Source organism: Prinia subflava, chromosome 4, assembly GCF_021018805.1.
Source record: "Prinia subflava isolate CZ2003 ecotype Zambia chromosome 4, Cam_Psub_1.2, whole genome shotgun sequence".
Taxonomy (NCBI): Eukaryota; Metazoa; Chordata; class Aves; order Passeriformes; family Cisticolidae; genus Prinia; species Prinia subflava.
In genome coordinates this window covers 43358973-43431061 of record NC_086250.1, presented here as the reverse complement: position 1 = coordinate 43431061, position 72089 = coordinate 43358973, and the positions used below count along the sequence as shown (strand labels likewise).

General features: G+C 40.5%; 1 protein-coding gene across 1 annotated transcript; it reads right to left on the bottom strand.

The window, feature by feature from the left end:
- Positions 1 to 30674: 30674 nt before the first annotated feature.
- SLC38A4 (solute carrier family 38 member 4) lies at positions 30675 to 55031 on the bottom strand. The gene is made up of 16 exons (XM_063396584.1): positions 54704 to 55031; positions 50650 to 50880; positions 49778 to 49868; positions 48341 to 48456; positions 45294 to 45367; positions 45066 to 45158; positions 43419 to 43500; positions 43244 to 43326; positions 43076 to 43134; positions 42424 to 42702; positions 42226 to 42305; positions 41044 to 41144; positions 39943 to 40067; positions 37248 to 37392; positions 36197 to 36294; positions 30675 to 34785 (listed from the first exon to the last, which is right to left on the bottom strand). The coding sequence occupies exons 2-16, from the start codon at positions 50766 to 50768 to the stop codon at positions 34684 to 34686; spliced, it is 1647 nt and encodes a 548-aa protein (XP_063252654.1). The 5' UTR covers positions 50769 to 50880; positions 54704 to 55031; the 3' UTR covers positions 30675 to 34683.
- Positions 55032 to 72089: the final 17058 nt, after the last annotated feature.

Here is a 72089-nt window from a genome sequence, read left to right as displayed (position 1 = left end):
GATGATGTTTGATATTGAATCAGAACTGGTCTGCATTTAATTTAGTGAGAGAAGTCCTTCTGATTGCTTTGACACAGCTGGACAGGGCTGTAACCAGAACCTGGCAAGACCTCAGATTTTAAAGAATTGTGGCATAAGTATGTAATGATTAAAAAACTAGTATTTTGTGTTGTGTTAAAAATGGGAAGCTGAAGTTGTGAGCAAAATTAGTGCTACTTAGTGATCTCTGATAGCCATTGAACCTGTCTGCAGACAATGACTTGTTTATTTTCTTTCATGAAAAACAGACAAATGTCTTTTGAATGCAGTGATCCAACGGTATGGGTGAGAGCTGGTCAATCAGCTGGCTTATGCAGAGCCCAGTGAAAAAAATACCTGAAGACTTCCTCCCTAGGATGGAAGATGCCTCAGAGAAACATGACAGTGTTTCTTGACCAGGGAAAGGTGAGCTGTAGTATGGCAGCCTCAGTGACATGGACTTGGAATCTGCTCTTAGGAGAGTGTATGCTTGTAAGAGGAATGTGCAGCTCTAGCAAATTAAATGTTTTGGAATCATTTATTCAACCAATTGAGAATATCCCCTGAGTCCTGAATTCTGTGCCTTTTATTCTGCCATGCATAACTACTGGAGTATGACAAAGAGGCCATCTTCAGTGACAGTCATGTTTGAGCCAAGGCTGTGCAAGTGTGTGATGTTGTTGTGATGTGTGCTGAACCCTGGTGACACAGGGTAGAAATTATTTCCTCAAGTATTATTTAATGGATAATCTTTGTAAAAAAGCCTTGATGGTAAAAGATGGCTAAAGAAATGTAGCATGTCTATTGGACAATTTAGGGCTCAAAAATTATTTTAGACTATGAGACTAGCATAAATTTTTAGTTCATGGCACACAAAGCAATGATGCAAATATTGTTCACTAACAGGTGTTGAAATAGAAAAAGAGAATGCAGAAATCCCAGGTGAGGGGTGAACTTCAGAAGACGATGCAAAGCCTTGAGCAGAACTTGTCACCTTTCTCAGAACTAGCTCTGAAGGTATGCAGATGTGAGACAAGCCAGTGGTACTGCAGGCTCTTAGGTAGGAGTTTCAAGAGTGGTGCTATTTTGTAAATGATTGTAAAGCTGTTGATAAACCTAGAGCTTTTGGCTATGAGGAGCTCCTCTGCCATGAGATTGGCAAGGTGAAACATTGTACAGGGCCATTGGAAGGAAACGTACTGGTCATTGCTGAAGGAGATTCTATAATTAGACCAGTGTGGTGTCATAAATATGACAAAGCAGATGAAGGCTCCAAGACTTTCACCAAAACAGGACTGACTCAGTGAGGGTGTCAAATACTCCCCCTGACTCTCCCACTGAGCAACTGAAGGCAGAGGAACTGAGTGTCTCCTCATTCCAAAACTGCATGTAACCAGCACCACTGAATGTGCTTCTGGCTTCCTCAAATTCATTGTGGTGCTTCTGGAAGTGCTGTTAACTTGTGAACATGTGGAAGGGGAGAGTTTTCTTCAGAGAACAAGGATTTCTGCCAGCTCCTCTGTGCTTTAAGTACTCAAAATCACAACCACCCTGTTGGTGTAGCAACAAGAAGAGGTACCATGATGGTATTTGGTGCATGGAAAACTTCCATATACCATTTAAGAAGGATGTGGGGAATTTTTCTCACACAGCCAGACATGCTGCTTTCCTAAATTATCCATTTGACCCAAGAAAGTAGTACTAGGGTTTCTGTTGTGGTGGTTTGAAATGGAGAGTTTAAATGTAGCACATTCTTGGTTATTTACCAAGAGAGAGGGATGAGACATCTGAGAGCTTGTGTGGATGCTGACCCCTTTCCAGGAGTGCAGAAACTAAACTGAACTGTGCAAACTAGATGGCATGGGAATTGGGTAAAAAAAAAAAAAAAAAAAGAGGTATGCCTTTAAGATGATGAGAAACAAAGGTCATCTTTGGATGGTCTCCCAGATGCCTAGCTTGTGACAACATTAATAAGCAACACAGAAAATATTAACAGGAGACACCTGTCTCCTTCCCTCTATATGGTTATGCAGCAAGTTGTGACCAGCTTGTGAAATGTGAGGTGGCAGCTTCCAGCAAAGAGCAGCAGCAGAGTGCTGTGGAGGCAGGGAGATGCAGAGGGCAATCACATCTTGCTGCTGTTTAGCAGAGACCCTGTGAACCAGGAGCTGAGAACTCCATTTCTGTTTCCTCCCATTCTTAACAGCAGCTTTAACAGTGCACTAGAAGTTTTTCATATTTGCCATTATTTTTTGACATTAAGTAGGAGTTTTTTATTGTTTTTCTGTTAAAAAACTCTGCATTAATTCCCTCCCCATCACCTTTAGAGCTGCAGGCAGACCTGTGTTTCGGTGATGGTTATATCCATAAGGTTTATACTGCTTAAATAAATGGTTTAAAATCCTGCTTAAAATGCTTTCCACAGCTTAATCTGTAAATTTTCAAAATAGTTTAAAAGGCCTTAGGGATTCCATTGCCCATCTTGTCTTTTTAGGCTTAAGGCCCAGGTATTTTTGATAGATTGCCTCTCTCACTGCAGATGTACTTTGAAACGGTTTTGTTTGGAGAGGTGCTGCATACCTACACCCTGTAATCTCCCAGTGTGCATCTGCAGCTGACCCCATCTCCTACTTCTTATAAAACTTAGTTTTGCTGGTTTGGGGAAAATATAGCCTGTCTATAGTTATAAAGCTGTGCTTTTACTTACCCCTAAATTATTATACCTGTTTGTTGCAGAGGGTTTAAGCCCTTTCAAGCCCAGAACCCCATTGAGGCTGCAATAAATCTTGAAGTGATGCTTCAGTATAGTCATGTCTGGTAGCTGTGCTCTCATGTGCCACTGTGGGAATGGAAGTCCTGCTCACACCACAAAAACTGACATAAAGAATATTTTTATGGTAAAAAATTGCATTTCACAGCAGCTGGACAATAAGAGATACCTGTAAGTAGAAAAGTTAAAGGTAGAGTCCCTTAAAACTACGCTTTTAGCTTAGCCTCTTAAATAGCCATGCCACAAAAAGGAAAAGTAATAGCTGTTAAATGAGAAAATATATGTATGGGTTTGAAAAACTTCCAATCAAATTCTACATTCAATATGAAGAGACTGTAAAATGAAGTGAGGATAGTGAGGCACAGTGTTGGGCTTGGATGTACCTGGGATCATTTCCAAGCCAGACCCATCTACTTCTGGGTGGTTTTTCTGCAGAGACCTTTGCTTCAATCCATACACTGAGCAGTCCCAGCATGGGCTACCTCTGTGCCCGTTTGTTGTTAGCTTGCTAGCTAATGAATCTCCTTCTCCAGCTCAGATCCTCGCTGCTGCTGCTCTCCTGCAGCCAGACCAGCTCTCCTTGGTCCAGCTGTTGCTTATCTCACAACAGTGCTGGACCTGGGGCTTGTCTCCTGATGGAGATTGTCTGGAGAAGGTCAGCACCAGGAGGCCCTGCTTTCTGCCTCCACTCCTACTTTATTAAAGAAAGAGGCTTGTGGCAGAGACTGTAAAGGCAGGATTTTGGATGTACGTGGCCTGTACCATTTGTCATTGCTTAGCATAAGGTAAGGAAGTGTGCAATCTGCTCAGATGTTTATAGATGTCAGACCAGGCATGCTCTGCTCTTCCACAATAAGTTGGACTCATGTCTTTTGCTCTCAAAACTACCCTGAACTCAGCTGTAAGTTAGTATATATTTGTGGACCCCCTGAATAGGTACCACTAGGACTGAGCCTGACTCTGGATGAAAGTGGCTACCTTGGGTGTCAGAAGAGCTGTAACCTTTGAGATGCTGATCTGTTGGAAAAAAATCTCAAAATGATTTGAGAAGGGTGAAAAAGACCCATGGCTGGCAGCTGAAAAGTGTACAGTGGCACATAGCTTTACTTTCCATAGGTGAGTTCCCCTAGCAGTAATAGTAATAATAGTAATAGTAATAATAATGATAAAAATAAAATGCCCAACAACAACATGATGTTTATTTTGTAAACCTAAATCTTTGAGAAAGCATTAAACACCTAAACCTGACCTCTTCCAAGTTACTCTCTGGTTCTTTGTTTTTGGGGCTATGACAACCAACACCAGCAAGAGCCTGTTATTCTCCAGCCCAGTGATGTTTCCAGAGGTGTAACCCAGTTAAAAAGTTGATCCACTGCAAGGAATTTGTACCTAACAAGTTGGATTACTTATTTGCAACCAGCACCACAACTGAATTTTATTCTTCACAATGTATTTCCACAAAAAGTTAATTAAAAAATAATTTGAGCCTTTTGTACTAACTTTAACATATACCATATGCTGATATTCCTGTCTGAAAGCTTTATAATAAATCAGCTGGAACAGGAATTTTCATAGCTCTTTTCATTAACATGAATACTGGGACAAGCAATGAATGAATAATGCTCAAAATTTCAAGCTGATGGTTTTGATTACAAAACTCATCCCATAACTCTGTATTTCTGAATATCTCTCAAAATCTTCTGCTTGCTGCTTCTGAATATGCATGGAATGGAGATTGTAATTGTGCTGCAGCGTTGTAAAACTGTTCAATTTGTGAGTCTTTGAAATCTTGTACATCTATATCTTCTGCAACAAAAAAGGAAATCAGAACATAAAATTAACTTTTTTCCATCAAAATAGCCTATAACAGCTAGTACTCTTTTAAACAAGAGATGGAATATGATGGCAAATGGTAGAGCTATCTGAAACTGCCTGTATTTGCTCTTCTATTATGTGTTTGTGGTAATTGAAATTAGGTAGAGTTTCAATAACAGCAGGTGTCTTAATTTCAATTCATTTTTTAAAATAAGCCAGAAATGAATACTAAAAGAAATATGTACACATATGCTGCTAGGAAGACATTTGAGACACTTGATACAACTGTTACCTTTTAGAAGATGTGAAACATTTTTTGGCTACTTATCCCCATTTCATGTATGTGAATAACAGCAGAGAATTAAGAAGTGAAAGGGTTTTGATGCAACAAAATGTGCTTTATATGTTAATGTGAATTCCATAAGGGTTTTGCAGTTTGAATGGAGTGCTTGCTGGGCAACTGCTGTTACTGAAATGAGCTGTGTTAACAAGAGCTTCATAGTTAGCTTTGGTGCAAGGGGACTCGTGGGAGCCAGGAACTTCTACAGAGCAAAAGTCAAAGGGGCAACTTTTCAGATTTTTTCCTAATATAGCTCTTTCTGGCAATCCCAGAAGTTAAACAAGCATTGGATGTTGTCATTAGAGTCTCTGGAGTGAGATTGGAGGTATGTGAGAGACTCCACCTTGAGCTCCCGTGGAGGTCAGGGCCAGAGAGCAGAGGTGAGGGGCAGGTGAGGTGGGGGTTGCACCCACACAGAACTGAGTAATGCAGAGTTTGGATAACTCAGTGACAGTCTATCTTGATATAATCCTAAGGGATGGGGCCAGAGAGGTGAAAAAAGTATGAGTTATGTCAATATGAGATTTATCTAGATTCCTTTCAGGCTCTTGATTTTGGCTGTGCATGACAAGGATGAGCAGCCCCTCCTGCCTCATGCTGTGATTTAGAGCTGTATTCTTGCCTCTTGGTGGCTGTGAGGATTTTGACATGGGCAAATTTTCCAGATACTTAATTTTAAAATTTTCTCTCTTTGTTTGAAAAAATAAATATCTCCTGCTTGTCTTAAAACCCATTTGGATATTAAAACAGCTGGATTTTTATTTTCTCTCATCAAATAGCGTGTGCCCTGCAAGTACAACTTTAGCTTATCATGGGCTGCCTATGGATTGGGGATAAGCTTGGCAAGAGTATGGATGAAACAAACAGGGAAGAATGTCTCATAGTTTTATGAATGGTTTTCTTTGATGTTTCAGAAAGAAACCAGATTTCCTTCATAGAAAATTAAAAAAAGAGGCCAAAGGCTTAGGGGGTAACTGGTGAAGTCAACCTCTTTTCTTCCTTCTCCCATCAAACATCCTCTACAAACCTGGCTGGGATTCTTTCTGAGATGGTGGTTTGCAACCCTTCTCTGAATTGGACCTGTTTCCCCTCTGTGAGCTTGTTCTACCTGCTGGGATTAGGGAATTGGGTGGAATGTCTCCTGCAGCTTTGGAGTAACAGCATGTTGCCTAGAGGCATGAAAAATACTGTAAATCAATAAAGGTTAATATTTGTCACCAATTAAAAAGAATTTCTTCCATTCTTCTGTTTTCATTGTACCTCAACTCTTACCCATCATGAGAGCTGCTATGGGTAGCTTCTGAGAAGAACAGCCTGGCAAGAACAGCGCTGTTTGCATGCTCCTGCTGCCCTTCCGCTCCCTGCTGCAGGATTTAGCAGCTGAAGATATTTGCCAGTAGCAATATTTGGTGCAAAGACTGCTATACTGTGTTTAATGGTGATGAACAGAAATTGACTCTTACCTTATGTATTTATCCAAAGTAGAAAATTGAAGGGAAGTGTCATGAGGGACCTTGTATTTCCAACATCAGCTCTGAGACTCTGTGTACCCACCACAGTGCTTTGAATCCTCCCACGAACTTAGCATGGGTTTCCATGCTGGGAGGTGTCAGCTGCCAGTTCTCTCTCCCCTTGGCAACACTGCCAGTGTAGCTGCACCCTGGTGCAGTGGCTGCTCCCTCTTACAGGCAAATATGCTTCTCCTTTTCCACTGTAACAGGGTCTGTGCCATGCTTTTCATGGAGAAACTTTATTCTCCTTTCCCAGAGGTCATGGTGGTAGTGCCTTGGTGTCATTTCCAAGGTGATTTAATTTTGGTGATGGCTCCTACTCAAGTGCCTTGCCAAGGCTTTGCTTGGAGCTGGGTTTAGGCCACCCTTGATTGGCACCTATCCCTTGCAGAACTAAGTTGCCTGCATTGGGAAGGGAGAGTTACTGGGAAAGATACAGCAGGTTAGTGATTTCATGAGGGGGACCTTGGAAAGGCACAGATCCTCCTTGCATGGGCGTCTGTGAGAAGTGCAGTGCAGGAAAAGCAAGAATGTCTCTCATGGCAGAGTCCTGGCTCCCTGAGGGAGCTGTTAACTCACCTGCCTGACTCACCTTCCCTTGGTGTCAGCAACTACACTGGCTGTCCTGAGGGAGGCCAAGGACAAAGGGGCCCTGGTCCATTCTGCCCTCCTCTAGAAGTCTGCTGCCTGTTCTGCCCATACCAGGAACCAACCTTGCCTTGGATACACTTTGCTGGTGTGCTGGCATTTGGCACAGCCCCTTCCAGGCAGCCACTCCTAAGAATTTCCCTGGATCCAGCTCCACATTCATGAAGAGTTATACCCATCACAGACCAACAGCTGTGGCAAGCTAGAAAGGCCCTCCTGTGAGAAGGCATGTACAGTTATAGGTTTTTGCCTACCATTAAAGTGTTTCTTCATAGTGAAGAATTACTTATGTAAGTGGATGAGACTTTGTTCTCTTGGAGAGAACTCCAGAACTTGGAGAGAAGTCAGAACTTCATGCATCTGTCAGCCTCAGGGACCTAAAAGAACTTGTGCAGCCCCCTCTCTCCTGCATCTTCTGCAGGCTTGATCTTTACCCTTTGATCTCCAGATCTACAGCCCTGCAAAAACAACAGTTTCATTGGGTTGGGACAGAGCCCTCACATCTTCCAGGCTGTAAATCTGACTATTGTGTTTGAGCATTGCCTGTGATGCTTCTTATCGAGATTATTGTTCCACCCTTTCCTGTTTGGTTTCTTTCACAATTCCTTTTGAATGGGCTCCCTAGTAAAGAACCCATCATAAACAAACACACAGAGCTTTGCACAATGCAAAATAACATTGATTTCCCAGTTTTCCTCCCCAGTGGTATAAAAAATGTACCCCAAATATAAAATGAAAGGATCCCAAAGGTATGGAAATCATCCAAGAAAGTCATACCCTCAAGTGGCAAACCACCATTGGTGTAGCTGAGACCCACTCCCATCCAGTTTCCAGCTTTCCCAGAGCTTTCCCAAGTGGCAGAAGGCAGTGGTGTGTGCCCACAGAGCCCCCCCACCCCATTGCTAGCAGCACCCCCCACTTCAGCCCTCAGCAAGGTCTGATGTTGATTCAGTGTCCTCTAGTGGCAAACCTGCGACACACACACGAGAGCAGTGGGACCCTGGGGACTCTGCCTGGCTGCAGGAGAATCAGGAGGATGTGGCTTTGAAGTAAGTATCTTGGGGGAAAAGATGTCTATTGCACATCTCATTCACGCCATGGATGCAATGTGCTGCAAAGTTTTAGTCGAGTAAGTCACAGTATTACTGCCATCTCCTCCAGTGCTTGGAGTCAGACACTCCAGAAAAGGCTTCTGGAGAGTGCTGTCAGTAAAATACTTCAAGATAGTCTTATAGGTGAACAAACTGTCCAAAAATTTTCAGGGTTCTTTGCTATGAATGATTGAGATGCTTTCTTAAGGTAGAATTTATGGCTTTACTTTGGTGAAAGGCTGAGCTAAGCTGTGATAGTGAGATGGAGCCCCCAGGTTTCCTGCCACTGGCTGGGAGCCAGTTCTGTGCTGCAGCAGCAGCAGCAATGCTCAGGGGGCTATCAAAATGGCCCCAAAATCTCTCGTGTGTATCTCTGGGAATAACACACTCTTTCTATTTGTTTTTAGCATGTTGGCATAAATTCTTGTCACATTCACTAGCCTTTAATTACTTAAAGTATCATAACAGAACTGCATTTAAAGTGCTTTCATTGATCCCCAAGATTTTGCTCTTTGTTTTTCCCCTCTATTCAAATCCTACCAAATTCTTCTGATCTCTGTTGTTGGAAGCTATTTCATGATCTATGATTTAGTGATTTCAAATCCCTGCAGACTCTGGGTATGTTTTCTGTCTGGAGATGGACTCTGGCTAAGCTCATTTCTAGTGGTGACATGAAGGCATGACTTGTTATTTTGGCATGCAGCACAAGTCGATAGAGAAATCAGATCAAATGGATCTCTGCATTAGATGAGCTTCCTGGAAAAGATGATGCACTTTTAGTTGTTATCACCACAAGCTCACAATTAAAAATATGTCATGACACTACCACTGAGGAGTAATGAATCAGCTTCTCAGAAATGGAGTGTTTATCCACACCAGAACACAACATTTTTAGTGGCTGTAAAATGCCCCAGAATATCTTTCTGTGCTGTAAAACCACATATCAAGCCTTTGGCCATAATCATTCTCCCATAAATGTGAAATCAAGCACTATTTAGTGTTTTTCTTAAACAGATGCAAAAGAGATTTTTTTCTTCCCCTTCCCTCCCTCCTCCCTCCTCCTCCCCCAACCCCCTCCCCCCCCCCCCTTTTTATTTTTTTATTTTTCTGTCCCTGAAGGGCAAAGAGGATTCTATAAAGTGTCTGGGGTTTTTCAGATGGTAATAGTGGGCTGGTTTTGTTCACTGTATTGGGAGAAATCAAGACTGCAAATTGACCTTATTTCTACTTTTTGTTTGCACAACGCTTTGCATCACGTGAACTGGTTTGAACATGTCCAACATACTTTTTTCTTTAATAATCTGCATTGTTTGGATAAAATGCAGAGGCAGTTCTTGGAGGCAGTACAGGAGTCCAGACCTTCTCCCAGCCTTACTAAGTGTTGAGAACCTACTGTCACCCAGGATATCCTCACTCTCAGTGAAACTCCCTTGCAAGCTGGAACCACTTTGGAAAACAGGCTTAAGGAGTCCAAAAACAAAGGCTGCTCTTGGGATCCATCTAGAAGGGAATCAGCAGCTGCTGTTCACTGGGAGAAACCCAGAACCTGACTCTTTATCCTGGTGAGGCAGGCAGAGGATCTGCTGAGGATGGTAGGTGGTTTTACCTAAGATGGTAAAACACCTCTGGTGGGTTCTCACCTGGGTGGACCAAGCCACAGCTGGGTAAATGCAGGTTTACTGCTTTCTGCCACTTAGGGATATGTTGGGACAGATGCTGAGTTAATGCCTGGCCATTGCCAGTGGCAGCAATCACTCCATCACCTCCCTGTCACAGTGGGCTGTAGAACTGAGCAGCCTGGCCCTTCTGCACCACGTCATCCCTTCATGTTTCTCCCTTGCAAGTAATATCCACTTCCCATCCCTGAAACAGGGCATGGCAAACTCCAGCTTTGCCCATGTCCCTAAAAGCCTGATGCTGGTTCAGATGATTCTCTGTGCATTACCTATGCTCCAGGAATGGATGCAAAAGGCAGGGCTCAGAAGGCAGAGAGGTTGCTTTAGGGCTCCATTGAAGGTATTTTGCTCCTAGCTGCTGCTCTATATGGAAGCCCAGGGGAGCTGGGAGCAGCTGTCTCTGTGCTAATTGAACTGGGCTGCTCCTCTGTGTCTACAGAAATAATGTTCCTTGTAACTCTTGTCAATCTTTGCTTTTTCCCAGCATATTCTTTAAACCTCACTATAGCTTCCTGCTCTTGCACATAACTACTGGCTGGGCAAAAGGAAAGACATGTCCGGCTGGAGACATGGCTAAATAGCCAAATAGAGCAGAGGAAGAAGGCTTCATTTGACACCTTTACTCAGGTGAAGATTTGAGTCTCTTCTCACTCTAGATGCTGATTTTCTTGCAACTCTTAAAAACATTAATTTTTTGAGGACTATGAGGTCCTGTCAGATTGCATTAAAACAAGCCAAAAATTGGTCCAGAAAACTGCAGGAAGAGCTGATGGAGAGAGAAAGAGAAATCACATAATCTTCATTTCCATGGGAACTCAGGTGAACAGGAAGATTTTTATCCTATCGGTCCAATCTGAGTGGTGAAAATATACAACAGATAATGTGATTTGTGCAGCTGGAGGCTGTGACTTTCAGCACGTCTTTATGCCCCCATACATCTCCACCATCTACTCCTTGTTACCACTCAATGTGACCCTCATCCTTGTGCCACAATGCTGTCTCCATGAACTTGCAGAGAACAGCAGAGTAACAGTTCTCTGGCCAGGTCTCAGTCCTGCTCACTTTGTGCATGGCAGGGTGGTGGAAGCTCAACAGGGATGTGAAGAAATGTGTTTTGTGACTGGAGGGTCTAGATCCTGCCTTTATGTGCCCAAATTCTTTTGTTGGACCAGAGTTCAAATGTTGTCAAGAAGCTTTCCAATGGATCCCTTGTGAGAGATTCTCAGTGAATTGAGGCACCTTCATGTAAAAAACCCTCACCCTCCTATGACTGATGGACCATGGTTTTAATTTGACCTTTTGCTTCAGACTACCTAAAAATTTGCATTTATGTTCTGAAGAGTTATTATGTATGACAACTTAATAGTCCTGTATGGGTTTATCTTTCTGAGAACCTTTTCTTTCCTGTATCCTAGAGGAGATAGACCAGAATTTGATGCCTCAGAAGAAACGGAAAGTTTTCATGCTGTTCTAGTGTGGTGTCACCTTTCTTCTTAGTGAGACAAGGTGATGTAGTGATAGTGTATATGCTTTCTTCTGAATAGGGAATTGACAAAAGTTCCCACAATTAGCTATTTAGTAAACAAGGGGATAAAGGTCAGGCCTGATCATGTAACTGGTTAAAAACCAGAAGGATCTGACTTGATAACACATAGATCTGTCTTGACTGATGGTTTAAAACCGTTTGTTTTCCTAAGGTGGTGGAAGAGAGAGTGAAGAAAATCAGACATTAATCTTGCACATAATTTTTTTCTAGTTTAATAAAAATAACTGTGTAACACACTAGTCAGACCAAACTCAGCTAGCCAACACAATGATACAACATCATATTAAATGCTGCATATGCACGTGGAAAGAGTAATATGAGTTGGAAATTACTTTTAGACACTCAGGAAATCAGATCTCATTGTGGATAGCTCAGTGAAAACATCTGGTACAGAGGATCAAAGGCAAATGCTATTTTGGGTTGGAGTAGAGTGCTATTGAAAGTAATATGATAACATAATGTTTCAATCAATAGTGTTTGATAGATTGTGCTCAGTTTCAAATGTAGAGGTGCAGGCAAAGAAGCACGTTGGAAAGAACTAGATTTTCAGAGGTGGTGGTGCTGAATGGTGGATGCTGGGCCAACAAGGTGGCTGGGCTCTCCTCCTGATACTGGGACACTTAAGACTGTCCTACTGGATTGTGGGACACTTAAGACATCATTTACCTATTTGCCATGAGGCAGACAGTTGGAACTGGTTAATTATTGTCACGAGCCAATGGATGGTCGTGATGGTTCGTTTTGATTTCAGAGTGCAAAAAGAGGCAGTGATAACTTAATTCAAATGAAATCAATTGTATCTTTATTGATACACACAGTTATGCGATAGAAAAGAAGGGGAAAGAAGAGAGGGAGAGAGAGAGGGAGAGAAAGGGGGGTAAAGAAAGGGTATAGCTACCAACTGACAGACGGGGGTCCTCGTGACGTCGTTGCCAATAGACCACCTTCGCAGTCCTCGTGGCACGTAGGTCAATAGAGCCGTCGTCCGTTGGGGAGATCTCAAAGTGTGAGTCGCAGGGGGAAGCTTTTATAGTCATTGCAGAAGCAGGAGGCACCCGGCCAATGCAGGCAGAAGTGGGGGGGCACCTGGCCAGCGTGGGGGGAGCACCCAAGAGTCATTGTGAGGAGCCCCGTTGCTCTGGGAATCAGGTGCAACCATTCAGATCAGGCAGGTTTGGGGCAAGCAGGTCTGGGCTCTGCAGCAGGTACAGCACAGTCAGTCAAAGCAAACACGGCCTCTGCAAACACGGCCCAGGAACCGTGACAGTGTCCATTGTTCCTGCATGGGTCCCTGAGGAGGGCGTCTTGGTCCAGTGGGTGCAGCTGCAGGGAGAAGCTTGGATCTCTCCTGTGCTGTGGCCCAGGGTCCAGGGGGGGTCTCAGCCTCTGACAGTCGTGAGGCAGAAATGAGGGATTTTCGGACCGACTCTTACACCACCCCGTGACTCACGACTGGTCGGCAGGAGAGCTCCATCAGTCGAGTTCGTTGCGTTGTTCTGAAGTCTTCAGGACTCATTGTCAGTGTCAGTAGTATACCCAGGAAAATAGAGTCCAGAGAAAAAAGAGAGGGGGAAAAGAAATAGAGAAGGGAGAAGGAAAAACAAGAGATATCATAATGATTAATATTGATTGTTAATATCTCAAAACAAATTATTATGACAAAACAAATCCAATGACATTAAAATTTCAAAACAAATAATTGTTGTTGATTAATAAAACTCTTAAACAAATCATGATGATAAATGATTCATAAAATCAAATAATCAAGACAAAATCTTAACAATATTAAGTAAAATATTAGTTAAAACAATTTTCAATCAAGGCAAAAAATTATTGTAAAACAATTTTTAAGTAGCATGAACAAATTTAAAAATGATTAACACAAATCACAAAATCAAAATACATAATTTTCTTAAAATATATGTATTACTTAGGCAAAATCCATTTCACAGTCCGCGGCTATGGCCTACTTGTAAAGTTTGTCTTGTGTCAACATCTCTAAGTATATCTATTGTTTCTAAGTAAAGAATGAGATTGCTGCAAAACAAAAGCCAATCAAAATAAAGTTAAAAGAACAACGATGGGATGACATAATTTGTTATCAAGGTCTTGGTTTTATCTAAAATTTCACTTAGATCCTGATGGAGCAACAATTACTTTACCAAAGTGAGGTTCATCCCAATCACAGTAGGCCGTAGCTTGTGGATCAGTGTGTAATTAGATTGTAAAAGCTGGTAAGAAGTAACGGGAGCTGAAAAAGAAAAATCAAAAGCTGTAATTTTAGTAAAGTTACAAGCACAAAAGTTTGAATGATTTTTGGTTTCTAGTATAACATTTTCTACAGTTACAACATCACAAGCAGTCCTAAAGCATACACATCCATTGCCTACATATAAAAGCACTGTTTCAGGAGTCTCGTTAGGATAAACTTTAAAATGACAAATATTTTGTTCTATGTCTAAACAAATGTAATTTTATTACTTTCACAAATAAAGCCTTGTTGTTCTCGGACTATGCAGGATTCTAAGTTAACAGTTTGCCATTTTTTATCGACTTGACGGGCCCACTCCCTATACTGGAAAAGATAGAGAATAGCTCCATCATGTTTTAATCTTAACACAATAATAGGGAATATCAAATGTATCAAGGCATTACATATGGTCAATACAAAAGCTGTGGCTGTGTTTATAAAAGAGTCATAAATAAAATTCACTAAGTTCAACTAGAATTGAAAATCTCTTTTGAAATCATTGGCATTGTTCCAAATTACTTTCCAAATTTCAGTAGAAAAAGCTGCCATCTTTTATAATTGAGGCAGCCACTAACTGCATCCACTACTGAGACTGGAGGCAGCTAAGAGCTAAAAGATTTAGTTTTGCGATCAATTATCAATTTATAATCATTCACATTTACCAGTTCTCAGTTTGATAATATGTTTGATAATAGCCACTGAGTCGTTCCCAAAGCCAATAAGGACAACTGTAAAAGGTGTTGTCAAATTCTTAATTGTAACAACCAATTTATTAACGAATATTTCTAAATCAATACTGTTTAAAATTCTTAATTTTGTTCCTATAACACAAATAATGTTTAAAATATCACCAGTTTTATCATGGTTTTATGTGGTCTTTATGTCCATCGGAGTTCTCCTGTGAAAAGTAAACACAACAGAATCTGCCTTCAAAGGCAGAAAAGTTAGTATGAAGGAATTATCCAGGGTGTGTTTATGCTTGGAACTGCCGGGCAAAAAGCAGTGATTTTGGAACATTTGTTAGCCTCCCATCCATAGCAGGTATGAGAAGCCCATTTGATCTTTTCATGTTTTGCCCAATCTGGGACAATTTCTGCAGTAAGATGAGACTGCTTGGGGCAAAAGGGAGGGGCTGTTCCAGTGACTGAGGCAGGTTTGTCTGGGTTACCATCCAAGTTCACTGTCAGATTTTTTACAGCTCCAAATGAGGCTCCTTCGGCCACCCCGTCAGGTGGGGGGGTTGCATATGGAGAAGGGCCTCTCAGGACAACAGGTTGTTGTACTGACAATCCTGAAAAAGCAAAACACCATTCCATGTGGAAAGGATCTGTAGGATAAGTAGGACCAAGTGTTTGGTGGGCGGTTGCCTCAAAAATTAACAATTTTAAAGCCTCATGATGAGAATCACCCCATTCCCAAATTTTTCCTTTTCTCAGCAGGCTGTAAAGGGTTCTGGCAATTATAGAAAAATCAGGGATGTGTTTTCTGCAAAGCACTAGTAATTCTGAAACTTGTTGCAGTTCCTTCGTAGATTCTGGCATTTTAATTTGATTGAAGGAGGTTATCAAATGCGTATCATGCTTCTTTTCCATCAAATTCCCAGAAATTTTACTTTCAGGGGAAATTTGTAGATCAAAACTTTCAAAGTTGGAGATTATTTTCTGTTGAGGATCTTCCACTTCTATTTCATCCCTACCCACAAAAATATCATCGATGCATTGGTAAACAGCTACATTGTCAGCTATGGGTATTTTTTCTAACTCTTGGGCCAAAGCAGGGTGGGCACGGGTGGGTGAATGTCGGTTCCCTTGAGAAGGAAGGCTTTGCTTTGGCTCCTTGCCTGGGTGCTGAGAGGGGGAGGGTGGGGGGGGTTGGATTGTTAGACTGTTTCTGGGCTCACTGCCCAGATTCTCAGAAGAAAGGTGTGTAATTTGCTGTGACTTTTTAGGGAGGGGTTGCCCTGGCAAATTTGGGTTTTGTTTGGGGACCCCTTTTTTAATATCTAATAGCAACAAGTGTTGGCGGCTAGTGATTTGTTTACTTTTCTCTGGTTTTTCACTACTAGGAGTTTTAACATAGTTGGTCACTTCTACTGCAATTTCACTTAATACATAGACATTACAATCACCAGCAGGTGAGTTAGATTGAGGGGCTGGGGGCTGGGAGGGGGTAGGATAAGGACTGAAACCACGATCTGTAGATCCGGTTGGTTCACTTGGGTTTCCGAGGGATCTGTCTAGCTTTTCTACAGAACTTAAAACAATTGCTATAGGTTTAAGTAATTCCAAAGGCTTTTGAATTAAAGGAATCATAATTTCAGGCTTTACAGGCAATTGCATTGGAGAGTCATCATGTATCATTTGCAGGCAGGCAGCTTTGTGAATGTTTTCCATGGGCTGTTCGGGAGTACCAATTAAAGTTAAATGGTTTCCCTTTTCCAAGGGGTTATACCCCTCTGCCCAGTGAGCTGAGCATTGAATCAGGGACCACGAGTTATGTTTGTCTCTTATTGTTAAGAAAACTCCACGTCCCCAGTACCCACTAGCTTCTTGTTCTGTCAATTTAATTTGATCTCCACCACCGAGAGAAACTCGGGAAACATGTCCTGTCTCTGATTCATGAGGGAACCGCGAGTACTCTCCTTTTAGCTTAGATAATTCAGTGGTGGTGTCTGGGATTTCTTTAGTGATTATTTGTGGGTCTGAATTTTCATCAATATAGTTGCATTCTGTTTTAACTAGAGGTGTTGTGTTAGGGCAGCAGTGTTCCTCACAATTTTTTACTAACACTAATTCTTTCTGGGGGTAAATCTGATAAATGTGAGGAGTTTCTTTTTCTTCTGCCTTTTTTGGGAAGTCAGCATTCTCTAAATTTTTAGAATATTCATCTCCCAAGGCAGTCCGTAGCAAATTATTTTCATCTCGCAGCAAATGATTTTCATTTTGCAAAATTTCAACTAAATTTTGAAGGGAGTCTATTATTGCATTTTCTTCACTTCTTCGCTTAAAGCGAGTTTCTACAGCTGCGGTAAGGCAGGCTCCCAGAACTGAGCACAGTATGGTTTTATTTTTGCCCAGTTTAAATTTTGTTTCATGTTGTAAAGAACATACTTTATCAACCACACTTTCCAAATTAGACCAGTTATTATTAGCCCAAAATTCCACCTCTGGAGAGGGTCTGGCATTGTGTTTAGCTAGTAGAGCATAAAATTCAGTTTTATGTATAAAATCATCAGTCATTTTGTAAAGGGGATCAGAAAACCACTACAGGGAGGTAATGCTTGGTTGTACACATACACAGCTACGCTGCGTCTCCCCTCTTTCCCTGGGGTGGGTGAAGGGACAAAATCTGTCTGCTGAGGCACTGTTTAGTTACGTCAAGGTGTCCCTTCTCTCAACAAGACAGTTCACACACAAAAAACAGTTTCTCTTTTTGCACTAGGAGATCTTTTGTGAAATCCTGAAGACAGATACACCTCAATAGAGTATAGGGATGCTTTCACCTAGGTGTCTACAGTGTGCGAAGAATCAGAAAAGCCCCCCTTGCTTTCTAGCTTCGTTCACCAAAGTGACGGGCTAGGTGCGGCTGAGGCAAATCTTCCTCTTCCTAGTACAGACTATAGACAACCTGCAACCCCTCTGTCAATCAGGACCCTGTCACGGTGACGCCAATTTAATGTCACGAGCCAATGGATGGTCGTGATGGTTCGTTTTGATTTCAGGGTGCAAAAAGAGGCAGTGATAACTTAATTCAAATGAAATCAATTGTATCTTTATTGATACACACAGTTATGCGATAGAAAAGAAGGGGAAAGAAGAGAGGGAGAGAGAGAGGGAGAGAAAGGGGGGTAAAGAAAGGGTATAGCTACCAACTGACAGACGGGGGTCCTCGTGACGTCGTTGCCAATAGACCACCTTCGCAGTCCTCGTGGCACGTAGGTCAATAGAGCCGTCGTCCGTTGGGGAGATCTCAAAGTGTGAGTCGCAGGGGGAAGCTTTTATAGTCATTGCAGAAGCAGGAGGCACCCGGCCAATGCAGGCAGAAGTGGGGGGGCACCTGGCCAGCGTGGGGGGAGCACCCAAGAGTCATTGTGAGGAGCCCCGTTGCTCTGGGAATCAGGTGCAACCATTCAGATCAGGCAGGTTTGGGGCAAGCAGGTCTGGGCTCTGCAGCAGGTACAGCACAGTCAGTCAAAGCAAACACGGCCTCTGCAAACACGGCCCAGGAACCGTGACAGTGTCCATTGTTCCTGCATGGGTCCCTGAGGAGGGCGTCTTGGTCCAGTGGGTGCAGCTGCAGGGAGAAGCTTGGATCTCTCCTGTGCTGTGGCCCAGGGTCCAGGGGGGGTCTCAGCCTCTGACAGTCGTGAGGCAGAAATGAGGGATTTTCGGACCGACTCTTACAATTATGGCAGTAGGAGAGACACCAGCACTAAAAATCTTTATCCCAGGGCTTGATTTTCTATCTCCACAAGAATTCGGGGAGCCCTCTAGTCTGTGCTGACATGAGGAGAGGGTGCATAGCAATCCTTAGCCTTAAAATGTATCAGGATCAAAAAAGAGAGGAAGGAGAACACAAGGAGAAAATGAGTGACAGTGTACATAAAAATTCTAGAAACACATCTGAAGTAGAGGAAGAAGCATGCTAATTTATTTCTCACTGAGGAAGACTGGTGAACTGTAATGGACCCAGCAAAAAAGCTGTGTTCCTAGTTCATCCACCTTTATGTAGCCAGATTATCCAGGTTTAAAATCACCAGATATAAAATATTTTGTCCATGTCTGAAACCTTTTGGTTATCCTAGGAAGAAATATGTCCCGTGTGTTGAAAGAGCATCTGTTTTCTCTCCCTTGACCAATCTACAAAGAATAAGATGGGTCTGAAATAATCCATGTTAGGTTTTTTCCCCCAGTTTTCTGGTTCCAACATAGTTTTACCCATGAGGGGCTCTGGACATGCACCAGAACAGCAAACATTTTGATAAATTAGTTGTCTTAACAGGGACTGATGAATTTTATCATGAGCTAGTGGAGAAATGCAAGGCATAGTCAATCTAAGATGGATGGGGTTTACTGAGGAGAACAGGAGAATTCCAAGTTAAATCCATTGGGGAAATGTCATTATTAAACTTCAGCTGATTGATTTACAGAATCACAGACTTGTTAAGGTTGTAAAAGATCTTTAAGATGATCAGAAGTTCTGTGTCTACTGAAGTGAAATCAGATGTAGGATTACAAACAAGATGCAGGCGTTTATGTTGCAACAAAGCAAATCCATGGGGATCTGGGGGCTATAATGGAGTGCAAACCAGGAGCAGTTGGCCACATGCGGAGCCAGAGGAACATGGGGAGGCACTGCCCTTCCATGGTGCTTACTGAGCAGCACCAGTGAGCATTGCTTACCTATCCTCCCATTCTCTGGACTTGCTCTATAAAACTTATTCTGCTATTTTAAAGTGATTCTGGGACATATAAACAATATCTGGAATAGCAAATGCAGACAAAGTAGGTGGAGACCAAAGGAGAGCAAAAGAGAAATTCCTGAGCGTTTAGAAAAAGGCCCTGTGAAAAAGGCTGAGCACAATATGCAATTATTTGGGTTAAATGATCTGTTTAAGGCAGCTGAGAAAGAAAAAAAATCCAACATGGAGAGAGGCTATTTTAGTTAGCTGTGCTGAATATTTAGCTTGGGTAGCACATGCCTCAGAATTTCTTGCTGCAAAACCTGCTTCATATTTGATGTCATGTGGCTGCCTAGGCTGTGCGTTCCAGAATGCCCTACACCTCCTTGAAATAAGATCTTGGAAGTGGGACAGCTCTGATGCTGTTGATGTGAGCACAGTATTTGCTCCCAGAGAACCATGATGGGGTTCTGGGTTTCAACCTTGGGTGGAGGTGATCAGGGCACATCCTGTGGTCCTTGGCAGAATGCGGTATCTAGTATCTATGACAAGAAAATAAAAAAGGCATTTCATAGTGTTGTGCCATATTATTGCATCAGGAAATGGAGACTTTGAGAAGGAATTCCTTCCAAGGCTATATCTTGGCAAACAGAGGCCAAGTGGGCTAATCTATGGGGCATTATCTTCAAAAGCTCTTCTTAGGCTCCTTTGTGCAGTGAAGTCCAATAATTCACAGAAAGGACATGTAAAATGTTAACTACATGTTGTCTGAAGACTGTTCAACGATAGCCAATCTGAAGCAGCCAATCTTTCATGGTCTGGGAGCCAGAAACCAGAAAAAAGTGTGGCAATAAAGGGCAATGGATTGTAAAGTTTTTAGTTTATTATGTCAAAGATTTTGTGACCCAACATTGTGCTATTTGCTTGATCTTTGCTTTCTTCAAGGCTTTTTTAAACATACCAGCAAGTATGTTCATTAATATATACAATAATTTGTATATATCTGCAAAATCCTGCTCTTACAGCAAGCTTACTGTCTATAGTTACCCACAGGCAGAACTACACAATGAAGCCATCCAGGATTAGTCTCTCTATGACTGTTTCATGCTACCCTGCAACATCCATAAGGCTGAAGCTTGGCACACAAACACACACCGCTCACCAACCCCCAGGTGCTGCTGCCTCACCTCAAGCCCTGGTGATGCCTGGACTCCACATCCTTACTTTCAAGTATACAAACAGGAAAAGTCTTATTTTAGCAGTTCCCAGCTGCTGTGAGCAGTGGTTTTCAGTGCTCTCCAGCCTGAAAGAATCATCTCAGTCTGCCCAGCCAAATACATGTGCAGTGGGGAACAGCTCAGATGGTTTTGTGCAAGGCTGAGGTGTGTTATTTCCTCAGATTGTGCCTTTTGAGGGGTAAAAAATGGTCAAACCAGGCAGGTTAGTCATAGGTGGTGCCATGAAGAGGATGCACAATTTTTTTCCAGTCACGCTGGGGATGTGCCATCTGAGGAACGTGACTGAACAAGTTCCACATGTGGGAAAGAGTCACCAAAAACCCCCAAAGCATCACAAAGTCATTAAGATTGCAAAAGATCTCTTAGATCATTGAGTCAAACATGTTGCAATGGTTGAATTTACAACTTTATTACCTACAGTGAGCAGAGCCAGTGTGAGACCAGTGCTGCAAATGCAGTGGGTTATTATCAGGCCTTTTAAAAGCAGTTGCTGCCACATTTAGGTGTATCTCATATCCTGATTGAAATGTCCCCCCATTTTGCAAATGTCTATTTATAATGAGGAATGATTGACCGCTGTGTTCAGTAGCAAGGCATGCATGTCTGAAAAATCAGATGTGAAAGTCTGCAGAGGCTGGGACTTTTATTTATTTTGCTCCAGTTTGGTCTTAATTTCATAATGAAAACTGTTAAGCTAGCAGTGACCACTCTACCTGCAAGGACAGCCCTCACCTGGGAACATCTTCTCTGCCAAAATTTTCTGGCTTAAAGGACAAGCAGGTCACTCTTCAGCTGTGTGAAGTACCATTGATCTTGGTCTTTGGGCTACAGGCTGAACTCCAGCCTCAAGTTGCAGATAAAGCCATCAGCGTGGTACTTAGCCTAGTGGAGCCCAAGCCAGCCGGGACCTTTTAGCACAGCAGCAGTACAAATGTTAATAATAAATCAGTGAATGGTTGAGAGATTTGCCCTAAAAGGAAATCTCCCAGCTCTATTCTTTCCAGCTATGTTGTTTCTGGGAGGCTGCTGTGCTGTTTTCCTACCAAAAAAAAGGCCCTTTTTTCTCCTCAATGCAAGATGCCAAGTCTTGAGGTCCCACTGCTCTGAATAATAAAGAACAGAAAGTCCTTTCCTACAATGTGACTGAGGCCTTGTGATCTGCTGTGATGTTCTGATTTCTGATTCTGACTTTAAATGACCAGGTTTTGAATTCAATATGAGGCTGAATAAGTACTTACTCATACATGCAACCTGATTTCATCAAATGGAGCTAGCTGAGCATGACTGCTTAGCTGCTGGTGTAAAGAGCTCATGACCTGCCTGCAATGACGATGTGGTCATTTTTAGCAACAGTACATTTTCCTTCCTTTTCAGAGTTAGGACAAGTATGTTCCTGAACACAGGAATCCAAGGTTCCATATGAAATGACAAACTGAACAAAAATTGGAGGAAGAGTCCTCATCTGAGCATGTCAAGCCCATGAATCAAGTTGTGTTATTAATTTTTGGTGGTTTTTTTAGCCAGCGTGATAATCCTGTGATTCAAGTGGGTCTTAGGAGGCAGGAAAGGGCAGTCTGACCTCTTGTAGCCCCCGAGGGATGCCACTGTGATTTTTCCAAAGCAGCAGGTATTTATTCCAGAGGACTGGCAAAATGCAAACCCTGGATTAAAGCTGCCATCCTTGAGCAACTGCTACTGGATTGGTAACAGCTTTGCTTCACTAAGAGCTGGATGCAAACCAAAGATGGTCTTGGGGTCTGACCATGGAGATCTTACCTATAACTCTTCCTGTTCTCAATTGAAAAACTTGTTTTGTGACTGTTCTCCTGCCTGCAGTTTTGCTGTTGAGTAGTTCTGTGTTTCAGCCCAGAAATGGTAACTTGTAGTAGTGGCTGAAATACCTCATCTCTGACCTCATCGGTTAAAGAGGTGTTAGATAATGATACTCAGTCAGTTAAAGAGCAATTCAGGACACTTTGGATTTCATAGGAAGACAGATTTGTAGATGTTAAGCCTGTTGAAAGAACTTAGATTTGTGGCCCTACTTTGACTACAGAGGCAAGTTATAAACAATCAGAGAGTATGGAAGGTAACATAAGCACTGTGCACAACCCTGAGAGAGGCTGGGAGGCAACCTGACAGAGACAAAACTAGTAACAGAGGTATCTGGGAATTACTTGGTATGAATCTCCCCTATTATCAAATTTCCCTGTGGCCTCACAACCAGTAGAAATCTCTCTATCTATAGAAAAGCTTATGGACAGCTGCCAGTAGATGATGCCTGGAAATCAGGAATGAGACAGCTGGTGCTTGACCTTGCTTTACTTGATCCTGTTTTGTAAAAAAAGCTGGAAATCTCAGGGCTCCCATGACTCCAGTGGGAATTACCCTTTCCAGCCCTGTGGAACAGCCTTCTCAAGAAGATCTATAAGCTGCAAGTGAAATTTTCCATGTCCCCTGGAGACTTCCCCCAGCTAGCCGTTGAATCATACTCCCAAAGGGAGTTTCAAAGATGTTCATTGGTGGTGATTGATCTTTTTTTCCAAAACTGTCACCTAGAATAGACCATGGAATTGCAGCCTGAGAAAATCTAACTAACAGCTATGCAACAGATCCAGAAGATTGCACAGTAAGACTTAAAAACTCTTAGCATATTGCCTGAGTGGCACAAGGATTTTCAGAGGGGCGTTGATAATCAAAATAAATCTGGCACACTGACTAAAACTTGAAGGAAAAAGAGTGAGTTATATAAGAACTCCCCACAGCTTTAATTCAGACATAAGAACGAAACAAAATAAAAAAATGCTACCTTTTCTGTCTTCTTCTCTGCCCTCTGCTGCTTTGGCCTGTCCCTCAACCTAGAAAAGGTAGCTCAGAAAAATTTAACACTTCACACTAATTTCCAGAATTCCGGGGTCTCCCAGTAGAGGGAAGTATTGTTTCATTTCCTTTGTCTTTGAAAGGCTTTGCCAGGGGAAATAAGGCAAAAGTACAGAGAGATCAATAATATACCAAGAAGGAGATGGAAATGGTCACTTAGACCTTAGCCTTGTAGGTACACACCTTCTTGCATAAGCAGGAACTCAAAATAAATGAATGCATAAATGCTGCAGGATCAGGCTCTAGATCATTTAACAAGCATGTGAGCGGCACAGAAACTGTATCAAACAAAAGTCCTGCGATGAAAGCTAAAAGTGCAAATTATTTTTTTTTCTGCTTTTATCACTGCTTTCCTGGATGATAGTCTGTAGCCTAAGCTTTTGCATGTTTCCTAACTGCTGTTATGTCTGTCAGCTCTAATTATCCAGGGGAGAGTGGGGACGAAAGATCTGAGTCATACAGACACCATGGCTTCCCAAGGCAGCTCTGCAAAAAGCCAGCTTGAATTTCTGCCTGATGCTGCCAGATGAAGTCATTCAGGCAGGGTGTCCCAGTTACTGTGTGTTGCTGTGGGTACTGGAAACTAGCTAAGGTGGGATCAGGGTCACTGCTCCTGAGCTCCTGGAGCAGGAAGCAGGAGGGAGTCAGGCACGGAGCCTGCTCAGTGTACCAGCTCCTGGTGCTAAGCTCTGGGGCTGTGGATGTGGTGCTTCCAGCTGGCTCTGGGAACAGAGGAAACAGTTCCAGTGGGAACAGAGCTGTGCCCAAACCAAATAAAACTGATTTGGGTGCCTCAACCACACAAAAAATGTTAGCACCAGAGTATAAACTCTGACAGGCATCCCTAAATATTCATAGGCTCCTCAGCTGATTTTCTCCTGTGCTAATTAACTCTCCTGCAGACCAAGATAGACAGGGACAATTTGGAGAGCATGGGCTGGAGGCAGAATGGACATAGTCATGTTAACCTGGGTCAAAAGTAAATTTGCCCATATGGACATGATCTATGTGGTATTGCACAGAGCCACACTGCCTGAGATAGAGGCAGCTTTGTTCTTTCTGTCCTGTGAGGTGTTATCTGCAGGGGGGTTAAATTGCTGGCTGGTGAAGGAGAGCAGACAGAACAGATCGTGTTGCAGAGCCTTTCAGCTCCTCAGCATGATCGTGCCTTATGTGGCTTCACCTTTTCAGGTGCTGGTATCAGTGTGAGCTCCAGCACCACGGGCTGCAGCACTGGCCTGGTGCCCTGGGTGATCATCAGGGCCTGAACTGCTCAGGGGGAACTGCTTCCTCCTTCTGCTGCCCCATCTGCATGTCTCTTAGGATCTCCTCCAAACTTACCCTAGATGTACCTCATGGAAAATCTCAGAGGTGATTGAGGGAATCCTCTTTCCTGTAGAACAAATGCTATGGTTCTGAACAATTTCCCCCAGCATTTTAGGTTCTGTGATGAACTTAGTCTCAGTTCCTTAGCAGTTCAATGCTATTTGCAAAACTTCTTTTTCCAGCCAACACAGTGCTGCTGTTTTCCCAATAAAAGCAAAGACAGGATTTTTGTGCACTTTAATATGATTTATTAATGCTCTGTTATCTTTCTCATTAAAAGTTTAATGAATGAAACTTTGTACTTACAGACCATCCCAATTATATTTTTTCCTACCTATAAATACCATCTAAAGTTGTTCTTCCTTTTCCCCTTTTTCTCTTTTTCTTGAAATCAATGAGAATCAATTGAATCAATCTGTCTTTCCCCTACAGAGTCAAGACAGATGTACCTTCTTTCTCTCAGTTCAAAAGTATATTAACCTAGGGACTGGCCTGGCATTTCCTCAGCTGTAACTGGGGAAAACACTTTTTTCCCCCATCTAGACACTATTGTGGGAAATTTGTCATTTTAAAGTCACATTTATTTCTGCTTCCCCACTTCTGCTGACTGCCTAATAACTCAGGAATCATGTGAAATTATTCTACATGCAGCAGTTCGTGGTAGCTTCCTCAAAACACGAGACAAAGAGCTGGACAGACAGCACACCACTACTCTCTGCATGGTGGCATAGAGCAAATAGTGACTGTGTATGATCTGTCTACTCACTCGGCTCTTACTCAAGCATTTTGAGGGTGACATTTTAAAAGACAAGAGTGAGTATGGCAGAAAATCCTCCTCAGCTTGTGAGTGGTAGTTGTGAGGATTAGTATGCCATACTTTGTAGGAACTCAAGAACCTGTTACACTCTTTACACAGGCATAAGTAATAGGGAAACAGCAGTTTAAAGAGTATTCTAAAATATACATTTTTCTTGTACACATTGTGGGTTACTGAGTGCAGAGCTATTTAACATTGCCAGAAATGTCAGAGAAACTTTCTTTCCTCATAGAGAACATCAAATGCAAGCAGAAGCAGTTTTGTTGATTACAATAGACGGATTAAGTCAGAGAACAGGTATCTGTTGATTTGTTTTAGCATCAATTTTACTCACAACCTGGAAGTTAAAGGATATCAGACAGCTGCCTTCAGTGACCCTACATATGATGACAGGTAAGCATGTGTTCACTAGAGGAAGGACTTTAGCACATTGGGATAACACTTCTGCCATATTACTGCCCTTTGTGAAAATGCTGTCCCATGGCAGAGCCACTGGAATGGATGTGTGAAGGCTCATCCAGGGTTTCAGGCATGATCTGCCTACTGGGTTCAAGTTGCTCTGGCAAGCTCTGGAGAGGATGCCTGGGCACTGCTGGGTGCAGTGCTGGGACAGGTGATCCCAATGACCAGCAAGCAGCTGTGTCTGCTGTCACTAGGTTCACTTCTCTTCCTTCTGGAAAGATTTCGTGTCTGACTATTAGCAGTTTATAAGTTTTAGCTAATGCTGAAAACTCTTGTCTGAGATATGTGGCTGCATGCTTTCTCCAGGCAGAAGTGTCAGCAGAATTATCCACAGGCACCAGTCAGGGCAAGTGTCTGGCTGTTTCTGATTCCTTTGACTAAAGGCTGTTGCTAGGTCTAGCATGGAAGCATGCCAGTGATCAGTGCCAATTAGGAAAGGGCATTTAACACGAAAAAAGATCTAATCAGTGTCTAGTAAACAAAGACATCCTGCCTTTTGTCAACAATACACTGGGCACATGGCTACAACTTCCTCCAATTGTGTGACCTCCACATTGACCACATTGACCACATTGACCTCCACGCAACTTTGTCCAACAATGTTTAGAATAGCCACCCACATAAGCTGGTCTTAAAAATGACATTGTTTTAGGCTGAGGCTCATCAATGTGATGACAGACACTGTAAAAAAAAAAAGGCAAAATACAATTCCTTATATTGCATAAATCTCACAAATGGATTCTTGATTTTTTTTGCCTTCCCTCTTTCTGCCTATCATATGTAAGCATGCAACCATGACTGAGAGCAACTGCTAAATGTTTTCTTAAAGATGGCACAAAATTTCACCTCCTCCTCCTGCTTCTCCTCCTCCTCCTCCTCCTCCTCCTCCTTTACACATTCTGTTTCTGACTGGGATTTACCTCATTGAGCTTAAAATCTATAAGAATTTTGGATGTAACTAAGCAGAATGCTTTCAAAAGACATGTTAATATTATCAGTAGATCAATGGAAATGGAATCCAAATGTATCATTTCACATTCAAGTCAACTCAAGTATCTGTGTGCAGGGTAAATGTAAAAATAAGGTTATTTTAACCCACATGTTAGAAGTATTGCACATTTGGTACAGTATGTCACATGCTTGGCGTATCACATTTTGTGTTCTTGGTTTCAATGAAAATCAGAAAACAGTGACATCCCAGAAGAAAGCCCAGAAGATTATCCTGTAACTGATACTTTATACTGAGGTGACAGGCTCTATGAATAAACCACATGCTTAGTGTGTGCATAATTGGTTTTCATTATAAGTTAATACACGGAGATCCTTAAAACAGAAGGGAAATTATTTCAGGAATATGTAGAATATGTTCCTTCCTGTTTTGGTTGCCACTTGTCTTTAGGTGCATGTGAATCTTTCTACTTGCTTTTAATGGAGCAACTTCCTGCCAGCCAGTGATGGATATATTTTGCATCTAGTCTGCATACCTTAGCAGAGATTATCTAACTCTTCAGGGCAAACAGTTTACTCCATATTTCCTAACTGATGTGCATTGTCATAGGAAGATGATGTATTTTTATGAATATTTTTGTTTTCCTTAATTCTGGAGGGTTTCAGTCAGATGTTGGATTTCTCACAAACTATTTCCCATCACTTGTTTCAACCCCAAGTGGCCAGTAATTCGTACAATACATGGTGCGTTGGCCGCCTCCATCTCGTGGGATTGTGCCTGCTCTCTCGCTGGCAAGCTGAAACTTTTCATGAAGACTTGAATGAATCCCTCTGGGATTCTGCAAATATATATTTGTGTAAGTGTTGCTATAGCAATGTGTGTTTGTGTATTATCTGTCACAGCTTGCAAGTCTCCCCAAAGCGGCAGCAATCACTCTGATGATGAATTCATTTGCACATCAGTGCTTTTCAGGTCATTTTCTTGCATGAGAACAGTCATGAAAAATTATTTCCATGTTCAGGAATGATAAAAGTGAAACAAATGGGTGATACTTAAGCAGATGTTGAAAAGTTAGTATTTCCCTACTTCCTCACCTTCTGCACTCTAACTGAAGGAGAGAGGTTTTGTATCTCTGTTCTGAAGTGGGGCTTTTTTTGAGTCCAACAGGGCAAAGGAGTTGCCTTTATTACTGATTGCTAACTAAAGAACAGAAAATGCTGTGCCTAGCTCCATGGTGCCAGAAGGCAATGCTCGGAAAGCCCTGCAGGGCCTCTGCTCCTGGGATTTACAGATTATTGCTAGTACCCATATGCTGGCTTAGTTCACATTATTCAATGATGGTGAGGCATACGGTTAATAAAAAAACCAAACATGGAATTGAAAAAAATCTCCTTTGTCAGGGAAGTAGTCCAGTTTGACTGTAGGAGACTTTTCTTATTCTCAATTCTAGGGACTTGCTTCATGCTGTTTGCAGCGATAACCAATCAGAATATTCTAGCAGGCTGTGCTAAGTACTGCAAAAAACTTTTTCACGTGTGCACACAGCTGTGAGGTCTTTCTCTTATTTGGCATTGAATCTGTTGACTGTGGACTGTGGCACTTAGTTGACTGCAGTGTTCTAGCAAAACTTCCCTCTGCTGCATAAATAACCCACCCCTGGTAGTGGTTGTTTTTCAGAGTGGCTGGAATATGGATTGAAGTGGTGTTAACTGCATGTTCCTAATTTCTGAAGTTAAGGTTTGATTCCTTTGCTGCTGGAACAGTGTCTATGGGAGGGAAATGGTTTTAGTCCCATCCAAAGGATAATGGTGATGAATTTTTTTTTTACTGAAACACTGAACTGATCCTTGTCCTTCTTTTGTACCTGAAGCCAGGTAGAATATTCCCATTTAACCAAAATATATGTTTGTGGCTTTGGCCATGGGTATGACTGGATGTAGGAAAATGAGTCATCCCAGACTAATTTGCCTGAGCCATCCCAGCAGGAATGTGTTAGTCTGAATGCAATTCAATGTATTTCGCATAGTACTATGAGGTCTTGGGCATTGGAGACAATTTCAGGGAAACTTGTCTTCTGAGTAATCTTTGATTTCCCAACAGCTTCTAAGAGCACAGCTGCTTTAATTGCCAACTGTTTCAGCCACAAATTCTGCAAATGTTTGCCCAGCTTGCTATAGGTGAGGTTAGTAGGAGTATTCAGTATCTTGCAGACTCCTGATAAGCAATATCAGGAACAACGTTTCCTGCAATAGCCTAGGGTTTGGCATCTGACTTACTAGGGAAACTAATAGGGAAATAATTTCCTGTTGAGCTTGTATCTGCCCAGTTACTCACTGGTGTAAAAGTAGGAGTAGTTCATATGTTTGTTTTCTTTGAGACTGGATTGTAAAAAGGGCTAATTGCCATTTTGCAGAAGGTTTATAAGAAGAACTTCAGAGTGTAAAAGAATAATTAAGAGCAAAGGGGTAAATTAAGACAGCTCAGGTATCATCAGATTTATATCAGCTCATTGCAGGTTCCAGATAGATGTAAGTTTTATCACTCTGTAGCTGAAGGAGGGAAACAGGTGGCTGCTAACCCCTGAAACAGGGCTTTGAGAATGCAAGTAGGGCACCTATTTCTGTCCATTAGTGATATATGAGGCTGAAGTGCCCCTGAATGGTGAGGAGTTGTTACGAGCCAAGGGGAGACCATCAAATGACCTGTAGGAAACAGTAAATAAGGAGAGGTATATGAAAAGATGCCTGCCTCAGCAGATCTCTGCTTCTTCCTGGGGAAGTTCAGGAATGTTTTGTGCCAAGCCCTCCAACTTTGCTTAGGATTGACCAAGTTAAAGGTGGGGATTCAAAGAAGTGTCAATCCTAGTATGAGCACCTATATTAACTCATGCATGTGGAGTTTGTTGGTTTAGTCTGACTGTGTGGAAATTGGCTCAATTGCTTGAGCTGCTAGTGAAAAAAGCTAAACTCAGTCATCTTGGAAAGAAAGGGTAGGAAGAGTCGGATTGCCTGTGGTAAAAAAGACAGAAGTTCCACCTAGGTCAGAGAGTGAAAAGGAGGGTGATGCTGATGGCACGCAGTCATTGCTTCCTGCCATCTGCAAGCTTCCCCCTGAGAGGAGGTGCAGACCTTCCTTTTAGGAATAAACAGCTAATAATTTATGTGTAGACAATCTGGTACTGAGGATAGGATAAATTTCCCAAGCCTCAAAATAAATGAGCCAGAAGAGGTGCGTGCTACATGTAAAGCTGAATGAATGCTGTGGACACTTTCCATTTGAGTGTGTGGTACTTTGAAACATCCACTTCAAAGTGTCCTGGAGAGCTGCAGCCAAGCAAGCATCCTTTCATGTTTAGTTTTGCTTCTGCTGGGAGATAAACACCTTCTGTTTCACTGTTAGTGACAGCATAAGGTTGCCTTCCCATTTTATGTAGCAAAATTAGGACATCATCTTGATTTCCAAAGTTATTTATCATTATACAATGCACTAGGTTTAGAACTTGGTTCCACTGATGGGCAAGGGGATTAGGCTCCAGAGGACATGACTCCTGTCAGTGCTAAAGCTCTGCCAATGCAGGCAGCAGCTCTGCAGCATGGTGAATGCCCCCATCGCCTCTTTGTCCAGAGGGTACTGAGGTACCCATGATGTGTCCTGCATAGCTGGAAAGAACATCTCTTACACTCTGTAATGGTTGTGAGCCAGTTAGCACATCCATCCTTTGACCTAATTAAATGTTAGAAATGAACAGCTGGAGCCAATGTTGTTGGCTTCAAACACTAGCCTAACACTATCTAATCCAGGTGTGGAATAGGAGGCTACCTGAGATCCCTTTCAGCTTCATATATCTCATACACTTAAGAAACCAGTTTTTATCACCCAGATTCAGAACAAGATTTTAAGTGTTTCCAGGAGGTGATGATTTAATTAACTAAAACCATGTCTTTTTTTTTCCAGGGTGGTACTAGACAATTCAATATGCCATGGAAATATTGACACTACAGCACCAAGGCTGAGCTCCACAGAAGGAAGCTCTGTGACCCTGATCTCACCCTGGACCCTTAGCCAAAGCACTGGGGCTGTCCGTGGGGTGTGAGTGGGCTGGCCCTTGCCCACTGCCAGGCAGAGGGGGAGGCCAAGAACTGTAACCCCTCTGGAGCCCACAGAACTTTGCCAGGCAGGTTAACAGAAAACAGATGGGGCTCTGCCAGAATTTTATTGCAATTGCACAATTTCAGTAAAACCTCCATTGAAATTTAAAGTCAAATGAATGGAAATATTCCATCTATAGCACCACTTTGACCTCTTAGTGAGTAATTGCTGACTAGCTTTATTTACTAGTATGTCAGCCATTGAGAACCAGCAGGGTTTAATGAAAATGAACACCAGACTCAGCTACTCTGTCTTACCTAGCCCTGCTGTCCTTCTTTAGGATAGATGCTCTTGAATAGAGTCTTTGATAATTTTTGATTATTTATGGACTAGAGATGGTTTTGCCTTTTAATGCATGTCCCTTTTTCTGGCCCTTACTAAATCCAGAGCTGAAATATTAATATCTTTTTTTTTTTTCCCTTCTATATCACTTCTGGCATTCTTGACACGTCCATTCATTTAATGACATACCTCTTTAGCCACGAAAGTTTCAAAACATTTTTGTTGATTTTTTTTTTTTGTCCTTGAAGTCATATCTTTTAACTTCCCTCATTCATTTACTACAACTGTAATGGTTTAATTAAAAGAGCCTCCTGACACAAGAAAATTATACCTCAAGCATCATCAAGACAGAGCAGAGCTGATGCTGTAGGGAATGAAGGCTGCCTGACTAGAAGGGAAGGAGAAATCAGGGTGGATATTTGTGGAATATGTGTAGAGCATGTGTCTGGGGCTGCAGTGCCCCCCTCATTAGTGGGCAGGTTGCAAATGCTGTCTGGCTATGGGCATGGTTCTCACATGAGCTCATTGATGCTGGAGCTGTGTGTAGACCAGTATATTTTGGGCTATGAGTATGCATCAGACAAGTATGTAACAGTGGGAAAACCTGCAGCTGCAATGCTAGGAAGTATTTATATACAGTGATACCACGTGGTGTGCACTCCTATACTATAGCCAGTGATATAGTATATATATTCCCATACTATCTTTAGTTGCTGTACCATGTATCCCAGCTAATCCAAAGAATGAGGCATTCAATATCTCACAGATAACCCCACTTTTAACACCAGCCATTCACCATGCCCGATGACATCAACGCAGCTCCATGAATAGATAGAAAACAGGGAATGCCAAAGGATTATTATATGAAGGGGCTGCCATCTCACTCATCTGCAAATACATGGATATAAAAATTTCTCTCTTAAAAGGGAACAAAGTTTTAGCAATACCTGTGTTAAGGCTCCCACCTTGACTCTGCTTGGTTTTAAAACAAAAATTCTTCTCCTGCTAGACTAAAGCAGATGAAAAATAACCTGCAGTCTTTGAAAAATTCATTTATTATACATATATGGATGGGCTAATAATAAAATCCTCACCAAGCCTATTGTCAACAGTACAAAATGAATAAGAAGCTCCAATATCCAGCATTCCCAGCAGTGTTAATAGTTAGTGAGCAATACTGCCCTTACTCCCAGAGTATGCATATCACTGTGACCAAAGCTGACATTTTACAGCCCCTCTACCGCTGTCTTTTTTTGCCATAAAAAGGCAGTGAGTTATGCCATTGCTCCACAGTTCTGTTACTTTTCTTGAGGTCATCTATGTATTTTAGGTGGACTACATGAATTCCTAAGTCTGTACACTCAGCTGTAGTCACAATGTGTGTTTATTTACTCTGAAGGAAAGATGCAGTTACAATTTCATGCATATAACTCTCAGTAATGGTAACAAGAAGAGAGGTATGATGGTGTTTTACTATTAATTCTAGTCCATGTTAAACGTCTCTTCAGTAATAAAGCAACATTATTTGTATTAGTCTGCTTAAAATAGAGAAAAATATTATCAGCACTGTTTTCTTTAAAAAATACAAAGCCAGACTTAGCATTCATGAGGAAGTGTTTCCCAGTATATTAAGGATACAGTACTCAAGTGAGCAGATAATTCTGCTCAGAAAGGTAGCATTTGACATGGAATATATATTTCTTTATATTGACATTCATATATATTCTACATATTTGATATTCCTTTCCAGTTAATCTGTAAGTATACACAATTTATACACACACAGACACACAAACAGAATTTTGTGTGAAGGCAGGGTGGGAGCAGGGGCAACTTTTGAGTGCTTCACAGCCTTCTGAATTCACAGGTATGTACTCAACAGATTTCTAGGTCAGAAAATGAAAACACCATTTACATGAGCTTGGATATGTGCAAGCGTGATAAACCCAAGAGTCACACCTTCCCACTCATTCCCTCTGCTAGGGAGTCAGCAACACCTCTCTGGCTGGTTTTCCTTGGTCTGTGCAGAGAGCATATGTAGTGAGTACTCCACAACACAGCCCAATTTGTGATTTGACTGTTAACTAAACATTAATATAGCATGGATTCCAACTCTTTTTTTCCTGTCTTGCACAGCTGTACAGCGTGATACACTTGAGATTGTCAGTAATGCTGTTACCCTTGCATAACAACTATACTGGATATAGTTATGTTATAGTTACTGAATGCTGGCATATACATAGACAAGACGAGGAACAGCAACTGAGCAAGTAATTCAAATTTGTGGTGTATAGTGGTAACACAAAACTTTAAGACAAGTATTAAAAATTCTCAAGAGCAAAACATCTTGAAATTTATTATAACGTAAGTAGTAAACATATGAATGTGTTTTCACACAGGCAGTTAGGGCTTGCCACAGGTATATTTCAACCACTGCTGCATAAAAATGAACTTTTACAAACCCACCAATTCAATGGTTCCTTCAAAACAATATTAAGTGTGTGGCTATGAAAACAGAGTGACACATAAAAAAAATCAAAAAATCATGTACCACAGGGTAACATTTTTATGACGAGGAAAACAAAAAAATTATGTACATAAATACATATATTTTTATATATAGCAAATTACAGTTTCCTGCACTGAACATTTATCAAATACACAAGAACTGAACAATACTGGATAGGGTGCTTTGTCACACCTTGTGGTCTCCTTAAATTCCTGTGAGAGTGGAAGACAAGTTTTTGTGGAGGATACAACTTGTTCAGTGATGTAAGCTCACAACAATTAAAAATTAAAGAACAAAAAAACCCCTACAGCAGAAATGACTGATACTTCCAGCACAGGCATCTTTAAAAACAAAATGAGAATACTCTACTCTTCTTCAAGCACGTGCCCCAACAGAGGATCTGTGTCAGAGAGCTTTATTCTGTACAAGAGCTGGGTGATGAATCTTGGCAACAAATCTAACACTTAGCTTTGTCCACTGGCTTGTCAAAGGTGTTGTCTTTCTGATAGGCGGGTCAGACTATCAGGCAGGGAGGAATCACCTTCCAGATCCCCTCCAGAAACCATACCCCTTCTCCTGGATTTGGGCAGCCACTCCTATGATCTTCAGATCTAAAACAAGGCACTGACAGGTTTTCTGGCCATTACCTTTCCAAGGCTCTAGGAACTCTGGCTGCTGTTAAGGGAGATTTTGAAAGGGGTGACACCAAGCTGTTTTTGGGGACTATGTACAAAGTTGTTTTGGTTTTGAAAAAAGAAAGCATTCACACCACACTTTTCATTTCACCTGGCCAGAAATGATAAGCTCAGATTCCTAATGCATAAATAACAATTCTTATTGACAAGGATGATGTAGACTCCATTGGGTTCTTGTGACCTTACCAGAAACTGTCTTCAAAGTACTGCAGTTACTAGCTAGGAATAACAACCCCATTTAGATGTTCTTCAGAGCACACAATACAAATATTTATGTTATAAAAATAACAAATTGGTTGTCTTCACAGGTTAATGATGTCTTGAACTCGGGGGATTGTAAATCCAGTCCATTACAATAAGAGTCATACTCACAATCATGAAGATTATGCCAACTATGAGGAAAATTAGAGCCTGCAAATGGAAAATGAAATTTAATTAACAAAGCAAGTGACTGAGCAAACAGTAGCTCACAGATTGTCCCACTGGATCCGCATTGCCGTAATACCCATGGCCTAAGTTTGGCTTATTCTGTATGACTAAAGCCCAGGTAATGTTGTATAGGGATACATGAATCAAAGTTAGTCCTGTGTGAATTTCAGTCCAAGAGAGATGGACTTTACATAGCTAGAATTGGAAAGAATCTGCTTTGGTACTGCGAACAACACTAAAAAATGTAACAAAGAAACAACTCCATTTTTTTATCTTTTAAAAAATTACAGTCTTTCAGTCAATGATCATAGTCTCTGACATTAAGAAAAATTTCAGAGTTAATCTTCTTAGTCCTTATTAGACAAACACGTAAGCCCATATCTCTTATCTGACAGTATTTCTGTATATGTTCAAGTGATTCAGATGCTTGTGCAACTTTTGCTTTAGTGGAGTTTTAGTTTACCATAATCTGCCCACACTTAACGATACTTTGTCTTGTGAAACAAAGATGAATATTGTATGTGATCTCAGTGTAGGGTGGGAAATTCTAGATGTGCCTAACACACAGCAACATGAAGAGTGAACAAAGACACATGAAAAAATAGTCACAGTCTCTCTACAATAACAGCTATGAAAGACATTGTAGAAATCATTTCATCATAATAAATTTATTTTATACTTGAAGTATGTATCAGTTGAACTCATGACTTTTGTGAATGTATATATATATTTATATATGCCCATCTCTTTACATTATGTGCCAACATATATACTTCATCAATAACTTTTCTAATTACATTTTCAAAGAATATTTTCTCAGTGATAGTTAAATGTGCAGACAGTTATTGATGTTCAGGATAAAAGTATTGCAGTGGCAGTCCAGCATGACATATAGACACATGCTGTGCATAAATGGCAGACCTTTATATATGTATCCTATAGGTGTGGGGATCTGTCTCAGAGGAGAGCTCACTATTACTCACTTATCTCTGGAGTACATATTCCTTCTTAACCCTGACCTCAAATCTTCCTGTTAATCCACAATTGGTCTTCTAGCATGAAGCAACAACTTTTTATAGACTCTCTTGGTGCAATTTATGTAAGTGCAGATGCTAACGAGAGTTTAGATTGAATTAAGTAAGTCCCTTTTTCTAGTGGTTTAAGACACACTTTATCCTAAAGACTTATGTGAGTGTCAGAAGCAGTAGGGCACTAAAGGCTTTGTCTTAAGAAGCCTCAGGTAAATCCCACTTCCCAGCCTGCATTTTGAGTGAGACACTACCATTTAGGAGCAAGTGCCAGATGTAGCAAGTCAAAGGGCTGATTATTCATGAAGAGTGGAAATCACACACCCTCCCACACTTCCTTTTGCAACTGCACCCAGTTCTCTTACCCCAATTTTCTGAGGAGACCTCAGAGGTTCCTTCTTAACAATTCTCAGGTAGAAGGCACCAGGGAGGATGAAAATCAACATTGTAGCGGAAGAGGCTCCTGGAAGAGAGAGCAAAGCTGAGTGTGCACCATTTGACAGAAAAGCAGAGTGATGCACCTGCAAAAGAGTGCCTATGGGGAGGCAGCTGCCATTCTGAGCCCATCTATACAAAGGGCTCTCTGTAGACAACATTCATGGAGAGCTCTAGATGTCCAAACACTTATCTGAGTGCTTGGGGCCCTAAGAGACACTTGTTACTGGGAGGGTTTTTTCAAAGTGGTGTGTCTGCCTGTGGTGGATATACCGCACGTCAGCTGGTGAAGCAAGGACAAATAGGCATTCCCAGGGTGGGATGACCCTGGAAAGCAGGTATTGAAAAAAGCATGGATGATCTGTGCCTAAGAAGTGCCTACTCCTCTCTGCTCAGCAGATTCTAGCATGAAGACTAGGGTATAAAAGGCAAGGAGGAGCAAAACAGCTCCAGAAATCCCATGGAGGTACCTTTCTCAAGGGCATCTGCATCCCTGAGTCCTCGAGCACTTCAGAGTGTGGAGGCTCTTCATGGACTTTTTGGTCAGAGGCCAAAACTGACCAAAAGAAAGTGGCAGGGAAAAAACTGGTAATTTTAAAAGAAATGTGCACTTTTCTTCTTTTTCTAGCATAACAGTTTGGAAGTCAATACATTTCTTCATGCTATACGTGCTTGAAAACCAAAGGTGATTATCTTCTCTTCCACATATATTAAATTCCCTTTTGGTCAAAATGGGAATTCCTTACCAGTTTATATATTGGGGTTATTGGGTTCCTTGTGCCTCATGCAAAGCAACAACAATGTTGGGTAGCCTGTAGCTTTGTCTGTCATCTGTTTGGGAATTCTTACATCCCCTTTAACTTCAATTTGTGTTTATATTACTCTGCTGTAAGACCCAAACAGAGATTGACCTTCAGTCCATGAATATAAATATATTGTAGAAAGGACAACAGAGTCAACAAAAATATTTATGAAACCTACCGATAAATCCAAAAATGTCTTTAATAGTTGGGACAAAAATTACAAGCAGATTATTAAAAGCCAAAATTACTGCTGCAATCAGGAAATGTCTTATCCAGCTGAATGGTCTTTTGGGAAACAGCAATGCACTGACAGATGAACGGATCTGCAAGATGAAAACAGCACGGAAAGTAAAACAACAATTAATTTATCTTTGCTTTCACTTAAAATAAATCTATGTTAGTTACTTCTGCTGTGAGTAATTCTGACTGAAAAAATGTGTTTTCAGTCTTTGATTCCCATAATGTAATCTCACTCTGATGTAGGTTTTTGAGAACTTGGTTCACAGTTTAATGCAGAAACTCAAATATTTGCAGTGTAGGAGAAAGTCAAGTAAATAGGGTGTAAAATCAGGGACATGAAATCTGTTCAACTGAAAGATGCTAATATCAGCAAAAAAAATCCACAAAGAACCCCCCACTATAAGTACTAATCAGAAGGCAAAAAATAGAGCATGTATGAAATATGAATTGCTGTATTCATGAACCTGATGAAAATCCCACAAGAATTCTGTCATTTACTTTTCTGACAGACAGAGGAAGTCTTTGTTTTACTTAATCATTAAACATATACATATCTGAAAGGAAAAGCATATTTTTCAATGCCACTTGGAAATGAGAATCCGAAAACCTATTGCAGAGGATCGTTTTTTTCTTCACTGACTTTCTCACACATCATGGAATTTTTTTGCTTTTATGACATAAAAGATGGTAAGTAGAAAAAAGGTGAAAAACAAATCCATTTGGTGGCTGGAGATAAAGTTATTCTCAAGTACTACAATTAACTTAAAAGTTGATATTTAAAAATTGAACAAAAATATTTTTACAATCAAAAAACCTCCAAATGCATTTCTGTTTGGTTGTTTTAAAATAACATATAACACCTTCTGGGTGAGTTCGGCAATTGAATAAATATGTGGGGTTCTCTCAGTGTAATACCTCACTTGAAAATGCACCATGAGTTTTGTATTTCTTGTTTTTCAGATTGATGTAAACCAATATTAGGAAGAGGGAATCAGATTGAAAATACTTTGTCCAGTTTTTGAGTTGGTGTAAAACAGGTTTATTACAGAAATAAACTTCTGCCTGCATTCCAGTGAATTTACTGTCAGCATATTGTGCATTATCCCTTCTGTGACACAATCCTAAAAAGAAGCTATCAAACTGAAGTTTTACAGTGACTAATGGTATATAGATCTATATTTAATTTATCTTTCTGGCAATGCAATAACTTTTTTTTAAACAAAAAGCTCTGACTTCTTTAAGAAAATACAAATGGATGATTAATAAAAAGATAGTTGATACAATTAAACTGCTTATTTGAAGAAATAAGATCTTCTGAGCTGGCTATCCTGATAGAATGTGTAAAGTTCTTTGATATTCTGGTTTACAAGCAAATGGTATCATCTCAGGAGCTCTTTTAGTGGAACAATTAGTGCAGTGGTATGTAACTGCTAACTATTCAAATATAAAAATGATTATATAGAAATTTAAAAATACAAAATGCTGCACCTGACAGACAGACTTTTGCAATGCCCTTAGCTTGTTTTCCCATTAAGGCTGATCAATTTGTTAAGACTAATTTAAACATTTAGCCACTAGTTTCAACATGATATTTAAGGTAAGGCACTGGAGCTCTCCGAGCTAGAAGGATTGACCATTCTGAGTGCTTTATACCTGAACTTTTTTTTTTTTTTAATTTAGTAGACAACATTGAAGAGTGATCACTGCTCTTAGGCATTTGTCAGCAAGTTTGGAAACAGTAGTTATGCAGAGCGTGTGTTGCATTCAGGACAACAGAGCAACAGGAGCCCGGGTTACTCAGATGGGAACACTGTGGTGTGATGCAGCTTGCTGGGAGCCTCCAGCAGCATGATGCTGGGCTTGTACGTGCTGTGCTAATGACACACCAGCCTCCCAAAACCAAATGATGAGCAGCAGCTATTTTCCCCTCTGCTGCATGGCAGTTCAGGGAAGGCATTACACATTCAGGAGCCTGGAGTTCTGCTCACCGGGGGAGGTTGATCCCTGAGAAGTGTAGGTCCTCCCCTTGTTTAGCTGTGCCTTTCTGTCCCTGCTGCTGCGCCTATTGTGTTTTTCCCAGTGAAGAGCACACAGAAGCTCCAAACTTTGCTGACTATGCAGCTCTTTTATGCCTCTTTTTCTGGCATTTAGTTTCCTCACCTGTCCATAGACTCAAGCCTGTACAGTGGGCACAGGACCCTCTGTCCTTGTCCTTTGGCAGCCCAGTATGGGAGTCCTGCACGCCTGAGCTTCATGTGTCTATCCTAAGTTTGGATGCTATAGTAGGTGCCTGTGTCTCTATTAGGAAACCTCATAAGTGGTTTCAGTATATCTCAAAGACTTTGATACTTAGCACAGCTCTGATAAATATAGCACAGAAAGAGCCAGAGAGAGCCAGAGAGCCAGAGAAGTCATTCCTGATATTTATTTATAAACACTGATTTATTTCAGTCTTTCAAATTTTGCAACCCTAACTGCCTAAGGTCCGTGCTCTGGTCAAACTGCACATGAAAAAACAGACCTCTCTAAACAAAAGGCTCGAGCTTACTTTTCTTCAGTGTTAAAATTTGTCTGTGCTGGTCACACTCAGTCACTGTGTGTGGGTTTGCCCCGATTTCAGCTGTGTTACTTACAGGGAAAAGGACAAGGGGCACGGTCAGGGTTACAGCCACCAGCACTGCCAGACGGACTGACAGCAAAAGGGTGTCGAAGGTGTACACCTTAGTGTATGTATGAAGTAGCTCATCTTCAACTTCTCCTACAAAAAGGAAACAGAGAGGAGTTGAATCACAAAAGCACTACCTTGCACATGTTTAAAAGATTCTTTATACTGCAGCCAGATAAGAGATGAGATTAACTTTATCCCCTCTGCTGTCATTAGATACAAGTTATGGGCTAGACACGGAAGAGGAATTTTCCCACTGTGACTGATACAAGCCTATCACTCAGAGATGATGAGGGTAATACAGCTCTGAGGTGATACTTCGTACTCTAGTATCTTTGAGATGACTTTGAGAAAGTCATTAAGTGGACGTAGAACCTGAAGTAAAAATAATTTGTATGATATGAAACAACTCACTGAACTGGTAACAGCTCCTTTTGACCTCCACCCAGATGTCTCAGCTCTCAAACAGAGCCCTCCTGCCCCAGTGATAGGGAGCAGACTGTGCTGTATCATTCACTTCTCTGCTGTATGAAGGAACTAACAAGGTAGAAAGAGGTGGCGTTTGCACAAAATGGTGTGTTAATAGAGGGGCTACTCTGTTTGCCTATCGGTTAGTCTAGCTCATCCAGATTCTTTTTACACTAGAATGATTTGCACCTGTTTTTCAGCATAGATGAAACTGAACTAGTGGCGTCAGAGGCAGCTTGGATAGCACTTAATAGTGTCATGTAAAACTGTTGAGCACGAGACTATTTTTAGTACCCTTGGCCTCTGCCAAGAGTCAAGTTTACAGCAACTTCTTGTCTGAATTCACAAAGTCCCCTTAGTAGGTGCCTCTGAGTGTCTCACAGGTGAGGAACTTGTGGCCTGACAGTTTGGATAAGTCACACACTTTTGTTTGTTCAGAAGTTTTACAATTGTGTTCAGTGTGTTTTACAATTGAATGTTGCTTAAACTTGCATTCAAGCCCCCCAGAAAAGGCATTAATACTTGAGTCTTTACTGGTTTAATGCTTGCCTGCATTAAAAAGCGAGGGAAAATTGTGCGGAGAACAGGGTTTTTGACCTACCATAGAAGGTAAGGTATCCAAAGAGGGCAGCCAGGAGATACATGATAAGCATGCCAGTGATGGAGATATTTGAGACATTCTGCATCCGCTTTCGGGACCGACTGAAGTATGAAAGAAAGAGAAAACCAGTCCTATAAAGCCTCTATTTGTACAAGAAGTATTCTGAAGTGTCTTAGCTCTCTGACATACCCTCACTGGACAGTAAATTCATAGCAACTATATTGGTTGAGCTTTTGATACGTTATAACTCTGTGCAGAGCAGCACAGATTTATAAAATGTGTTGAAACTGCATTTCTAGTGCTTTCTCTGTGGCAACATAAAAATGTGCCACATTATTTTGTATGTCATTATTTAATTAAATGTCAGTCTCAAATGGTATATTTTAGATGTAAAAAAATGGAGGGACTAGAATTCCAGGTCTGTTAATAATAATAATAGACAAGATTTTTCAGCCATCTCTATATGAACATACCCTTATATCTACATAGGGCTGTTCTGCAGGTTCAAGAACCCCTTGCAGATCCCATCCTCTCTTCATAAATCCTTTGGTTAAAGAAAATCTTCATCTTATAGGACCTGCAAGCATTTTCCCAAGGAATATGAGAATTTTTATTGCTTTTGAGGTTAAACCTACTGAAATAGGAGGTAATGGTTCTCAGCCTCCTTAAGTTTTGCAACACACCCTCCTGTAATGCAAGTTTTTCTGCTCAACAAATGCCTTTTATTAGCCCTTCCCAACTATCAACTCTGTGCTGTTTCAAGGAAGTGTGTTTGATTTTTGATATTTGTTAAGCAAAACAGGCTGAGTTTTGAAGAGCCTAAGACACACAAACCAATGACATCCCAAGAAACTTTAAGAGTAAGCAGCAACTGACACAGACACAGAACACATTTAGGTATTATTAGAAACCAGAATGATCTGTTTCAGTGCAACCAAGTTCCCTATCATTTGAAGGACTGTCCAGATTCCTCCTTTACTAAGTAATACTGATCAATGCAGTGGTTCTCTGTCACTAATATCTGACTATAAGATCAAAGCAAAGCCAAAATCTGCTTTCTATGGAAAACAATAAATCATTATCATGTGGGTGTTTACACACCAGCAATCAAGGGACAACATGTAGAAAGTGATCTCTATCTATGGTTAACTGGAAGTATTGGACAAAATTTAAGAACCTTACTCTTTGAGTTCACTGTATATTGGTAGCACCTCAGGGTGGCATACGAATGCAAATGCCAGGATGGGTATTGCATAGGCAGTCTGTAAAATAAAGCTCCCATTAGTAAGAATGGTCACGGCTGTACCTCTGACTTTTGGCAGGCAGCAGTTTAGCTGTGGTACAAGTGGTGGAAGACAAATTCTACAGAATCTCCCTTACCCGTGAGTTGAACACAAAGTATTTTGGCTGGCACTTGTCACTACTGTCGCTGTGTGCTTCGTATTCTACACCGCTTTTCGGGGAGGTATCTTTTGGCTCCTCCAGGCTTGGGAAGTGCCCAGCTGTGTTATCCATCATGAAATTCACACCAGAACTGAGTGACTCATTTGATAACGTGACCAGATGCATTGGCACTGTGCTATTGGTGGCGGTCCAGTTTTCCACCCCATGGTCCATGATGGGAAGAGGACAGGGTATTTGGGACTTCTTGAAGATCACCTACAAAAAAGTAGACAATGTTATCAGAAGAGTGCCACTGTGGGAGATTATACATCTGTGGTACTCCAACAGAAGTATAAACAGACACTGAGAAGAAGAGGAAGCAAGAAACCAAGTACTGCCAATTCTGCTTCTGCAAATACTTGTTGTTACTTTGCCTCTGCTGTTTTCCTGCTCTATTTTTTATTCTCAAGTGGTTTTTTTTAAACAGATTGTTTTATTCTGTTTTCATTTCACAATAGGTTGTTGATTTGATTCACTTGCAGGGGCTATTCTAACACCCACATTAAATTGTCAAGGTATGAAATATGAAAGTGTTAAGGGTTTACAGAGTCTGTATTTGGCTGGAGATAATACCCAAACAGTCACCTACCACACTGACAAAGAAAACCATACACGTCAGCGAAAACCCACTCGTATAACCAAGATAACCTGTGCAGCAAGAAAAACAAAACAAAACAGAACAAAACAGTTGAGTTACACATAAATTCACAATCTTAACAGGACTAAGAAATGATCTTAAGCACAGCATTAAGCTTACCTAGGCTTTTTAGAAGGGAGAGGGGAAGAATAATCACAACAGTTACAAGTATGACGAGGTAGTTCCCATTAAGGTACCATTCTCTAAAGAGGAAGAATAAAAATGAAAACAGTCATCACTGACATCAAAGTGAAAATTTTTTAATCTCAGGCTCGGGCTGGGAAAAGGCACCTACCCAGAATTCTCCTCGAGTTTCATAAATGCTCTGATGACTTCAGGAAGTTCATATTTAATAATAAAGAGGTAGCTTGACATTGCTGGAAAAAAAAACCCAAACAAAACAAACACCTTCAGAGAAAACTGGAGTTCCAAAAACCAGAAAATTTTTGCTAAAGTAGAGAAATTAGTTTTGTTTAAATAACAGTGTGACTACATAAATAAATAAATCCTTCATATTGTAATGAACAGGTTCTGAATGACATCTAGCATTCTGTATTAGAATACAATACAGTTACTACTGAACTAATAGCATAATTGAATCACTCAACTTTTCCTTTTGCTTTTTTGTTATATATGTTTTTTTTTTACAATGGATGCTGTCCATCCCCATTCTGTAGTAACTTTTGTTGTTACTTCCTTTTGATCCCTTCATCTAACTTATTCTTTCTACTTTCAACTTCTTTCTTCCACTATCTTCTCTCTGTATAAAGAAATCAACTAGTTGTCAAGACTCCTGATATAAGAGTAGACTTCTATACATCTGATTTAAAATTTACTGCCAGAAGTAATGCTTTTTTCATTTGTTTTATGCTTGTCACAGAGAGGTCTCTGGAGACCTATGGACCAACCTAGACAAGAACTAGAGGAACAGCTATTCCTCTTTAATAGGGAAGCATACTTCATTTCTGAATTCAACCAATTTGATATCCAGGCATGAGGAAGGAAAGGAATACCATAGAATAACACCTTTTATGAACAAAATCAAAAAGTCTTTTGCAGTATAGGGATGTGAACTACCTCTGTTTGTGTAGCAAAGTTGCTATAACAGGACAATATTGATCTTTTGATGGAGATTTGCAAAACATAATAAGTTCCAGTAGAGAAATCACCAAAAAACCTGCATAAATTTAATTCACTAATGGCACATTTAATTTAAATTTCAATTACCTCTTATTCCTGAAGGAATATGTAGAAAATTACAAACTCCCTTTTGCTTTCTGACTTGGTGCTCTTCAGCCTCCTAAAAGGCTTCTTCCAGGATAGTAAAGGAAAAAAGCTTTGTTGAATGCATGTACACTCTGTCACTGTTGTTTATATTGGTAAGTCTCCTGTTCTCTGGGGATGGAGGTTACTTGATAGATATTTCACAGAAATATCTTTGTGGGTGTGTACATTCAAAAATTATTTTAAACACACATTTTAGGAATAACACAACCCAACTGTTATTTGAAGGAGAGAATTCAGCTGAAAAATGAACTACTGAAGAGCCTTTTCTGGAGAAGTCAGAACCCTGTGCTGTTCTTTTAGATCAGACTAATCTTTTCTAACTTGGAGCAGAGGCTTCAACTAGATGCCAAGAACAGTCTGAGCCATACTCAAAAAAGAGAATGACCAGTTCCTTGAGGACAGTCAGTCAGGCTGCTTTAGCCATCATTGAAGTCTCTTCATTGGCCATGGAGAGATCCCAGGCAACTGTCTTTCACCATACACTGAAGTGTCAGGTAACTGAAAAAAGTGAGATGAATTCCTCATATCCTTCCTTTTCACAATATAATGTATGCTGTGTCTGGCTCATCTCTAATGCCATTTAGCCAGGCACAGAAAGAAATCACTTGTGCTCTGTAGAAAGAGCATTAGAAGCTAGAAAACTTTCATCTCTTACCTCCAATATTCTGCATTGTGACTGAAATGAAAACACCACACTTCCCAGGCCAGCCAAACGCCTTTGCTCCCAGTTTTTCATATATTAACGATCCTGAAAAAAAAAAAACCCAAACAAAGCCAAAATAAAAAAAAAAAGTGGGCCACTATATTGGACATACTTGATAAATTGCATCCCAAGGTAAAATAGATGCATGCAATACAGACTCTGTCAATCACAGCTTCCTACCTCCTTCTTTTGATATCTTCAGTAAAAGGTGGACCGAGTAGAGTGACAATATGGCTACGCTGAGCAGCAAAACTCTGCAAGGCAAAGCAGAAACCAGAATCCTAAGCAGGACATCAGAGACACTCAGTTGATTTGAACATACACTTGCTTGTTCTCATAAAGTTCAACATGCAAATAGCTATCAGCAAGTTTGTTCTTTGGTCTCCCAGTGCTAAATGCAGAGCTAAGTGTCAGCTGTAGCTTCTTGTGAATACAGCTGCACCTTATACACTCTGAAGCCCCTCTGAAGACTTGTTTAAGTGCAGTAAGTGCCAGCTCTGTGCTAGTCCACAAGGACAGAATCTTACATCTTAACAAGATTCCACTAAAGCAAACAGATTTCTATGCAAGATCTGGTCTCTGGACTCTCAACTGCTCTCTGACCTCTCATTTTCAAATCTTTCCTTAATCAGATCTGTCAAAAAGCCCCACAAAAATGAAACCCAAAACCAAATTGTGATTGGTACAACTTCAATGCTACTGCTTGGCTGGTCACTGCCATATCACTGTGCAGTGGAGGTTAGTTCCTCCTGTGTAAGTGCATTAGAATCCTTGCATAATGTTAAAGCATGGCACAACACTGGAAACCTGCTTCTGGAGCACTGGTAGCTAAGTCTTGTAGTCTTAATCTGCTTGAAGTTACTAGTACCTGAATTCAATAATTCTGATTATTGCCATGTTCCTTCCACACAACAGGTGCATCCTGTGTGATTTCTGCCATCTGCCTCTTATAAACTGCTTGTGAAAAATATGGCTTTTATGACATTTTTGGGGCACAGCAATGTGGACAGCATACCTTATTACCATAACCATCTTGTCAGCAGCCTGCCCAAGTGCTGGTGAGGAAGAGAATGCAATGATAACATGACAGAGATGGAAAACATGGATGCACTTTATCCCATGGCTTAACAGGAGATTGTGCCCACACCTTCCACTCCACTGAACACATGGAGTATAGCTATAGGAGACACTGACAGACAAGTTTGTAAATGAGTTACAGTCTAGGAGCAGACACAGGCCCTGGGGCTGGGTGATGCCCATCAGACCATCACAATTTCCTCTGAAGTATCCCTCTTCAAGAGAGACAGACCATGCTACCACCCCTGTGACAACCCTTGTGTGGGCAGGGTTGTCTCCTACTGTGCGCTCATGCTTTATGGTAAGGGGGATCACGTCTGAGGTGACAGTGCATCCTCCTTGATCAGGGGCACCATACAGCTGCTCTGCAGAGACACGATCCCCGTGTCCTGACACACCAGGTGGGGTAAACCAGAGTCCTCCTGGTTGCACTTGCTAAATCATGCTGGGCAGCAGAAGTGTTGCTCTGGTGCAGGCCCTGTGCCACTATGAACCTCCCCTGTGGGAAAGATGTAATTGAAACTTTTGGGGAGCTTCTGAGTTTTTTGAGCCTTCCATTTGCCTTCGCCCTGTAGAACACCTTCCAGATGAAAGCAATTGGGCAACATGAGAACAGTAAATTACAAAAATTTAGATGATGCTGCCAGCATCATCTAAATTAGAATTCATGTCCAATAGTTTTCATTTAGTAGATGGGATTTTTCTTTCCCACTAATACTAGCATCATGATCTGTGAAAACAGAGGAACTTCAAGCAAGTGGATAACTGCTGTGGGAGTAACAATATTGACACATAAGTTTATACTTTTAAAAAAACCTCCCTCCTCTACCAGAAGGGAGAATGTTCTCATGCAAGAAATATGGAAATAGCACAGTAAAGAAAGTGAGCTGTAGATGCCCTTGTTTTTCACTTTAGCATTAATCCCTACTTTAGCACTGCCAACAGAGCTAATGTCATTAGGCTTGTATCAGATTTTTAGCCACCAGTGAGTATGAGCAGAGTTTCAAAATAAAGATATTGTAAAGGTAATATTTTTCCCTGTTAGTGAGACTTAACATGTCACAGTCTTCTTTCCAGTGATCATTTATGAACATACCAGTTAGTATAAGTGCTCAGAGAAAGTTGAAGGAGGGAAAGATCCTGCATATTTCTGACCCTAAAACAATTTCAGAAACAGTTTTCATTTTTTTTCTCTGCAAATACTGTATCTACACCAGTGGCATGCAGGTGTTATGAAGCTCTTATACAGAACAGCATTTGAATCTCCAATTAGTTTTCAGTTAAAAATTATATTGGCAAAACAGATGTTTCTTAGCAACTGGAAGCTACATGTAACATTTCAAAGGCTGTTGCTGTCATAGTTACACAGTCCCCACAAGCAAGAAGCTCTATGAAAACATGATAGGTTTCAGTAATATCGAAAAATGGCTTACTGTCACACTGTAATACCATGTTTTATTTGAATCTCATGGGAGGCTAAAATTAAGGATTCATCTAAAATTAAAATCAGTTATTAAAAAAAGTCCCAAAATTTATTTTTGTTTCTCCCATTAAAAGGAGCCAAATGTTAGCCATTGATTAACAAAATTCCCATGGCTATCTGTTACTGTCTATCAGAAGCCATTCTGTGTAGATACTGTTTGTCAGTCACAGACCAGTGCTGTCCCTGTTGGGGACAGACAGACTTGAAGCAGCAACATTAAGTCTGTGAGTGTCTTTGCATTCAAAGCATGTTGCCATTTCAGATTACACCAAATATTCTTCTTCCACTTCTACATAGTGATCAGATAATTGGGGTGATGCAAATATATTTATGGGTGATTTAATACCCTTCTTGGATTCCCATACTGAACTGGCAAGATCCCTCTTGTTATTTTAGGACCAGCCTGCTGTTCTTTCTTTCTGTTTTTTGACTGCACAGTATCAATTCACAAATGTGTCCCTAACACAAAGGAGGTCTAAAATATTAAAAAATAAAAGCATTTTCAGCAGTGGATGGTTCCTTGTGCTGAAGCCGAAATGCTTTCATTAGAGAGGCTCTTACAAGAATCCTCAGCTAACAAACCAAGCTTAACATAGCTCTCTAACCGTAAAAACTTCAGCTCCAGCCCCCACTTACATTCTATTTGCTTCTTTTTCTATGTACTTACATGAAAAGGATAATTCCTGTGTTGGCCATAGCATAGGAGAGCCCTAAGATGCCACTGCCCATAATGGCATTGCTGAGGTTGAACGAGGACATTCCAAAGGAAGTTCTACCACTGTGCTGTTGGGTGCAAGAAGAGAAAATGGCAATTTATTTGCATTTTACTGACCATGACTGGCTAATTGTCCTCATCGCTGGTATTCCCTGTACTGCTCCCTGATCTCTAGAGGTGGAGCTTTTTCAAGGTTCTCAAGCCCAGAGGCACTTGCCACCATAAAGGGTCTCTTTACCCCAAAGAAAGATGCGCTGGTAGAGTTTGCCTCTTCCCACTCTTTCATTGTCTCAGTCAGGAGGAGGCCTACATTCCTGACAGGTGGCTAAGGTGACACAGTCACACTGGCTGTGCTGGCCAGCTTCTATGGAAATACATGTTGTTATCAAATAGATTTCTCAAGTATTGATTTTTAAATATTAACATTTTCAAAAAATTGAATACAACAGATTACTGAATTTGTCTCCACATAGAATGTGCATTTTCTTTGGGAAACTAAAAATGTGTTTGGGGGAGGAAAAAAAAGAGTGCTGCATGCCTCGGGCTGGAAGCAGAAGAATGGAAGAGGACAAAACCTAGCAGAGAGGGATGGTGTGTGAGTGAGTTACAACTGACACCAGGTGGAAAAGGAAAGGGGAACATGGCTCTTGATTTTAGTTTACAATCACAAATAATATTTTTGATTTTATATGATAATTCCTTAATAAAATCTGTAACACAACTGATGTGTTATAATGCCTTTTATATATGCCAAAATAATGCCTTTCATTTCATCAAATTCACTAAAAATTGAGTAACATTAAATCCTGACAGAGAGGTACCCACATACATGCCCCAGAAACTGGTGCTGTGCTTCCACTTGCAAGTGGAGGTGTCTAGGGAGTTGGAGGCATGTTAACCTTGTAATGCTCAGCATCATAAAGCCAAAATGATGTCTTTTCTTTAAAGCAATGCAGCTGAATGTAGATTCATTTACACTGATGCTAGAAATTAGAAATACAAGCATGTATGCACTAAGGCACAGATCTACTCGGCTGTAGGAACAACAAAGTCCTTCTGAGCCCAATGTCCTGTCAGGAAAACAGGTGCAAACCTCCCTGTCTGCACATCGCAGCTGAGATTACATGGAGATGTTACTGAAATTCAACTGTGATCTGAGGAGTTTTAATGATTACTTGTGAAGAAAAGACTCAGTTTTACTTGTAAGACAATAGAAAAAGTTTGCTGCACTGAGTGTTAGAAAATGTGTTTATTCCTTGAAAGCCAAGATTATGCTGGCCGGGCTCCAGAGTAATTTTGTTTACTGACACTTTTAGAAAAAATTCAGGTCAATAAGATTTACTTCGTATTTATTCATTCATTCATTTATTAAAAACTAATAAAACTTACATATTCTTCATTGTAGTCTTCCAATTTCTTTTTATCCAGATATCCATTTGTAAGGAACTTCTGGCTTTCTGCATCATCACTAGCAAAGGGACTGAACACAAAGAAAAATAACAAAATATTAGATAAAGCTTATGACACACATTTTATTTGAGTAGTGCCTTTTGTCATCAGTGGAAACTTTCCTTTGACATTGCTACGAACATTTAAAAATCCTTCATAAGAAAGCTCTTTCCTCCTGTAAAGTTCTCACGTCCAATGGCATGTTTAATAGATCTTTGCTTTGATTTGGAATTTAGTTTTAGACCCAGTAATCTTCAAATTACATTTGATTGCGGCGGTTGAAAGCAGATCTGTACTGCCAGTCAGGCGCTAAAGCTGCGCACACGCTTCACGTCTGGGGGGCAAAGGGCCTTGCAACTGCCCTTGTGAGACACCTGCTGGAGGGTGCAGCAAGCTGAGAGCTGCAGACTGATGGCTGGTGTGGAGATGCCTTTTTCCAGCCACACAGGTGCTAGTGCCATGGTGGGTTCTGCTGGAATGTCTGAGGGTGGGGTGTCTCTGCTGCCCTCCACACCTGGCCCTGGGGAGCATTCCCCCTCAGTGTGGTCAGGCTGAACTGCTCTGAGAGTGCATTGATTCACACATGTACTATCCAGCTGGAGTAGTTGGAAATTGCCATGAGGTACTCTGTGTTGGAAGCTTGCAGATGTCAGTGCAGGTGGTGGCAGGCAAGGGGGGACCTTGGCTGTCTTGCTGTTCTGGGTACCCCTTCCAGAGCACAGAGCGGGAGGGTCAGTGCTGTGGGAAGACTTCCCGGATGCCATTAGTGAAGATTGTTTATTGGTTACTTAACAGAAGAGATAAATGCTTACCTCCTAATTGTAGCCTTTTCCGAATCAGCTGGCCCTGTGTAGTTGTCTTCAAGGCTTTCCCCGCTGTTGCTCTGGTCATCAGGTTCGATGTTGACTTTTTGCAGTTCCATGCGATCCATTAGAACGGTCAGTGCTTTCCAGCACACACAGTCGCCTCTTCAGGGTAAACAGCACTGTGCCGTCTGCTTGCAGGTCCTCTCTGTCATGCAGGGACTGCCAGAACACTCTGTTCTGCAAACAAAACACAACAGAACTCATTAGAGTTTTCTTCAAATTAAATAAACCAGTGTGAATTGTTTGGTTTGTGTTTGATCTCTGTAATAGCATTAAGAGGAGAAACTGTTGCAGACTGGGAAAATTCTGGGCAAGCATAAAAGTCTCTTTATATGCCAGCACTTGGTTCTCCTGTCTCCCTTCAAATGGTAAAGGGTGCAGAGGCCAACAGATGCACAGCAGATATCCAGCATCTGGAAAAAATACAAAGCCAGCAGAAAATAATTTCCTGAATTACTGCTTTTGAGTTTCTAGGGGAGAACGATGCAGAAATGCTTTCTGATAAAAACATTTATGTAGCTGGCTTTCCCATTTGTTGTAAGATTAGTGTTGTCACAGGTTTAAATGTTTTGTAGATTTGTCTCTTCCACTGGGATCTGACAGAAGTGAGCATCTCTGTATGATAACTTTTTGATAATAGGGGGGTGCAATTCTGATAGGCCAGCTGCTGTTTGTAAGTGGACTGGTCTTTAATTCTTACTTGACCCATCACTGGAAGCTCTGTCTCGCACAGGATTATTACATGGATATAAGATTATCTTTACCCCATGAGAAAAATTCTTGCCTTTTGAAAATCATATGAATAAATGCTCAACTCTATTTCTTTTCTGTATGGGCCAAATGAAACTGTATGACCCAAATTTACAAAGAGAACTTCACCTCTGGGATTTTAGCAACTGTATGCTACAGACTCATCTGTAGATACACATGTGAATTCATTTGTTTATTATCAGATTCAAGAGGAAAACACTGTGCAAGAAATGTTGCAGTTCTGAAATCCTTCTCCCTTCCCAAAGATATTCCTTGATGTATTCTATATTTCCATTCCACAACTGAAGGGACACCAGTGAAGAGAGTGAGCAGAGATCAGAGACCTCACGATTGGGACCACAGTTCCAGTTTCCTGGCCATTTACCTGCTGCCTTGCAATCAGGCACACTGGGCAGATTCATGACAATTTTCATAAATATGACATGCCAAATGCAGCTCAGCACTCCATAATAACAATATCAGAAAAAACTGCAACCAATAATTTCTAAGTCTGTCTCTTTGCAACACTAAATCTGCAATTATTTAATGGCCTTTCTCCTAGGTTTGCATTTATGGGTGTATAGGTCCAGCTCAATGACCAAACCTTCCCTATCCTCTGATAATGGTCGTATACTGCTCTTAAGAACATCTACAAGCATATCTGTAGTGGCAAGATGTTGGAGTGCCTGTGTTTAAAATGCAAATATAAACTTTAAATAACAACCCTGGAGGTTAAGACTGACTCCAGGCCAGAAATTAATGTCAAATTCCTTGCTTCTTACTAAAAGCATTCACCCAGACCAGACAACTGAAAAGGAGAGGCAATATCACAGTGCATTAGGAAATTTCCTACCAGAGAGAGCGGCTGGCTTTAATTCTTTCTGCTGCCTCACGGAGTGTTTGTGTGTGTGAGGGGATGAGTGACTCAGGCATCAGGGCAGAGCTGCTGGCACTCACATTCCAGTGCCTGGGGGATTCTGCCTGCTCAGGATATGAATAACTCCATGAGATAAAAACCAATAACACTCCCTCCTTACCCCTCCACCCCCAACAGAGCCCTAACAACTATAGTTTCATTCACAGAGCTGTCTTCAAATGCAGAGGCTGCCCTGTGTGAGAAAGAGAATTGTTCCAATTCTTGATGCTTATTTTTAATCTGTGGTGTAAAAGGCAGGCAAATAAATCTAACTGTGCTTATCCCTGTTCTGGTAAAGGGTAAAACCTCCCCTGTGTGCACTGCCTAACTGTCTTTTCCAGAAGTGGCAGTCCAAAAAATACAGATCTTCAAAGAGATGGGAAATGGAAGAAAAGTAAACAAAAAAGTTGCCAGGAGTTAAGCCGCACAAAGATTAGGCTGAGGATGAAAGCTTGTGCAGCACAAGCAAACAATTTGGAAAAAATGACTGAAAATACATGTTACAGCATAAGAATCATCTGGACATTGCCCTGTCAAACATTTGCACAAGTCATCTGATTTATGGGCATCGCCTCAAGAGGTTGTGGAATTACTGCATAAAGCAGTGATTTTCTACTTTATTTTATTGTTTTTAATCTATGAATTCCTAAAAGTCTTCTGGTGAAAGTACAATGCCTCAGGTAGCAAAATTAAGTCTGTTGAGAAGCTGCTTTCTTGCAGTTGTAACTTTTTAGGGAGAGACTGAGAGAACTCCAGAGGTTTGCAAACTATGAGCAGAAAGCCATTGGCATAAATGTGGGAACAGTGAGATCCATAAACCAAGCTCACTATTAGATTTGAATCCTGCAAACACTAATAACTGTAATTAAGACCAATGGTGGCTTTGAACTTTGGTAGAACATGGCAGAGCTAGTCCTCAGCTGATGGCAATCCATATCTTCAAGTTCCTAGCACTGCAGATGCTGAGAGGTTCTGGGGATGTATGGGCACTGGTACCGTGTTCCCTGCACAGGTAACACAGAAGAGGCAGAGCTGTCACTCTGTCACCTGAGGGGGACATGGTGTGACCCTGTGCCTTGGAGTCCTTACTCAGCTTGCAAGATATTTAGATAAAGGAAAATGCACTGGCACTGGGTGCTCAGCTGCACCCCTTCAGGGGTTTGTGCTGGCTGAATTGCTGCTCCTGCGGGGATAGCCAGGAACCAGAGCAGGGATGGCGTGAAAGCACAGCTACCAAGGCTGGGCAGCCTGGGCCCTGGCAGAAGCTCAGCCTGTAATATTGGAGGAGAAATAACATAGTTCATCTGTATTAGCTTCCCTGGGATCTAATGCTTTCTGCTTCAGAGTTAAGATTTTGGTGCCTAAACATACAAGAGAAAGCTCTTAGATTTCCAGTGTTCTGTTCCTCAAACTTGCCTTTAACACAGTGATGTTTTTGCTGCCTCTTGTAGCATTTGGCTGAACAGAAAAGATTTATCCTAAAGTATGGTATTAAAATGGAAATACTCATTGCAAAAGAAATTCACCTATTGTTAGAGGGCAGCTACTTATCTCTATAAAAGTAATTTTCCTCTTCAAGTACAGAGTACTGTTCTGCATCATTTATTAAGTAATGGTTTTCAGCAATGATTCATAAAATGATGAAACTTTTGACATCTGATTTCCCAATGTCATTGATTTCTGTTCAGTCTGCAGTTAGAAAATTAGGCAAATGGACAACCACTGGGCAAATAATGCCGGGTCACAGATATTACTAACACTTTCATGGAGTTTGCAATATCAATATTTGCAATCTCTGCCACGATATCCGATTTAGTAGATTTTGCCAGATTCTTCATCTTCATCACAGTGACTTTATAAAACCATTTTCTGTGTGCATGTTTTAAAATGAAATAAATGTTGCAGCTGTGAAATAAACAATTAAAATGTAAAGCCCACTCTTCCAAATTAATTTGTTTAAAGAAATGTTAGCCAAGTAACTCAAGAGCCTGGAAAAAATTCTCAGAAGATAGCCAAGGGCTGCAAAGGAAAACAGTCATTCTTTTCTTAAATCATTCATTTCTTAATTGACTAGGCAATTTTGAATACTTTGCTGCTTCTATGGTTGCTTAGGTTTTGATTTTCTGTACAAAAGAGAAAACTAAATTTCATTCCTGAAGAAATACCGAAGATATTTGCCAGCACAAGTTACCATGTCAGTAAATCTTAAGGAGCCCATCCTTCATATTGCACTTATATTTGCAGATTAATTAAATTTATAATTCCCAGTTCCTGAAGATGTGGCCAGTGTCTGAAATACATTGATAAAATTCATAAAGAAAAAAAAAAGTCTACCTCTGAGCTGAGCAGGTTCCTTTCCTCACTTGCTAGGCAGGTTATATCTTTTAGGAATTGCACCTGTAAGAAAAAGTTTACTCATATGCAACCTAGAGCAGTTGAACAGTGATTTAAAGACAAATGGGAGTGTATGGGATGAACCAATCAACAGCTGCTACACCCAACAACTCCCTTTGACAAACTTGCGTCAGCTCTGTTAAAAAAAAGGGGAAAAAAAGTAGAAAGGTAAATCAGTTTATTGGAGCACACCGAGGGCAAACATCTCAGTTACCAGAGCTATTTGCTCTCTGAGCTTAGCCGTATTTCAAAACGCTTATCCTCAGAATGCTTCAGCCAGGCTTATTCACACTTTCATTTGACAGTCTGGATTTTTGAAAAATGTGCATGCATTGAACTTGCAATAGCTCAATAATAAAGAGCCTGGAAATTAAGTTCTGGGAGAAATACCTGTTTGCTCCCACACTGCTCTTTTCTCTGTGACAACAGAGCTACATCTTGCACTACGTGTCTGGACTTGGTCTGCAGTGTGTGCTTTCAAAGGGGCTGTTTGACCTGTGCCTTAGTTTCCCAGTTGAAATATTTAATGTAATTTCAACTGAGGAGATATATTTCCAAATGTTATTCAATGAATGACAATATAGACCTATGGAGAAGTATTTAATTATCTATGATGTACCCGTAAACTGCAGAATTTACAGCAGAATTTTATCCAATTACATAATGACCATAAATAAAACCCACAACTAACCCTCTGGCCCTCCCACCCCTGTAGGTTTTGTGATTAAAGCCCTCAGATTGGCCTGACTGTGAAGGCAGGAGGGCAAGTGAGGGGATGTAATTTTTAATTCTTAGAGTTTCCTGTGGAGCACTCAGACTGCTTTAGCTCAGGCTGGGTGACAACCTGTGGGAACCCAACCCTGCTCTGCTGGGAGCCTTGCTGCCAGCAGTGGCTGTGGTGTGCTGGTTTCAGAGTTCCCTCCAAAAAAGAAATCTGAATTCCAATATAGACTCAGACAAATAGTTTAACAAAAATAAGCTCTGTCTCCCTCGGTTCTGCATTCATGAAAAGGCAACTGATTGTAAGGCCATTCATGCCATACGATGCCAAAAGTAGTGCAATCCAGTGATTAAGAGGTGTGAGGTTTGGAGCCAGAGGTCCTATCTTCATTTAAACCTAGCACATAGCCGGAAAAAATGAACAAATTTTTGGGCCTAGACTGGTTGAATGGACTTTAAGTCTGAAAGCTCCCTGTGTTTTCTATTTCATCAGTTGATCTAATGAGGGAAACAGGCTTTCTCTCTAAGGCATATGAGCAACAATAGGTGTCCTTAATGTATTAAAGCAGTTCTCAGCAGAAGTTTGGCATCAGGCTGTCCTATGCCATTGCTAGGGTAAGGGAGCAGAGCTGCTGGGGGAGCTGGGGGAGGCAGCTGTGCTCTGCTTGAGCCTTTGCACACTTGACAAGGCTGTGGGTATGGGCAGCCTCCCTGTTGCACTGTTGCTCATGTGGCTGTTTCATGTAACAATAGGGGAGAGAAAAACATTTCTTTAAACAAAGGAAAATAAGATCACAAACCATAAAGAAAACAGCAGGGAGATTTGGGGACAGATATACTAACAAATCACCAACAGCTGTGAAAATTACTTCTGATGCATTTTTTTTGAACCTGATTAAATAAACAGTAATCAAGATTAGAGGTAATTTCCTTTCAAATACCACAAATATCCATGAATATCTCTGATCCCCACTGAGTCTAAGCAGTGTGGCACAATTCTCTCTAGCCACATCACGGTAGTTGGGTGGATCTTTCCTCAGTGCATGGGGAATGGGGTGGTCAGGGTTGATGGTGCTCAGCAGTGCCCTTGTTCCAGCACCCGATGCCTCAAAGATGCCAGGCAAGATGTGCAGGCAGGTGGAGCTGGCAGAAATCATAGAAATCATTCACATGCCTGTAGGCATTTTTCTGCAGAGAAGAGCCAGCTAATATGGTTTTTTAACACAGGTTTTTTTTGACTCTGCCAGTTCTTTCTGCCTATCCCTAACTAGAAAAGCACTGCTTAATTTTCATCAGAAAAGACTTTCAGCAGAGCACAAATGTCAGTGTCCAGTCTTCACAATGAAGGGAGGCACATGCTCACTCAAGACTCTTTCTGTTTTGTCTTCAGCTTGGCTGTTTGATTTCACTATTTATAAAGAAAACTTTGTATTTGCTAGTATTGCTTGAGGTCATGCAAGAGTTCAAAGAAAAAAAAATACATTTTCTTGTTGTTTTCTGACAAAGAACAGGACTGAATTCTTGATTAGAATGTTGGAAACAGTGAACAAAACAAAGCACAACATTGTGATATCCACCCTTGCCTTTTGTAGCTAGATCTAGCTTTCTGTGTGATGTGTCTTTGCCACAGAGTCATGCAGTCAGAGCAGCTTACATTCAAAAAAGGGCCAAGTGTACTCTTGGTTACTTTTCCACCAAAAGCTGCTAAATAAAGCTCTTTGGTAGTGTGTGGGATTACACTACAGGCTCTGTTAGTCACTTCAGTGGTCGTGGTGCACCCTGAAGCTCACCAGGGAGTGTTTGCCTAGCCCAGACCCCTGTTCACTCTTTCCCTGAGGAAGACAGGTTAACTGCAGTTAAAATTACAATATTTGGGAGATGTTATATTTTTCTCTCCTGGTGTCTTTTGGCTACCTTATGTCTCATAGAGAAAACTCCTGTTGCAGTAATACCTGCCGTGGCTAACTGGAGAAATTTCCAGGCACAGCAGATCTGGAGACTGAGGTCATATTTCCTGAACAGAGAAAGCAAGAACAATCTTCTGTAGCTGTAAGTGTGTATTTCTAGAGTCTTCTAGAGTTAGAAGGCCGCTTCCAGAGCAGAGGTTTTTGGCAGAACCTAGAGCTGGCAGTGGTGGTAGTGCCATTAAAAATGACTCAGTGGTTCTTTGCCCCCAGGCACAACCTCTCACATTTGCCACACAACAAGTTCCATCTTCTGAACACTACAATGCTCTTTAGGGAGCAAAACCTCTCAGCCATTGCCCAGAGCCCTTGTTTGAGCCAACGAGTAATCAGAGCTGGTCTGGTTGTGTAAACTGGAGGTGCTGGCCCAGAGCTTGGTACTTGAGACCTCCCAAACATGGGGATCACTGCTGCGGGAAGTCCAGCATGTTCTGCTCCCTCCTTCTGTCCCAGCTTTTTCCCCTCATGCAGCTGGTGGTCAGCCTCCAGGATCTGGGCTTGGGCAATGCAGGGCAGGGCTGTGGTGCTGCCCTTGTGGCTGCTTACATTGCTGTATCTGGAGCCTGGCTTGACAAAAAGGCTTTACATACAGCATGAAATATGATTGTATTGAAAATGCTGGAGATGTTTTTACCAAAACACTAAGCACATTTTTTTCTGTATTTTCCCCTTGTTTTTATGGAGCTTGAGGTCGTATTAAATGTTTCATTAACATTTTCCTGTTTTGTAGTAATTGCTGCTGTCTGACTCATGCTACTTTCCTCTTGACACAAGAGCCTTTATCTGTCTGTGTTTGCTTCTTGCTCAAATACTATCTTCTCAAGTTGAAGGAGATTTTGTTGTAGCTCTGTGTTTAGTTTTCACTCTGTATTCATTGTCATTGGCACTGAGACAGTGTGCAGGGCAAACCAAAGAGCATTTTGCAATTTTGTTGTGGCTGTCTGCTCTACACTAATACACTACAGGTAAACATAATCCTGGTGATAATAAACCAGCTGTATTCAAAGCACCTGACCCTACATACCCATGTATACACAGGTCCAGACCCCACCTTAAAAGGGTTAGGAAGCTTTTTGCAGGAATCTTTTCAGTATTGTTTGACTCTTGCCATGTTTTACCCTTAGAGGAACCCATTAAAGATTAGGTTTTTTTCTACGTTTTTTAAAGTTTAAGGCCAAGATGGGCAGTGATACCTCCAACATCTCAAGCAACCTGAATTCTCATTCAGATCCTGCAAACTCAAGGTGCTGCATGATTTCAGCTGGACAGAAACACTTGAATTTTCAAAACAGAAAAGTTTGGGAAAGAGATGTTTCTTTAAGCTAGGAGATGATAAAGGGAGGCATGAGAGCAAGCTACAGCTACTTGAAGGGTAGTTACAAAGATTACAGAGGCAGACTCCTCTCAGTTGGGTCAGGAAGCTCAGACATGGGGCAGAAGCCACTCAAGTGTGGGAGGTTCAGATTGGACACAAGAAGAATGGTAGTGCAAATTTGGAACAGGTTGGTGAGGGAGCAGAGGCTTAGTGCCACAGACACGGATACAAAGATATTAAAGATGCTCTCAAAAATACTGATGGGAGGAATGCAGTAGGTGAGACATGGCCAGACATTAGGCAAACAACACTCCATGTGCCAGAAACAAGTTATAAAAAAGGAGTCACTGAGGAATTCAATAGTCCATTGACTTCTTGAAAAGATTTGCTGAAGAACGTGGGCAGCTTTTGGCTTTAGTGGTCTTTTTGTCTTCACACATACACTGTAAATACCTAACTATCCACAAAAGAACTCAAAGTGCTCTTCTAAAATATTCATATTCACAAATTTTGCAAAACAAAACTGAGGATAGTTGGTAAATGTATTAAGTTATGTATAGCACAATAACTGGCATGTTCTGAAAAAGGTTGCAACATCCTGTGTTTCTTTTCCAAAACCAGAATTTCTTCTTATCCCCAAGTTTATTTCAGTCTCTCTGGCAATAATGATCTTCACAGGGCAGGTATGAGAAGCTGCATTTGTAATTAGCTACAGCAAACTAAGAGGGAGAGCTAAAAAAGAATAATAAATAAAGCTCATGTGATTAATTTTATGAAATAAGATTCCTAATAACAAACACAAATTTCAGAGTCATGGCTATATATAATTTACTATATATTAACTGCTTTTCTACTATACTTTTTGACTTTGTGTGCTTATAATACTAAGTATGATTACAGACAGCACAGGATATTTCCTTTGTGACATTACTACCTCTCCCTGTTGCAATGATTCCTGCCACTGCAGAATGTATTTATTGCTGCATAAAATTTTTAAGTAAAATGGAAAACTGGAGGTTCATAACACCTAACAAAAGGCAATTCACTGCAATGACTAAGAATGGAAGGAACTTATCTCAGTGTCTGTATAATCTCAAGAGAGGGAGAGAGGCACATCTCTGAGAATAATTCAAACCCCCTAGAAGGGGCTTATGGTCACTAGCTAGCTCCTTTAGTGCTCTTCAAAATGCTGCTTAAAGACTTGCAGTATGAGTCTGGGCTTTGGGAAGGGTATAAGGAATTACTCATACTATTTTTAAGATGAACTTACCATAAAATTTTTTTGGTCTTCTTTTTATTTTAATGATAACAGGAAAAGAGGAAAGACATCCTCTAGATGTTTACCCCATGCCTTCTGTTGTTTTACATCTTCACCTAAAAAAATTACTTCAGTGGTGCCATTTCCCCCCTCCATTATCTTCAGAATACATTTGGGAACACCTTGGACTGTCAGGGCAATTATTCCTGGCTTCAAGCATTGCCTGAGCAAAGGCAGGGGCTACCTGAGTATTTTCACCACAAGCCTGTGTCTATTGCTTGCTCCAAAAATGTCCATGTGTGCTAGAAAGAACATACTGTCCATACTCTACATGGAATGAAGCTGAGCAAACAAAACTGCATGGCACAGGAATGATGAATTCACTAAGTTGTAGATTGGTGCTGCTGAATATTACAGAGTACAAAACTACAATTTTATGTGTTTTTAAATATAATAGCTGAGTAATATTGAGCTATGATATCCCTTTCTGTACTGATATAGATGACAAGTCTTATTGCAATTTATCCAGTCTCTTTTCACTCAGACTTTTGCTACGGGTAGAGAACTGCATTTTCAGCTAACTGCAGAGAGCCTGGCATTTCTCACAGCTGCTGCTGTGTTCTGCCCAAATGTGAGCAAGTGATTCAGGCTCTCAAATGTACCATTGGTTTGACACCTGTGACTTGGGCATTGAGAGCTGCTGAGACTCAGCAGCTCTAGGAGCATCATATTAGGCATGGCTTTGGAACCTCTGCGTCTTCTTAGATCTGGAAAACATGCAGGTCCAGAAAGAAAAGGAGCTAAACTTAGTTCAATATTTTGATCTCCATCTTTATTTTAGGAGGCTAATTTTTGCAGTGGGTGAAATGACTTGTGAAATCCTGATCACTTCATCAGAACTGGCCCAGCTCAGATCCAAGAACATTTCATCTGGGTGGTTTCCACCTCCACATCCACCCCCATGCAGGCCCCTCAGCTCCAAGGGAAGGTTTCCAGCAGGATTACATGCTAGGCTAGCCTGCTTATGGGTTTCTCTTTGCTGGGGCCCAGTGCCTGTCCCATTGCACCACCACACGTGTCCACTATAGCTTGTACCTGCAGTTATCTACGTGAGATAAACACACTCCCAGTCACACAGACTGGGAAGAGCTCACTGTTCATCATTTAATAGGGAACACAGGGAACACATGCATTCATTTTTGTTCATGTTTAGTGAGCCAGAGGAGCCTATATTTTCTTTGTAGTGCACAGGTCTCAAATGCCTCTATATGTGCCAGCATGACGGGCTGGGATGGAAGGACTGGCCATCATGACTCCTAACTCCAGGGTCACAGAGTGAAGGCCTGGAAGACTTCTCATGAAAATATCTGGATTGTATAAGATGGAGTACAGCCAGCAGGTCAAAGGTGTGGAAGAGATTATTCTCCTTCATCAGGCAGTTTTGAGTTTTGCTCCTCTAAGAAGGATTACAACAAGATAGTGATGGAGTGCAAGGCATACAAGGTAAGGTTGAAGGAGTTAGCCTGCAGAAAAAAGGATAAATAGGGATATTAATGCTGTCTACAGCAATCTAATAGGAATATGAGAAGAGAGAGACAGGTTCTCCTTGGAGGAAGAGAGGCACAAGTTTTATAAAACATGTGAAGAAAGCTACTGATAACTAAGTTTCACCAGTATTACTACTGTTCTGTTTATAAAAGTAACAAGATGCTAATGTAAACTAGCTACAATTAAAACTAGCCTGAGAAAACAATCAAATTCCTCCTTCATTAGCAGACTTTGTGGGAGAGCAGTATTGCTATTTGTGCTGCCTGAATGGCTCTGCACCACTTGACAGCATTTCTCAGACCCTGAAAGCAGAGTCAGCTCTTTAGAAGCAGTCACAATGAGACATCATTCTTAAAAAGGTTTATCTTCACACAAGGGTAAAAGCATGCCTTCAGAGACATATGGGTGTTGTCACCTTACAACAACTTCCCATTTATTAAAATCAGTGAAAGAGAGGTGAAACCAATACATTTCTGTCCCAGCAGAGTCTGAGCCCGTTACACTCTTCTGGAAGTGAGAGGAATATGCAGCACTCCCAGAGTACTCTCCAGGGCTCTTGCAGTTTGTCCAGGGAAAAAAACCCCTTAATTCCTGGTTCTGCTGCACTTTTCCTCCTTATTGAACACACCTCTAAGGCAGCATTCATGGAGAGCTTAGGCACCAGAGCTCACACACCAGTGTGCTAGGCACTGACATTTTCCCTGGGCAGAGAGTGTCGTGTTTGGCATGGCCACTACCTGGGCAGAGCTAAGCACCTCAGCACCTGGGCAACTCAAAGTTTCTTCACTGTTCAATTTGCCCAATCTGTTCAAAAGACACCAAGCACACACCTACTGGTGTGGGATGTGACAGCTTAACAAAGCTTCAGTTCTCCTCTGTTGCACTCCTAAGGGTTCCATGGGCTGGACTGACTTTGAGCATGGGCTGTGCCGGTGCATATCTGTCCAACACATACCTTTCACAGAAACTCACAACACCTCAGAATCAGGTGTTGCAATGTCCTTAGTGAATTTAATCCACTCTCTGCTCCACAGTCCTATGTCTGCAAAACTAGGAATGCAGTACATCTCTATTTCATTCACTATTATACCATAACAACCAAACAGGCAGGTAGTACATGACTCTTTATAATTTTTTTTTTTTTTTGAGGAATTCTTTTTTTTTTTTTTTTTTAGGCATGAATAGAGCTTAAGACTCGGGAAATCTAGGGGATAAGGACATTCAACACTAAGCAGCAGAGGAACATGCAAAGTCCTCAGGAAAAGCTATCTGCCATTTATCAGCTATTTAATGATGTAAAAAAACCACATGAAACAAAAGGCAATGCAAAAAAGGTTAAAAACATACTCCCTGTGAGACATTCTTTTTCCTACCTTTTTTTCTTTTGAAACTTCATAGCTAGAAAAACTTTGTCTCTATCAGTTCCACATACTTCTTTTGACAGTATACCACAGCCCATGATAGTGACTTTCCATAATCCTTTATAGTTTATAAAAAAAAAAAATCACCAGATAACTTAAAACTATGATTCATGTTATCGTTATTGCTCATTATTTTCATTTGTCATATGAGACAATGCCTGGCTATGCACTTTTCCTCTTTTGAAAGAGAAATCTGGCTCAGCTCTGAAGGCTCCAAATTCTGTTTATTATACTAGCTGAAGCATGTTTATTACACTGTCATGTTTTTATACCCCTCCTGCTACCTTGTACAAATCATACTTTTGCACTGACCAAATTGTGAAAATTCTGTCAGGTTTTGCTCTCTCTGATCAAGCCACTGATCCTCCGAGTTCAGCAGCCTCATGTGGTGGCAGCCTGTATCTGACCCAGCAGGGTCCTCCCCTTCAGTACCACACCTAACGCTGAGAGGCCTTTCATGGGGAAGTGCCTTCATGAACTTCCAATCCCAAGATTTCCCGAGTTTTAAGCTCTATTCACTCCTCAAAAAAACTGAATTAGAAACAGTCATGTACTACCTGCCTGTTTGGTTATTATCGTATAATAGTCCTTGATTGAGAGGAGATGTAATGGCTAAAAATGACAGTGATAAAGCAACAGTAATGATAACCCTATTTTCATGTTGCAGCTGCAGTGAATTTCTGCATAACTTTGACCAAGAAGCTTTTAAGGCATTTTGGCCAAAGCCTTTTGAGCCCCTGAGCTACACTGACTCCACAACTGGATGCGGGAAGTCTGTCAAGTCACATTCTGAACACAAATAACAGCCAAAGGAAGTAATCTTAGGAGAACTCATTCACTGTTGCCACCTCCTTGATTTTGTACCACTTCTGAAAGACTAACAAGCTCTGCCTTTGGCTATGTAGGAATGTAATTGCTTCCTCCTGATTCCTGCCATTGGATCTAACAAGTTACATTACCGCCCCCTCAAAAACTTGCGTCATCAGCTTTGTCTGTGACTCAATAACCAAAGGGATGTTGCTAGAAACACACAAAAGGTTCATGGTTGCACAAAAACCTCCCAGACACTTTGCTTGGCTTTGCAATGATGTCAATATTTACTGTCACTGTCACAGACACAGAAAGATTACACAGATACAGCCAGGATACTGCACTTGCAGCTTGTACAGGGCTACACGCAGCACTCTGCCTCTGGCTTTGAGTTTGAGAGATATTGTATCAGAACTGGTGTCAACGAGATGAATTTTTCATTCAGCCCAAACACTGTTGGGAGAGGATAAGAACCAGTGGCTGACGTATCTGGGCTCCTGTTTCTTGCTCCACAGATCCCAGCTGGGTTTGAGCCTCACAGGGGTGATGCTAATTCTGTAGTCCCACAACTCCCTTAAGTCAACATAAGCAAATGCTGATGCTAAAAGAGGCAGTGCCAACTTCCCACTGACCCAATCAGTGTTTTCACTCTTTTTGCTTCCCCAGTGACTGCAAATAGTCATATATACATATGGGAGGGGAAAAAAACAAAGAGGTTCGTTTTAACCCAGAGTGTTGTCCTGTTCCTGCTCACTGTGTGACTGCATGAACACCTGGCAGATGGGAGAGAGAGATGCAAATGGCAATAAGCAGGCAGAGGACTGGAAGGTAAGCCAGGACTGGTTGCTACAGTTTAAATGAGTTCTGGAACTAGCAAGGAAATTACAGCACTTGTACAATGTGCCCTCATGGTTAAACAGGAGTGGGGGGAGGGTGTGCAAAAGCACAAGGCAGACATCCCAGGTCCATTATATGTGGATTAGGCAGATTAGATGAAACAAATTTTCTGACTCAGAAAATGCCATCAGACCTGTTTAAGCCTAAATGTACCTAAAGAACCCCTTACTTACCAAATGCTTCACACTATCTATGATGACATCTAAAATCAAGTACTGGTAGTTTCTAATAAAACATAGCCTAGTCAAGATGCTCTTTTAAATCAGAATCATTGTCTCATCTTTCTTTTTTGAAATGAAAATCTTTTGCCTCATAAAAAGTTTTTGTTTCAGAAAATTATGTTGAGAATAATGTTTCTTAATAATGGCTCTTATAATGGCATTACTTAAAACAATTAAATCAATTAGTTCAATAAAATTCTTCAACTGAACTGCAATATTTTGACACTATGACTGATTGAGTTTACTGCCTTTGCAATTAATGAAAGATTGGTTCCTCTAGCAATTACACTCTGATTAGTCCACAGCAAGAACATTTTCCATTACTCATCCCCCACTGCTATCAAAGGGCTTTAACTTCAGGCTTTTAGTTCTCTCTTTAATCCTAAATTAACAGAGTTTATCAAAGTCCTTGCTCACTAGAGCTCTTGGAGAAAATTTGATTTTTTATTTTACCTGTGCTAAAACTTCATCAAAATTAGAAAATCCAAGAAGTAACTAAACATTAAGGCACAGACACCTAATATTTTTTAATTTAATTTAAAAAATAGTAGTTGTGGCTGTTCAAGAACAAGTAAGAGTTAATGCTAAAAACCTGTGATAAAAAATAACTGTCTATTACAAAACAGCATAAAGCATCTTTTCATAGCCCAAGTAATCAACCTTCTGTCAAAGTGAGATAATTGTCAATCAAACTTTTAATTCAAACACAGCTGCTAAAAGTCAGAGACAAGAAGCCAGACACTTCACTCCACTTTGAGCACTAACTCAGAAGTGAGTATAGAGGCTTGGCAGCAGCTGAGACCTTGTAATTCTGAAAAGTTGTAGAAGGGCTCAGAAAAAAATCTCTAAACTGGAGAGTTTTGTCTTTCTGAAGTTGAAAACAAATGTATTAACCATGCTGGTTAAAATGGTACTTAATGAGAAAAATCTGTTAGTATATTTTTTTTTTTTTTAACAAAACCCCCCAAAATACTAAAGGTAGCTTTGACTTCCAGCACACAATTAGTATTTCTTTTAATCAAATCCTATTAGTAAAGCTCTTTCCTGGCTCAACAGATTGAATTAACATAGCAGGGAAGAGTGTGAAACCAGTGCAATGAGCAGGCACTATTCCTGCAAAGACTCATCATTCTTTACTCTGCTCTTGCCTGTTGAAAATAACCAGAAATTAAATATACAGGTATTGTTAAAACAGAGCTGAATTATATATTTATTTTGTCACCATTAGTTTCCATTTCTTTTTTTTCTCCTCAAATATTAAAAATTTTTTAACATGGTATGAGTTTTGTTGCTACTGTGCCTGACTCTGTTAAGTGGAGTTTGAAGTAAAATCTGGAAAACAACAATTCTCACAGGAAATGAATGTTCTGCTTATATGTGCTGCATATTCGTACACCACTATTGTTCATTATACTATTTTGCAAATGTGCACAAATATCAACTAGTAATTTCATAAATCTGAAAACCACAATTCCCAGGTGATGACCATGACCCTAGAAAAAGCCCAGAGAAAACAACCTCTTTATGAGACATACCTTGCGATAGATGTTTGCTTACCTGGAAATCCGCAAGAGCAGCTGCCCAGTGCAATGGTACATATTTGTTTCTGAATCCTTTCTCAAAGACACTATTTAAACATGCTGATGAACTGAGCTGGATTTTTCCCCACCTCCATTCCAGCAAAACAAGGAGACTCAGAAGATAAAATTTGTTTTGTTATTTCAAGTAGTGCTATGTGGTAAGTGAGAAATTTACTTTCTATAGTCATATGTAATTATGAAGGTGGGAAATGTCCATTTCCTGTACAGATGCAATGCCTGTGTGTGTACTGCTCAGTGATATTTCTATTTGAAAATGAATATACTTCTATTTCCAGAAGTGTTTGTGTATAGAGCTCTTTCTTGTCCATATTTGGCTTGATGTTAAAGATCTGCTACTCTAGCCTCACCACTTTGGCAAGAGGAAACAAGTATTTCTTGTATTTAGACTGTAATTCCAAGCTATATGATGTGTTTCACTCTGGTTCTGATTTATGTCAAGCTGTAAACAACTGAGATTTATAACATGGGTTTGATGATGTGTGCAGCTGAACCAGCTATCACTAAGTTTCATGCAGCATCCTGAATAGGAGCAGTGATAACAGAGATTTTTTCAAATGCCCCAATTCTGTGCTAAATTTGATGCCTTTGCCACAGGGGAAAACTTGTGCCTCCTGAGACAGTCACGCTTTACTCTTTCTTCTTGGACTCTGTTTTAGCCTTTCCTCTTCCATTTTCTGGATAGGAATCTCTTCACCCAGTGAAAATCTTTAATTGGGAGAAGAAATTTCTAAAGTGCTCTTTCTCTCTTAGAACTGTTTCTGCAACCATTCTGTCTCCAAAACCAAGGGAATCGGGAACGACCAGAGCTGAGGTGGTGTCACTCATCTTCTCCTCCACCACTGTCCAGTGATGTAAATTGTCAGAAAGGACTTGACTCAATGTCCTTTTACTCCTGTGGGCATTTATCCATGTGACAAACGCCACTCTTGCATGGAGAAGGATCTGATCTGAGGGTACACTAAGTGACACAAAAATAAACTTTCTCAGAATAGGAATGATATTTCCCATAGTAAAAAAGTAACAAAAAGATACAGGATGAGTCATACTTCTAAGATGTGTGAAGTCCTGTGACACCTGTTTCAAACAAAACTAAAAATGTCCATCAGCCACTTTTTTGTTTGCTCTGTGTTTACTTGCTTTCGAGTTTGTAGGCAATAAAACATAAAGTAGAAACATGAGCTGAATCCTGAGATATTTATTCAGAATATAGTCTTTTTACTGGCAAAGGTCTGTCTGAGTAGCCTTGTCAACCCCTAGTTTTTTCACTGTTAAAAGGAAATATATTAAAAAATCATATTCCTGCAGCATCCAGCAATTTTGCTTCTCTCAGTTTCTATAATCAGAACATTACCCAGTAATCTGCTTTAAAAGAAGAAGGGTAAATCCATGATTTTTAACAAGACTTAGGTGAGCTTGAGGGACACAGGTTTATTCATTAGATGTCAATCTTTGTTTTCATGGTGGAATTTTCCATTTCTGGCTAACTTACCCCATCTTTTCTCATACCTTGCTATGACTTTAACAATAATTTCTGAAAAATTACTTTTATATTTTCAGATCCAATTTCTGGACAAATTAAAGGGAAAAGAGAAAATGAGCTGTATTAAGAATCACAAGTACTTTGTAAATGAAAATAATTTTTAGATTTCTAGGAAAACAAGTTGTTATACCTTTTGTTGCAATGTTTTGAAATTTTCTATTTACTCTGAAGAAAACTTTGCCTTGAAGCAAAATGATGGTTTAATAATGTATAGAGAAACTGTCCTTGGTGGCTATGACATCTAAACTGAATCATGAAGACCAGATGGTAAACTTGACTATTACTGCTACTATTTTCAAGAAGCATCAATGGTAGTGATGTGAGAGATGTTTTAAGACCTAATTTTCAGTTCTGATGAGATGGAAAGTGTGACAATAATTTTCTCCCTCTTTAATAATGATTTTACGAAAATCAGTTAGTGTTTGTAGAATTTTTTGATTGGCTAGTGTGCTGCATGAACATTCATCTTTCAATTGAATTGCTGAACTAAATGCAATATTCTTAATCATTCTTTATACTTTTTTAATTACATATTACTCTTTAATTACTCTTACATTTTTTATTTCTTCCTTCAAACTCTGAACTCTTTAGCATGATAGGATTCAGCATCTGTTACTTTACCCAAGGTTGTGTTTTCCATGATAGGAAAGTGAAATTCAAAATATTGACAAGATGATGAATTTTCCCTTCTCTGTATTTTACACATGTGGATAATGATCATCACACTGTGGTTTTGAATTTTTTTCCTTTCTGGAGCTAGTAGTCCAGAGCAGTAGATGAAAATCATGTTAAACTACGCACCAAGGGTGTCTGTTACACAACTTCCAAAGTCTGGAATCTGTCTTTCTAACTTTACCTGAAATTTTCCATCATAAGAATAAAGTAACATAAAGAAATTAGCCACCAATGACTGTCACTAAGACGTTCAGGACTTACCACTAAGAAAAAACAATGAATATACATTGATAACTTTAAAACAACTTATTGTGACTCAGAAAAGTGATACTTACAACAAATGCTATCATGCTTGTACAACTTTTTAACCATGGACCAAGATTTTAAAAAATCTCTTCCATCTATTCTATTCTATTCTATTCTATTCTATTCTATTCTATTCTATTCTATTCTATTCTATTCTATTCTATTCTATTCTATTCTATTCTATTCTATTCTATTCTATTCTATTCTATTCTATTCTATTCTATTCTATTCTATTCTATTCTATTCTATTCTATTCTATTCTATTCTATTCTATTCTATTCTATTCTATTATCCCATCCCATCCCATCCCATCCCATCCCATCCCATCCCATCCCATCCCATCCCATTCCCAAGGTTATACTTTGAATGCATTTTAAAGGTAATGACCACAAGGAAGCTGTCCCCTGTTTCAACATGTACATTCTGACTGCCTAAGGGGTGGTGGGAGGTGGCTCTTAACAGGTTGCTCTGGTGAAACATGCTGTGCTCTCTTTGTTTTCTCCAGACAGCTCAGATGCTGTTTTCTGGGATCTATTTATTTGAAAATCTCATTTGTGTCTTATCATACATGAGATGGACAGAGCTACCAGGATTTACCCTGCTGATATTGCATGAGTACTAACCTTTGAGGTGTGAAAATTTTCCAATAAAGATGCTTAAATGTAGAACTTATTTCATTCATTCCATTCTTCCTTTGGTCCAGTTCTTTTATACACAAGTGAAGGAAAGAGAAAGAGACAACATGCTGACTTATTGTCCTAAGAGGATTTCTTTGTACATTGATCAATACAACTGAAGATAATTGGTAGGAAAATACAAATGCAACATCCCAATAAAATAATAAAAGAATAAAAGATTAATTACTAGTCTTCTTAGTGATAATTCTTTTGAAATGTGGGTAGGCTGGTACCTTAATCATGTTCTACTCATAGGCTCATACCACAAGAAAAGTAAAACTCACTATGTTCTACTATTCCTTTGTTTTTGTTATTGGACAGTATTTTCTAAAATTTTTAGTGTTGCTGCTTTTGACTCTAATACTGCAATGTCAGATACTGGCTTGTCTTTGGAATGAAGGCCTTACAGCAGAAGATTGAAAGGACATTTCTCATCTTCTAGTGCTGTAGTATTTGATTTTGTACAGCTTCAGGTCTATCCTATGCATGAACTGAGCAACAAGTTGGGCAGAAACATCCAAATATTGTAGCATTTAAAACTTGGAGCCACTCCCCCAAACACCATCAATAATTTTTCAATGATATCTATGACTACAGTTAACACGAAGGGCCCTAATTTAAACTGTGTAAAAGACCCAGCTTCTATGGTTTATGCCAGGGCAACATCTAAAACCTATCATACCCCTCTCTTTCTGACTATTGGAGTAAATTCTCAAAAATACCCTTCCCTTGTCATTACCAGCTAATGATGTACATTTATGATCTGAGTTTCTCCATCCAACCATGTTCTTCCTGATTTTGAGGAAGATGTGTTTGCTCAGCCACACTCTTTATTCACTTCAGGAAGGACCATCCACTCTTACTGGCTGACATGAAGCACAGAAGAAAGTGTTTCAATTAGAAGTACAGTTTTTTACAAGGTCAGCGTGAAAGCACACATGCAAATCCCAGGATAATAATCAGACCTTATGGAAAAGTTGGATAAACTTGTATGGTTTTTTATGGTAATTTTTGACTTTTCCACCCAGGTCCTTAAAACCTACAGTTTGAGTAAATACATAAGTACTTAGAAATATTTTTGTGTAAGTGTTGCTTCAAAAATATTAATATCTTTTGTAAGAGACTTTGCCAAATACAGACATATCCTGCAAAAGTTTGTTAAAAATGCCTAGGAAAGGAAAACATTTAATCAGATAAACCTAAAAAGGTATACAAGTATTGTCCTGACAGACACAGGGCAGGTCATGCAGAAAAATATTCTCAGAAACTTACTCAGTCCTTTTGAAAGCAAATGATAGGACAGTAAATAGGTGACAAAAAGATAAAAGTATTCTATTACTTCCAACTAAGCACTCATTTCTTAAATGTTAGGATGGAAAATCATTTAAATTATTCAAAAAGAATGCACTGGAGTCTACGGGTTACATTTCTGATGCCATTTAGTTAAATTGAACCATTAAATACAAGAATTAAGGACCTGGTCCTCCTTATACAGAAATGTCTTTATGTGACGCTGGCAGTTACAGATGGGCTGTAAAACAAGTGCTGCAATTAATGCCTGACTGAATGACCACTGGTACTGACTGGAACAGTGAAATGAAATTAACCACCAAATTTTCCTAAAGATTTTTCTAAATGAGAAATCTCATAACTGTAATCAAAATTACCAACTACTAAAGAATAGAAACAAATGCATTGATTTTTTAATTTGATTTTTATGATCGAAGACTTCAGAAAGGTATTGATGCTGTGCTAAAAATAGACTTCAAGAGTACCAAGGGCTTCTGTGGATTTGGTTTAGGAATAGCTTTGTTTTTGGCCAAGTCATAACAGGAAAACAAGTATTTTTCATAGAAATGCTGACATAACCTTACTAATAGCACCTTTAACAGAGGTTGTTGCAATGTGTATTTACTCAGGTAGGGGATTAAATAAGAGATGTGAACTCACCATAGCAACCCCTGCATCACATTGCAGATATGCTGCTTCTAAGATACGGCAAATGTTTCTGAAGAAATACACATGAATATGAGGTAAACAGCTATCAATTCCAAATTGTGTTTCAAAAACACTTTGCCATACACTAGAATAAAAAATCAGCATAACTTGATGCTCTGTAAATTAATGCTTTACTGGATGGTATTTTCATTGTGTTACAACTTCTTGCTCAAAATATAAGTTTCGATAGTTCCTCAATTTGCTATAGCAAAAATAGTGACAAATACACTACTGAGCTCCTCGTAAATATTGCTGTGAATCCTTACACTCTCTAGGAATCCAGGAAACTCATCTGTCTGTTTTGAACCACTTCCTGCTGGTGTTCTGAAATCTCAAAATAATACTGATGTTCACCATAAGATATTCAGCAGAATT

What these genes read in the sequence shown, in the direction of transcription:
- SLC38A4 (XM_063396584.1), bottom strand. Translation starts at nt 50,768, where the DNA reads ATGGATCGCATGGAACTGCAAAAAGTCAACATCGAACCTGATGACCAG. An exon ending in CTCCCTTCTAAAAAGCCTAG is followed by an intron (nt 43,135 to 43,243) that starts GTAAGCTTAATG and finishes CTTGCTGCACAG; the next exon opens with GTTATCTTGGTTATACGAGT. An exon ending in ATATACAGTGAACTCAAAGA is followed by an intron (nt 41,145 to 42,225) that starts GTAAGGTTCTTA and finishes TTCATACTTCAG; the next exon opens with TCGGTCCCGAAAGCGGATGC.